Source organism: Chiloscyllium plagiosum, unplaced genomic scaffold, assembly GCF_037043375.1.
Source record: "Chiloscyllium plagiosum isolate Xiang-an unplaced genomic scaffold, Cpla_swu_hap1 HiC_scaffold_6, whole genome shotgun sequence".
NCBI classification, from domain to species: domain Eukaryota; kingdom Metazoa; phylum Chordata; class Chondrichthyes; order Orectolobiformes; family Hemiscylliidae; genus Chiloscyllium; species Chiloscyllium plagiosum.
In genome coordinates, this window is record NW_028270144.1 from 10,268,224 (window position 1) to 10,340,312 (window position 72,089).

Sequence of the window (72,089 nt, forward strand, 5' to 3'; positions counted from 1 at the left end):
AGGGACCTGCTCTGAAACTTCCATGTTGAGAATTCCCGACACCTAACTTCTTTGGCATGTTGGGTAAGATAGGAAGTGGAATAAAAATAAGCCAAGTTGCATCATTCATAATGTGTTTTACAAGTTACAACCTCTTTAATTGGTAACTCACTGCTGCCTCGTGAGAAACTTGCTGCATCGCTTCATAAAAAATGTAGCAAGGTGCTCCTCAAGGAGGTGTGATAGATATCATCGTATTCCTGTCTCATTTTGGCACAAATCTTACCCAAACCCATGTATTCAGACCTCTATACAGTTCTGCCCATGGTATTATCCATGAAATTTCATTGACTGAAGAATTGTATGTTTGCAGATCTCATTTTGGTTGATATATCTCATTGTCTTCAGAGATTATAATACCACAACTTAATTATACGTAAGGAAGGTTATCAAACCACCGTAATCTTAATTCATTCCCTCAGGGAGACCTTAATGCCTTCAAGTATAACACCAAGAATTCTTCAACTGATTCCAGGTGGGTTTTGGTCTATTTCAGATGGATGTTTCTTCAGCTGTGTTTGAGATTATTGCTTTTCTTGGGTAATATTAATATTGAACTTGATTTTTGAAGTTATTAATATCCAAGCACAGTAGAATTAAGTCTCCAGTATTCTGTGTTACCATGTACTCTGGAGATCCGATACAGCAATGATTCACATCCATCCCATTGACTGAACTGTCTTTCATAAAGTCAAAAAAAAGTGGAGTCAAAAAAAGTAACAAGAGCAAGTGTGACAAACAAGTGAGATTATCTTTTAAAGTTGATCATTCCTGTTTGTAGCATTCAGACATTAACACATAGGACTAGAAATTGAACTAAGTTCTGCTTATTTTCTAGACATTAATGTAAAGGAAAAGGAAACATTTTTTCTGGCCATGTTAAATGCATGAAATATATCCAAACATATTTTCGGAGAGGCTAATTATTTTAGGAAAGTCTAGTGTGAGTTTGCCAACTCCAGTTTGGAAGCATTCTGGAGGTTTTGTCACATGACATTGTGACCACATGACATTGTCTTGCAATATATAATGATGTGACATGGCACCAAATTAGCTCCAGGATTGCCAACTCTGATTAAGCATACCCCTGCTGGTTTCATCACTTGATCTCCAGCCTCTAACCACCTCATCCAATTCTATGGCTGTGTCTTCCAATTCCAATATTTCTGACAACGATTAAAAAAAAAGTTAAGAAAATAAGAAAATAGCATCTTTTCCCCAGTTAATCATGGTCAAGTCCAGGAGATCATCTTTGAATCTTGGTGCCTTGAGGGCAATTTTAGAGGATTGTTAAACATCTTCAAGAATTTCCATTACCTGAAGCTAGACCGTTTGCATAGGTTCATGTGATGATTGTGCCTTTATTGCGCCTCTTCCTGAAAATGGACTGTGTTCATTGGAACAGGCATTAGGCTTTCTGTTATAGATAACGCTGCCAACAAAACATTTCTTTCTTTTAAAAAAATCCTTTCACGTGGAGCCAACAGCAGCAGGGGCTTTCCTTCTTGAGTTTCCAGCACTCCTGAAAGCCACTGCCGGTGTAATTGATTTCTTGCTGTTTCCTTTCCCGATCTGCAAATCTCCCAGTTTTCATGTACGCACCAGAAACTGGGACTCAACAGATATCCAGCCTCCATCTGGATTCTGCTATCTGCAATCCCACTCCAGAGTCTTGCGTTCAATAGGCTGGTATTTCTGTACAGACCTGAGGGAACTCAGCACTGTTGGATAAGCTGTCTTTAGGGTGAAACATTAATCTGAGGCCCTGTCGACCATCTGAGGAGGACATCAAAAGATACCATTGTATAATTTGACAAAAGGGATCTGCACGGTGGCCAATTCTATCTGAATCCTCACTCCCTATGTATGGTAGTGGCAGACAGAATCTGAATCTAAATGTGGAGTCTCAGAATATAGTGGAGGAGCTCCCTATTGTCGCTTCAGTTCAGATTATCTAACTTGTCTAGACTTTGAACCATATCTTTCACTTAGTCTATGTTTCAGTCATTCAGTGGCTGAATTAGTTCAGCTATTGAAGGAACCTCAGAGTTGCTTTGCCGGAAAAGGAATTGTACACACAGCTGTTCCTTTATTATGTACCGATATAATTCCACATTGATGAATTATAGATCTTGGTGGCTAGCCCACATATGGACTGCACACATTGATGAATTATAGATCTTGGTGGCTAGCCCACATATGGACTGCATACAGTAGACATTGAACATGTGTTATAAATATGTTTTTAAACATTCAAACAGACTATTGGGAAAGATAAATATAATAGAAATTCTGAAACTTCACTCCCTCTTTTGAGATGGGGAGAATTGAGTTGTAAAATTAACGTTTCACATAAAGTCCCTTGGAGAATTAAACCAGTTCTTTAGCATTGCCACATGAGTCCAGCTGCAATTCAGTTCAGTTTCTGTTTTCCTGAAACTGTAATACTTTATGAAATAACATGACAGCTTAAAATGCAATATTGAGTACATTTACTAAACAAAGGCAGACTTGCAATTTTTCCAAGTTGGATGTCAAATGACAAACTCTGTATGGATGGCTAGTACTGGTCTTCTCTCTCCCTGTGGTCCTGTGAAAACTAATGGGCATTGATTCAAATGATCAAACTATGAGCATCAGACTTGCTGTGTAATTCTGTGGTGAAGACTACTGAAGCTTTTGCAATCAGAGAAAGGAATTGCAGGAGTGAGATTTGGGAAGATATCTGTGGTTTCACCTCTGAACCATCCAATATTCAGGTCACCCTGACCTAAATGAACAGAACTGAAAGGGACTTTAGCATTGTTTCGCCTCAGACAGCATTAATTAATGCCTTACATTATCAGGGAGCATGCAAAAAATAAATCTGCTCTGATCCACTCTGTTGGGGCAAATTTGCAATCTTCTGAATTTTGCTATACCATTCTCACTTGGCAGATTATCCTGCAGCTAGGGGAGTGATACTTGGCCGAGTGGTATTATCATGAGAGTATTCATTCAGAGACCTGAGAACCTGGGTTCAAATCCCACTCTAGCAAATAGTGGAACTTAAGCTCAATTAAAAAATCTAGAATTAAGAGTCTAATAATGATCACAAACCCATCACTGGGGAAAAGCCCATCTAGTTCACTAATGTCCTTTATGGAAGGAAACTGTCATCTGTACTTGGCCTGACCTACATGCGACTCCAGACACACAGCAATATGGATGACTCTTAAAGTGACCTCTAGGCAATTAAGGATGGACAATAAATGCTGGCAGAGCCAGCGATGCCCTCATCCCAAACAAGCCATCTTGAATTTCATTGAGACCAGGGTGGCTGCATCTTTCCGGACAAGGAGCTCTTGATTTCTCTAATCTATTCCTTCCACATCATTGTTCCAAACAGATGGTGCTTCTGTTTTCAAACAAGGCTTCTATACGTTCCTGTGTGAAACATGAAGTGTGTTGTATTAAGGTCATGGAAGAGCGGCCAAACGGACTGTGGTTCATCCTCAATCTTAACTAGAGATAGTAATCCTTCCTGTCATGAGATGTTAGATCATCTCCTGCTATTCCTGTGGAAGAATCTATCTGAAGAAAAAGACACATGATGTCTCAGTGGTTTTTCTTTAGCCGATTCTCAGCAAGTGGGTGACACCAGCATTTATTGTCCATCAATAAGTTCCTTGGTTTTGTAAAATTGAGTGGTTCACTGAGCTAATTCAGACAGCAGTGAGTCATCTATGTTGACATTAGGCAGGAACCATTCATAAGTTATGCTAGATAAAGATGGTGGGATTCCTTCACCAAAGGACATCGATGAATCTGATGAATTTGTAACAAATTGACAGCTTCATGGCTATTTATTTTTCCTGATATTAGTTTTAATTTTCAAACTTTCTGGTCCTCTATATCATTAATTCAGCAACACAATTCACTAAAATTGAAATTACATTATTTAGCTTCTTAAGTGTGAGGACAAACAAGGCAAGGGGAAACGTGGTGAACAGTAAGATCCTGAGAAATACAGCTGACTAGAGAGACCTTGATGCGCATGTCCGCCTGTCCCTTAAGGTAGGAGGAGTGGTCAATAAAGTGGTTAAGAAAGCAAGTAATATTCTTGTTAGTCATGGTATTGAGTTTTTAAGAGTCAGGAGAATCTGCTGGAATGGTATAAAATGTTGATAAGGTCATAGCGAAAGTATTGCATGCTGTTCTGGAATCCTAATTGGGGGATGTAATTGCACTGCAGAGGGTGCAGTGGAGATTTACCAGGTTGGTTCCTGGGCCTGGAGAGTTTCAATTGCGAAGAGAGATGGGAGAGACTGGGGTTGTCTTCCTTGAGGAAGAGGATATTGAGGAGGTGGGGGGCGGGGGGGGGGGGGGGGGGGGGCATGATTGAGATGTATAAATTGATGATGTGCATCAGAAATGTAGACAAAAAGAGACGTTCACCTTGGTGTATGGATCAATGACTGGGCATAGAGTTTTGAGGTGCTGTGAGAAAACATGTTTTCCCCGACAGGAGACAGGAACCTGGAACTCACCTCTTGTAAGGGTGTATCATAGAACCTTACTGTGCAAGAGCAGACTATTCAGACCATCAAGACCACATTGACCCTCCAAAGAGTATTCAACCCTATGCCTGTAACCCTACGTTTCCCATGGCTAATCTATCTAACCTGTGCACCTTCAGACAATGGGAGAAAAAAAGAGCAAACACAGGAAGGACATGAAACTCCACACAGACAAAAAGTATGGTGCTGGAAAAGCACAGCCGGTCAAGCAGCATCCGAGGAGCAGGAGATTCAACGTATCAAGCATAAGCTCTTCATCAAGAGTAGACTCCACACAGTCACCAAGGCTGGAATTGAACCCAGGTTCCTGGCACTGTGAGGCAACAGTGTTTAGCACTGAGCCACCCATGCCAAATGGTTGAAGCAGAAACCCTCAGAACATGAAAGGAGTGTTTATAGTGCACTTATGATGCCAAGGCATACAAAGGTATGGGCCAAGTGCTGGAAAATGGAACAGTAAAATGCTTGTTTTTGGCCAGTGCAGACTTAAGGGGCCAAGGGCTCTTATTCCCTATTGTAGGCTCCTATCACTCGAAACAATGATTGTCTCTGTTATTGCAGTTTGTTGAAGGTTTTGAATGACCAGGACGGGTGCAATCTCAGTCAATAAGACTGAGGTTTTACATCAGTTAAATCAGGCAGCTCTCTCTTCCTTGTCTTTTGAAGAGAAAACACTGCCAAAATGACAAGTTTTAACAATAATTTCTCCTGTATCAGGTCATTGTGTAGTACCTTAGGTTTACAGGAAATAACTGCTTTGGTTCACAGCATGTTTGCACAGTTGAACATTTTTCTACTTTTTGTTCTCTTAAGGTGTTGAAAGAATCTCAGTGTGAATTGATGCCATTTTTAAAACTAATTAAGACTGAGCAACACTTTTTTTTTCACAATTTGCGTGGCTCAGCAATTAATAGGATTTGTTTGGTGTTTTAATTAATGCAAAGTTAGTGAGGATAGAGTTGCTGTTTCAAGTTTTGCAAAAATCTTTTCGTTGTCATGCACTTAGAAATAGATATGTAAAGAAAGGTTGACATAAGTGTAGATGATCATCTGCACCTCCTCAGGCTAGATTTCATTAGAACTGTCAAGGCTAAGAGAGGAGGACAGATGTTTTATCACAGAATCTCACGCATTCAGACAGTGCTACAACAGTTGTGAACTGTATGATCTATTATTAAGCGACTGCCATTTTTGATCTCTTTTCCAACTCTGTAGGTACAGAAAGACTTATACAGCTTTGAAAGTGTAGAGCTATGCATCAGAATCACATAATTTGCTTCCCAACAGGTTTAAACATTTATCCTTGCTCTTTCGAGGGATGCAGACATTGTTGGCAACTACGCCAGCATTTGTTGTTGTGCAGTTACAACATTTAAGAGACATTTGGACACGGACATGAACAGGAAAGGTTCAAAAGGATATGGGCCAAATTCAGGTAAATAGGAATAGCTTAGTTTGGGAAACATGATATGGCATAGACGAGTTGGACTGAAGGGTCTGTTTCCGTGCTGTATGAGTCTATGACTATTTCAGAAGAGTTGAGTTCATCATATTGCTTTGGGTATGAAGTCAAATGTAGGCAGATAAGGGTGACAGATTGTCTTCACTAAAGGACATTAATGAAGTCAATGGTTTTTTTTAAACGATGTGGGCGGCACGGTGGCACGGTGGTTAGCACTGCTGCCTCACAGCGCCTGAGACCTGGGTTCAATTCCCGCCTCAGGCGACTGACTGTGTGGAGTTTGCACGTTCTCCCCGTGTCTGCATGGGTTTCCTCCGGGTGCTCCGGTTTCCTCCCACAGTCCAAAAGATGTGCAGGGTCAGGTGAATTGGCCATGCTAAATTGCCCGTAGTGTTAGGTAAGGGGTAAATGTATGGGTATGGGTGGGTTTCGCTTCGGCGGGTCGGTGTGGACTTGTTGGGCCGAAGGGCCTGTTTCTACACTGTAATGTAATCTAATCTAATCTAATCAGTTTCATAGTCATCATTGCTGAGACTAGATTTTACTGAAAGGTTCAATTGAAGGAGAGGTTAAAAAAAAGCAAAAAAAAAAGATAGATCAGAGTTAAAGGGTTGTAAAGTAGCAAATCATAATCAGAGTGTGATGAGAAATGGCAGAAAATATAAGCTGGAGAATAGCAGAAATTTGAACCAGAGTAAGTTTTTAGAGTAAAATGTCAAAGTTCAAGGTTCTTAATCTAAATTCATGTAGTATCTGTAACAAAATAGATGTGCGCATGGCTCAAATAGAAATAAAATTAAGGTGACCAAGACTGGGAATTTAGTAGAGTCACAGAGTCATGGAGATGTATAGCATGGAAACAGACCCTTCAGTCCAACTCGTCTATGCCGACCAGATATCCCAATCCAATCCAGTCCCACCTGCCAGCATCTGACCCATATCCCTCCAAACTCTTCCTATTCATATACCTATCCAGATGCCTTTTAAATGTTGCAATTGTACCAGCCTTCACCACATCCTCTGGCAGCTTATTCCATACATGCACCCCCCTCTGTGTGAAAAGGTTGCCCCTTAGGTCTTTTTTATGTCTTTCCCCTCTCACCCTAAACCTATGCCCTCTAGTTCTGGACTCCCCCACTCCAGGGAAGAGACTTTGTCTATTTATCCTATCCACGCCCCTCATGATATTATAAACCTTTATAAGGTTACCCCTCAGCCTCCGACGCTCCAGAGAAATCTATCCAAGAACATTTGATGTTCCATAGAACTAACTAAAAAAAAGATAGAGTAGCTTTGTTAGTGAAGTAAGATATCAGTGCTGTAATGGGTATTCATGATTTGGAGATGACGGTGTTGGACTGGGGTGTACAAAGTTAAAAATCACACACAACACCAGGTTACAGTCGAACAGGTTTAATTGGAAGCACATTTGCTTTCAGAGCGACGCTCCTTCATCAGGTTGCTACGAAAGCTAGTGTGCTTCCAATTAAACCTGTTGGACTATAACCTAGTGTTGTGTGATTTTTAACTTCGTAATGGGTATTGTTACACCAGGTTACAGTCCAACAGGTTTATATGGAATTACAAGCGTTTGGAGCACTGCCCCTTCTTCAGGTAGCTAGTGGGGCAGGATGATAGGGCACAGAATTTATAGCAAAAGATCAAAGTGACATATATTGATGTGATATTATTGATCAAAACTAGACTGCTGTTAAGTCTTTCATCTTTTAGAATGGGTTGCAGGTTTCACTTCATTAATATGTAAATCCCAGAACTTCTTTCAATAGACAATAGACAATAGGTGCAGGAATAGGCCATTCAACCCTTCGAGCCTGCACCACCATTCAACCTGATCATGGCGGATCATTCCTAATCAGTACCCTCTTCCTGCCTTATCTCCATAACCCTTGATTCCACTATCTTTGAGAGCTCTATCCAACTCTTTCTTAAATGAATCCAGAGACTGGGCCTCCACTGCCCTCTGGGGCAGAGCATTCCACACAGCCATCACTCTCTGGGTGAAGAGGTTTCTCCTCATCTCTGTCCTAAATGGTCTACCCCGTATTTTTAAGCTGTGTCCTCTGGTTCGGCACTCACCCATCAGCGGAAACATGTTTCCTGCTGCCAGAGTGTCCAATCCTTTCATAATCTTACACATCTCAATCAGATCCCCTCTCAGTCTTCTAAACTCAAGGGTATACAAGCCCAGTCGCTTCAGTCTTTCAGTGCAAGGTAATCCCGCCATTTCAGGAATTGACCTCGTGAACCTACGCTGCACTCCCTCAATAGCCAGAATGTCTTTCCTCAAATTTAGAGACAGAACTGCACACAATACTCCAGGTGTGGTCTCACCAGGGCCCTGTACAGCTGCAGAAGCACCTCTTTGCTTCTATACTCAATTCCTCTTGTTATGATGGCCAGCATGCTATTGGCCTTCTTCACTACCTGCTGTACCTGCATGCTTGCCTTCATTGACTGGTGTACAAGAACACCCAGATCTCTCTGTACTGCCCCTTTACCTAAATTGATTCCATTGAGGTAGTAATCTGCCTTCCTGTTCTTGCCACCAAAGTGGATAACCATACATTTATCCACATTAAACTACATCTGCCATGCATCTGCCCACTTACCTAACTTGTCCAGGTCACCCTGTAATCTCCTAACATCTTCATCACATTTCACCCTGCCACCCAGCTTTGTATCATCAACAAATTTGCTCATGTTATTGCTGAAACCATCTTCTATATCATTAACATATGCTGTAAAAAGCTGCGGTCCCAGCACGGATCCCTGTGATACCGCACTGGTCACTGCCTGCCATTCCGAAATGGAGCCGTTTATCACTATCCTTTGTTTCCTATCAGCCAACCAATTTTCAATCCAATCTAGTACTTTGCCCCCAATACCATGCGCCCTAATTTTACTCACTAACCTCCTGTGTGGGACTTTATCAAAAGCTTTCTGAAAGTCCAGGTACACTACATCTACTGGATCTCCCTCGTCCATCTTCAGAGTTACATCCTCAAAAAATTCAAGAAGATTAGTCAAGCATGATTTCCCCTTCATAAATCCATGCTGACTCTGTCCTATCCTGTTACTACTATCCAGATGTGCCGAGATTCCCAAGATAACTTAAGGTTTTATAAAAAAGGTGACATCTCAGCTCAGAAAATACATTAAAGTTGTTAGGTTAGAGTCTGTATGTATTTCAAACTTGAGTCAGACTGGTTCTCTTTCCAATGTAGGAATTTATAAAATGCCACATGGACTGACTGCCCCAAGCGTGTGTGTGTTTTGAACAAATAAAATAAATCAAACAGCTGAAAGACTTAACAGCAACTTAGGTTTGTTCAACATGCCGCATCAGTTGTGTGACACTTTGATCTTTTGCTACAAATTCTGTGTCCTATGATCCTGTGACACTAGCTACCTGATGAAGGAGCAGTGCTGTGAAAGCTAGTGCTTCCAAATAAAGCTGTTGGACTATAACCTGGTGTTGTGTGATTTTTAACTTTGTCCATCCCAGTCCAACACCGGCACCTCAACATAATGGGTATTGATATAGGTAAAATAGATCATAATATGGAATCTATTTGATCAGTTTGGATGGAAGTAAGCAATAACAAGGAAAAGAAAGCATATGTGGGAGTTGTCAATCGGCCAGTGAAGATCTTACTGAAACATCAGATTTTGAAGTTGACACGGTAGAAATTGAGAAGATGTTTCTACTCGTGGGGGAATCTCACAGTAAGGGGACATTGTTACTGAATAAGGGACACACATTTAAAAATGAGAGGTAAATGAATTTCTTGTCCCAGAGGATGGGGACTGGCTGGTATTCTCTGTCCCATAGAGCTATGGAGGCTAAATCACTGAAGACCTTTAAAGAGGAGGGAGATAGATTATTGAAATATCAAGGAGTTGAGGGGTATGAGCAGCTGGCATGAAAGAGGAATTAATGTCTCGGTTTTATGGAATGGTGGGGCACATCTGAGGGATTGAATTGCCTAAACTTAGACTATAATATCAGAGGACATAAGAGCAGATTAAGGCCATTTGGCCCATTGAGTTTGCTCTGTAATTTGATCACGGCTGATATGTTTCTCAACCCCATTCTCCTGCCTTCACCCTGTATCTCTTGCTCCCCTTACTCATCAAGAGCCTATCTATCTCTGTCTTAAATACACTCAATGACTTGGTCTCCACAGCCCTCTGTGGCAATGCGTTCTACAGATTTCCCACCCTTTGGCTGAAGAAACTCCTCCTCATCTCAGTTCTAAGGTTCCTCCCTGCACTCTGAGGCTGTGCCTTTGGGTCCTAGTCTCGCTTGCTAAAAGAAACATATTTTCCAAATCCATTCTATCTAGGCCCCTCACTATTTTGTAAGTTTCAATCAGATCTCCCTCATCCTTCAAACACCATGGAATACAGGCCTGGAGTCCTCAGCCACTCCTCCTATGAAAAGTCTTTCATCCTCGGGATCATTCTTATAAACCTCCTCTGGACCCTTCCAATGCCAATACATCCTTCCTTAGACATGGAGCCGAAAACTGTGCAAAATATCCCAAATGTGGTCTGACCAGAGCCTCACACAGCCTCAGCAATCCATCTCTGATCTTGTATTCTACCCATCTTGAAACAAATGTAAACATTGCCTTTGCCTTGCTAACTGCCAATTGAACCAGTATATTAACTGTAACAGAATCCTGAACTCTAAGCTCCTTTGTACTTCAGACTTCCAAAGACTTTCCCTGTTTAAAAAGTGGTCTATGGTTCTCTTCTCCCTCCCAAAGTACATAACTTCATGTTTCCACACTGCATTCCAGCTGCCACTTCTTGGCTAATCCTCTCCAACTTGTCCAGGTCCTTCTGCAGTCTCCCCACTTCCTCAACACGATATGTCCCGCCACCTATCTTTGCGTCATCTGTAAACTTGGCAACAATGACCTCAGTTCCTTTGTACAGGTCATTAATATAACATGAAAAGTTGTGGTCCCTCCATTGACCCCTACAGAACTCCACTAGTTACTGGTTAACAACCTGAAGAAGACTCTTTTTCCCCTACTCTCTGCCTTTTGCCAGTTGTCCAGTCCTCTATCCCAGTATCTTACCCCTAACAACATGGTCCCTTAATTTATTTTGCAACTTCCTCTGCAACCTCTCATCAAAAGCTTTCTGGAAATCCAAATAGATCACGTTCACTGGTTCTCCTTTATCTAACTTGCTTGTTACATCCTCAAAGCATTTAAACAGGCATGACCTCCCCTTGAAGAATATGCAGATGGTTTAATGTTATTTTAATGGTGATGGCAATTCTACATGAGAGGAAATTATGTACCGAGTGGTTATGTGATATCTAACTTTGTCATCAGATATCTGGGCATTTCCACCTCTCCATCTTCAATTCCTATGTACTTGATTGGTATGTTGATCTGCTCCTCTGTAAAGTTCGTAGTGACCATCACTGGGATTATTCCCTGGTTTTCTTTTATTCCTTGGAGCTCTGCCTTCTCTTCCACAGGGAGAGAAATCAGAGACGTGTGAGCATTTGAAATACATTTAGTGGAAAGGATGAAATGGCAACATTGGGGAGGGTGACTGTGAAGTGGCAACAAAATGAGGGTAAGTATCAGATTTCAATCTGAGGAGGTGGATTAACAATGAGGAATGGATTGAGTTGGAAGGTATATTGATGCAAGGAATACTGTGGAAACAAATGGTGGAGAGTTCAGAGTGTGGAATGCTAGATGTCACTCATCTTTGCTGCCCGCATGGGATCATTGTACCTCTTTTAGTATTTAGTCAGTGTTGAGTGCATATTGCTGCTCATGTCTAGTCATACCTCTCTGGGTTGTGAAGTTGGTGTCTGCCCCATGTCTGCAGATGATAGTATTGTGTCTTGGATACTCAACCAAAAGCATGCCCTTCAGGAAAACATCAGAGAACTGACAGTGGAGCAAGAGAGTACTATTCCTTCCCTTTGTCAGTTGCATATTCAGTGAATGAGCTATAATGGAGTTATTCTGAGCCCTGTGACCAGTGAATAGAAATCTTTGTGAGACATGAATCATCATTACACTGCACTCTGCAATTGTTCAGAAAACCTAGAGTTGGAGCAGTAAATCTGTGGCTGTATTAAATAGCCACAAAAAGCCTGCTTTTCTAACAATGCTAATGAGCAGATTGATTCAATTCTAATTTCGCCCAATAATTCCTATTTATTTCGTGTTATGGTATCCTTGCAGCAGGTTCCAGGTTCCCTCGGAAACCTACATGTTTCGGAACAGGAGAAGGGATTTCAAGACGAGGGGCACATTTTTAAGGTGAGAGGAGAGAGATTTAAAAAAGATATAAGGAGTAAATTTTCTATACAAAGGGTGGTTTGCATGTAGAATGTATGCCCCGAGGAAGTGATGGATGCAGGCATAAATGCAAAATTTAAAATATATTATTATAGATACATGAATAGGAAAGGTTTGGAGGGATGTGGGCCTGGAGCAGGCAGGTGGGATTCGTTTAGTTTGGGATTTTGTTTGGGATGGACTGGTTGGATGGTAGGACCTGTTTCCGTTCTGGTTGGTTCTATGACTCTTTGACTCGAACAGTAAGGCAACCTCTTATAAAGGAGAATGCAGAAACATAAATACCCTGGCGAACAGGTTCATAGATTCTAATGGAGATTCCTAAACCCTCTTGAGCAATAATGTTTCTATAGATTCTGGTGAAGTATGCGTGTGACATTATGTGCCTTTAAGAGGGACCTGTTCTGTCCTGTTTCTCTTGAAGAGTCATGTTGTGAACCAGGTGCTGAGGTGTCTGCTCTATGGAAAGCTGAGTATGCCACTTTGGGTTTTTTAAAAAAGTAGACAAAAGAAACATGAGTGGATGGAGTCAGCCCAAGGCTTTAATAATACCCAAGGTTTTAGTTTGTTGAAGTTAGAGTTTTTGAGTTGAAGATGTTAGATACAGCTGGATGGAGCTCAAATTCTCTCTCTGCTGCTAGATTCATTTGTAAGTGCTCTTTCTCCTCAACTGAAGAATACCAGTGAATCTGTTTTGCTGAATTTCCCTTTGTTAAAGGTGTGCTTATGGGATGCTGCTATGTTGGAACAGTTGTCGATTAGTGGTTAAATAAAATACTATTTTGTTAAGTATTTTGATTGAGTTAAAGTTGTGCCAATTCTTCTTTTCTGTTTGTATTTAACTGCAGTGTTTGAATAAAGTGTGTTTTACCATCAGCCTAGAAGTTTGACGAATTGAATCAGATCTGGAATATAGTGCCTTACACTTGCCTTTAAATAAAATAAAAGTTAGGGTCTAGGCTATCTCCATGATGTATTTTTGAAGGGGTTTGGAATCATCTATAACGTGTGACTCATCAACGAGTTTTGATTTTCGAAGACATGAAACATGGGAGAAATTACCCCACCCCCTTCCTGAACAATGTGGCCAATGATGGGGCAATTGAGACATTATGATGAGAATGATCAAATGAAATTCTTCTTGAAAGGAAAAATAAAATCAGAAGACACAAGGTTTCAATGGTTAGGCAAGAATCTGCTAATGAGCAGCAAGAGGCCTAATTTTTTTAATTCAATTCATTTGTGGGACTTGGGCACCGCTGGCTGGCCAGCACTGATAACCCATTGCTAGTTGCCCTTGAGAAGGTAGTGGTGAGCTGCCTTCTTGAATCGCTGTGGTCCACTTGCTGTGGGTTGACCCCCAATGTCAGGAGGGAGGGAATTCCAGGACTTTGACACAACGACTGTGAAGGAATGGCAGTATATTTCCAAGTCAGGGTGGTGAGTGGCTTGGAGGGGAACTTGCAGATTGTGGTGTTCCCAAGTACCTACTGCCCTTGTCCTTCTACATGGAAGTGGTCATGGGTTTGGAAGGTGTTGTCTGAGGATCTTTGGTGAATTTTTGCAGAATATCTTATAGATAGGACACACTGCTGCTGCTGAGCGCCAGTGGTGGAGGGATTGAATGTTTGTGGATGTGGTGCCAATCAAGTGGCATGTATTGTGTATATTATCATCTCATTATTGCCTAATTTCACCTCATGTGTGCAAAGGTTGTTGTTTTCCCAAGTCCTGGTGAAGAAAGAGGGAGCATCAGTTCCTGAACCTCAGTCTGTAATATTCACAATATCTGCTGCTAATCCAGAAAACCAGTAATAAATCCATGATCTCAGGTTGCCACCTTACACATCCATAACACTCTCTTTAAAGTGCATATTCTTTTCATTTCCTTTTTGTACTATATACTATCCCCTATTTAACTTTATACCTGTGAGTGTCATGTCTTTATCTTTTTGCTTGGGTTTGCAAGGAATAAAATTACTCTTCCCTTCATTCAAGATAGCCTTGTAATTGGTTTCTTAATTGTTTCTGGTGAATTAGTTAACTGCATCTTAAATGAAGTGAGATACAGCTTCATGTTAGCAAAATCATTACATCATTGTTGCAGCCAAATGAGGAGGTTGGAAAGAGGAGAACTAATTAACCCCTCCCCACCTGATTATAAAACAATCAAGAAAACTGTGGTGAATCTAATATCAGATGCCTTGATTGTCAAGGCAAGTTAATGGAGTATTTTATATAAAACACAGGTTGCGATTGTATGACTCGCTTAATGATTTCTGAAGGTTTTCTCCTCACGTTATCTCAGGAAATTAGGAAACATAAAGGGTTCTTTTCTCTTCAAATCATGAACATGCCTTAGTTTATTCATTTTTGTTGATCTCTCATTTCATCCAATTTAATCCTTCTTAAAATAACATGCTTTTAGTCTGAGGTATTTCAGATCATGTGCCAATACAGAAGTCTTCCAAATGGCACATCTTGTCTGACAAAAACAGAGTGCAGGAGAAACTCAGCAGATCCGACAGCATCTGCAGGGAGAAAGCAGAGATAGTGTTTTGATTCCAGTGACCCCGAAAAGTACTGTGATTTGTCAGTTGGACTTGCTTCATTTTTTGGTCAGAGCTCATCAAACAAGGCTGGCTGTCTAAGACCCTACTGCCAGACCTGCTGTGCCTATCCAGGATTCTGTGTTTATTTAAGATTTCGAACATCGGCAGTTATTTGTTTGTTTTAGCATGTTGTATCCATTGACTCAAGAGTTACCAGGCCATTTAAGCAACTGCAGGCCTGAACTTCCATCAGTTCCTGAATGACATTGACAAGGGTGAGTTTGTTGGGAAAATGTGAGATATCAGAAAACTGAGATTAACGACTTTGAGAAACAAAAGTCTAGTTTTCCACGAAAGGGTTGAACAGTGAGATGAGAATCTTGCTGATAGGTTAAGAAATATATGTTCTATAAATATCTATTTGCAAGTGTTTGCATCTCATTACCCAAAATGCCTCATCTATCAGCTGTTCCCTATTGACAAGAGAGAAATCAGACTGTGACAATTCCCTATATGAATGTCAGAGTATGCTCCTGGTGCCTACAACTTGCTGCACACTCCTCCATTTGCTTGATAAACAGCAGTTCCAAATATTTCAGGGCAGCAACTACCAACACGGTGGCTCAGTGGTTAGCACTGCTGCCTCACAGCACTGCGGACCCAGGTTTGATTCCACCCTTGGGTGACTGTCTGTGTGGAGTTTGCACATTCTCCCTGTGTTTGCATGGGATTCCGTTGGGTTCTCTGGTTTCCCCCAAAGATGTGCCGGTTAGTTGGATTGTCTGTGTTAAATTACCCATAGTGTTCACAGATGTGTTACCATGGGAAATGTATGGTTCCGGGGAAATGGTAGGGGGATGGGTCTGGGTGGGATGCTCTTTGGTGGGTCGGTGTAGACCTGTTGGACTGAATAGCCTGTTTTCACACTGTAAGTTTTCCTAAGGATTTTACCTGCTCCCTGCATCATCCGAGATTGGCTTTGAACATGCACAAATCTCATCAGGACTATATCACTGACTCAGTTAGAATGATGTTCTCCCCTTGATGTGCACTTTGCAGCACATTGACATCTTTCATTGTAACACTGCTGCCTGCAGGACAGGCACCCGTGATAGTCCACTGGGGAACATGGTTACTCTGGGAGGGGTATGCAACAGAACAGGGTGCAGCTCAGGGCTCTTCGCATATTTTCTTAGTGATCACTCAAGTGCGCCACCTTGGAAGCTCAATGTAACTCTGCCCTGCCTTGCTGTCCATTGTCTTTTTTTCACTATTCAGAACTTAAAGGCTCACAGTATGTCTGTGCAGGTTTGGCATTTAGCACAGATACAAAGCCAGGCAGTTTATTATGATTGCCAACAGTGATTAGTCAAGGGGCTGGAGGTGTTATTGTGTGGCACATGTTTCATCAATGTCCCATCTACAGCACAAACCAACAGCTCATGTGACAAAAAACCCTGCATGTGCTTTTGACAAATAGCTTTGTCTCAATGCTGAAAATGTGTTGCTGGAAAAGCGCAGCAGGTCAGGCAGCATCCAGGGAACAGGAGAATCGACGTTTCGGGCATAAGCCCTTCTTCAGGAATGAAGGGCTTATGCCCGAAACGTCGATTCTCCTGTTCCCTGGATGCTGCCTGACCTGCTGCGCTTTTCCAGCAACACATTTTCAGCTCTGATCGCCAGCATCTGCAGACCTCACTTTCTCCTCAGCTTTGTCTCAATGCCTAAGGGGAATAGGCTTCAGTCAAATCAAGAGGGATTGTCGAACTCAAGGATTCTTACTACAGTAGGTCGAGCCAGCATCTTAGTCTGTGGGCTTGGCAACAGTCAGTCAGCAGCATGGGGGTGGTTATGGTTTGGGTATCATATCACTAAAGTCCAGAGTCATGGACTATTCTGAAGACTCAGATTTGTCAGTCAGAGTTAAGGTCCCTGTCACTCGTCAATCAGGGCTATCCATCCAAGTTAGTCAAGTTGGGCCTATGCCCTGTCTTTGATCAAGAGATGGGAGTTTTTATCAGGGGCCACTGCTGTGGTGGGCAACATGGGTAAGTCCATTGCAGAGATTGAAGGTAGCATGCTGTAATGCAGGGGGGACAACTGTCATGGGAGGCAGCTCAAAATACAATAGTGAGAGATGATAGTACACTGGGAACATGGTTACAATGGGAGGGGTGTTGTCAATGACCACATCATCACTGACTTCTGTAAGGGACAATGCAGTGTGTTGGTGAGTATGGCTAAACTGCAGTTGGTCATGATTGATGACGGCTGTGCTGGCATTCATTGCATCTGGTTACTTCCAAGGGTCCGTTGGAGAATTGTGTGTGATACCTCTCAATTCTCTACTTGCAAGTGTAGCACAGCTATTACCGATGTGATGTTTGACAGATCACACCATTTCATCTCATTTCCCTTCAGTGCTGCAGCCCGGGCAGTAATCTTTTCCAATGTAACTTACAGGGCACTACAGACTGTAAACAAGTTGCATTGAGAGTGCCATATTGTAATACAGATGACTTCACCAACAGAAGAGGCTTTCATTCCATAAATGTACAAGCCATGTGTAGTGCATCTTAGAAGTCACTGCCAGTTACCCTGGAAGATACCATGATGTCCTTGAAAACATTCCTTTTTCAGTTTTCTTTCAAGGTCCAGTTGAATTTCACATTACTGGGAGATTAGGGTTACCTTCGGCAACCATGGCTACTGATTCCATTATGGAGCCTTTGACTGAGGCTGGATGTACTTAACAGGCTAAAATGAGGTAAAAACAATGACAGCAGATGTTGGAAACCAGATTCTGGATCAGTGGTGCTGAAAGAGCACAGCAATTCAGGCAGCATCCGAGGACAGGCAAAATCCGAGGACAGGCAAAATCGACGTTTCGGGCAAAAGCCCTTCATCAGGAATAAAGGCAGAGAGCCTGAAGAGTGGAGAGATAAGCTAGTGGAGGGTGGGGGTGGGGATAGAGTAGCATAGAGTACAATAGGTGAGTGGGGGAGGAGATGAAGGTGATAGGTCAGGGAGGAGAGGGTGGAGTGGATAGGTGGAAAAGGAGCTGGGCAGGTCGGACAAGTCCGGACAAGTCAAGGGGATCGTGTTTCTGGAGGTTAGAAACTAGGATGAGGTGGGGGAAGGGGAAATGAGGAAGCTGTTGAAATCCACATTGATGCCCTGGGGTTGAAGTGTTCCGAGGCGGAAGATGAGGCGTTCTTCCTCCAGGCGTCTGGTGGTGAGGGAGCGGCGGTGGAGGAGGTCCAGCACCTCCATATCCTCGGCAGAGTGGGAGGGGGAGTTGAAATGTTGAGCCACGGGGCGGTTTGGTTGATTGGTGCGGGTGTCTCGGAGATGTTCCCTAAAGCGCTCTGCTAGGAGGCGTCCAGTCTCCCCAATGTAGAGGAGACCGCATCGGGAGCAACGGATACAATAAATGATATTAGTGGATGTGCAGGTAAAACTTTGATGGATGTGGAAGGCTCTTTTAGGGCCTTGGATGGAGGTGAGGGAGGAGGTGTGGGCGCAGATTTTACAGTTCCTGCGGTGGCAGGGGAAAGTGCCAGGATGGGAGGGTGGGTCGTAGGGGGGGGGGGACCTGACCAGGTAGTCACGGAGGGAACGGTCTACAGAACGCCCCTGGTGCTCACCTTCCACCCTACCAACCTTCGCATAAACCAAATCATCCGCCGACATTTCCGCCACCTTCAAACAGACCCCACCACCAGGGATATATTTCCCTCCCCACCCCTCTCTGCCTTCCGCAAAGACCGTTCCCTCCGTGACTACCTGGTCAGGTCCATGCCCCCCTACGACCCACCCTCCCATCCTGGCACTTTCCCCTGCCACCGCAGGAACTGTAAAACCTGCGCCCACACCTCCTCCCTCACCTCCATCTAAGACCCAAAAGGAGCCTTCCACATCCATCAAAGTTTTACCTGCACATCCACCAATATCATTTATTGTATCCGTTGCTCCCGATGCGGTCTCCTCTACATTGGGGAGACTGGACACCTCCTAGCAGAGCGCTTTAGGGAACATCTCCGAGACACCCGCACCAATCAAACAAACCGCCCCATGGCTCAACATTTCAACTCCCCCTCCCACTCTGCCGAGGACATGGAGGTGCTGGGCCTCCTCCACCGCCGCTCCCTCACCACCAGACGCATGGAAGAAGAACGCCTCATCTTCCGCCTCGGAACACTTTAACCCCAGGGCATCAATGTGGATTTCAACAGCTTCCTCATTTCCCCTTCCCCCACCTCATCCTAGTTTCTAACCTCCAGCAACACGATCCCCTTGATTTGTCCGGACTTGTCCGACCTGCCCAGCTCCTTTTCCACCTATCCACTCCACCCTCTCCTCCCTGACCTATCACCTTCATCTCCTCCCCCACTCACCTATTGTACTCTATGCTACTCTATCCCCACCCCCACCCTCCTCTAGCTTATCTCTCCACGCTTCAGGCTCTCTGCCTTTATTCCTGATGAAGGGCCTTTGCCCGAAACGTTGATTTTGCCTGTCCTCGGATGCTGCCTGAATTGCTGTGCTCTTCCAGCATCACTGATCCAATACTTAACAGGCTGCCTATTCTTTAATGAGAACCATTATGGAGCTGAAGCTGAGGTTCTGCTGCTCGGATTGATCTGGGGTGCCTTGCAGTACAGTCCAGCCACAGCGTACCATGTCGTTCGAGCATGACATACCCTGCTCAGCTGAAGCTGGCAAAGAGGAGATGTGATGGACACTAAAGATCTGGGAGATTTGCAGCAATTTCCAAGGAGGAAGATGAGATTGAACAAGAGGAATATCACCTACAATATGATAAAGAGATGCAGTGCTGTGTCCAAGAAGCCAGGCAGGAATTAATTCACACTGAGCTGGGTGCAGTCATCATCCATTTGATGGTGCTTGAAAGGCAAGCAGTCCCTGTCTGTTCCCAGAAGCAAGTGCAATTCTTTGTTTGTTTGTTTTGTTCAATCCTCGCTTTTACTGTACAACAGCAAAGAGAATATATTTCAAACCTCTGCCCTCAGAAACATGTTTTGCTTCCCTCCGACTATGTGTACTGTGAAGTGTAGTTCCTGAGTGACTGCACTTGACCTGGGCTTGAAAGATGGGCTTTCAGTGCAGTGCTAGCATCATAAATTCCAGCAGTGGTGAGGATACTCAGTGCCACTGAGTGCAAGTGGGGTACTATAGAGGCATGGTGCCTATACAATATGGCTGGCATCATTAAACAATGAAAACTCACTCGAGCTTATCCTCCATATTGACCCTTCACTGGCTTTTTTTGGAAAATTCAACCTACAGGCTTTTAGGACGCAATGGTATTTGGTGTGCTTTCATGATAGTGTTCATTTGAATGCTGCAGTAATTGATCATGAAACGTCCATTTGCAAAAGTGAACCCCAAACAGGGTGCTGTACTCTGCCTTGATAACACTTGGTTTGGAATATTATGGATCACAGGAAAATTGGACCAACTGTCTTTAGGAGGGTACTGTTTTGCATTTACAAGAATGCATTATAAAAATTAATAAACAATTAAATCAGATTGTATGACACAGATTTAGATCCATCTTCTGCATGTTTATTAATTAATTTCAGTATAAAACACAATATGTCAGTTACAGTTCAAATTAAAGTGCACTTTGAAATTATATAAAAAGTACACTTCATTTACTGACTCATCAATTGTAAGATAAATATTACATAAGGAAGGGAGCAAGCAAATGAAACGGGACTAAAAGGCTCAACACTTTAAACGTGATCTTTTAATTATTGTTTAATGAGTTGCAGAATTCCTTCAAAGTGCGTCAGGTATTCTTCAGGAGAGGTTTACTCTGCCAGTGTCAGTCTCAATCACCGAGGCAACCCAAAAGATAGACAACTACAAATATTCAAAGAGTGAATCCTTGCAGGCTTAATTAAAAGCACAGCCAGCAACTCAGTAGCGTCGCAGTTAAAACACTCCTTCACACTGTTGTGGGAAAGCGTTTTGCTTCCAGCATTGATTAACACTACAATTTCCTCCCATATGTCAGATGTCTTATCCTTTCTCAGCCAGTTTACTCCGAGGTGTGTCCCAACTCAGGAGGGAGCTGACATCTGTCTGTGTCTTATAGTATGTGTGCCTCCTGTTAGCTGACTTGAGGAACGGCACTGCTATTGATAGTTGTGGAAGTCAGTTTATTGTCAGGTTGCCCAGCCAATAGATGTATAACAGCAAATAGCAATGTGTCGCTGAATAAGCACAAGGGAAACAAAGACAACAGTAAAATAATTGAAGTGGAACACACTGGTTTCTTTCTTGAGGAATTATTTGATACACCATTTATGTAGGATAAAGAAAGGTCTCAAAATAATTTGCATTTGCAACGCATGTAATCAATATAATCTCCAGCAAGTTTTCAGTGGGTGGAGAGTAGGTAAAGTGAAAAAAATTTGCTTTGTTAAAAACAATTTCCATTCCTTCAATCCAATACATGTCTCAAGCATAGATGCTACCCCAGTTAAAGTCACCAACGATGTCCATGTGACTGTATCCATAGTGTGTTAGTTTTCTTTTTATTCTCCACACAGACTTTGAGATGGGGAACATTCACTCTCTCCGTCACTAGCTCTCCTATCCAGGAGATGCATTGCAATAAGTTGCCAAGATCATTTTAGCAGCTTTTACTGAGTCCAAGATGTCCACCACCTAACAGAGGCAATGGAATGTCATCACCGCCAAATCACACACAATCCTGGTTTAGACATATCTAACAATGTCTTAATGATAACTGGTTCATAATATTGGTCCTTCCCAGCAGCATCATTTTGGAAACAGCACAAAATGTAATAGTGCAGAGTGAAAATATGGTGGCCATCATTAATGACGCATACATCCAAGAGATGTCAAAATAGAAAGCAGGCTAAGTCATGTGACCAATATTCCATATCTAACATAATATTCATCCTGATAGCTTTTGAAAGATATTACAAAGCATACAGTTAAATGTCATTTAAATATTCTTGGTTATGTAGACTGTCATAGAATCCCTACAGTATGGAAGCAGGCCATTCAGCCCATACCAACCGTCCAAAGAGCATCCCACCCTATAACCCTGCATTTCCCATGGCTAATCCACCTACCTGTGCATTCCAGGACACTCTAGGCAATTTAGCATTGTGAATACACCTAACCTGTACATCTTTGGACAGTTGGCAGAAACACATTGAGACATAAGGAGTACGTGCAAACTTCACTCAGACAGTCACCCGAGGCTAGAATCGAACCCAAGTCCCTGGTGCAGGGAGGCAGCAGTGCTAACCACTGAGCCAGCGTGCTGCCCAATCCTACCATGACTGAAATAATTGTCAAAATGCCAGTTTTCATGTTTACCTAAAAGAAGAAGGTGCATGAAATGGGTCTGGCAGTCAGATAATAAAAAATATTGACAGAAGCTATAGAATATGTGAATGTTAAAACAGAGAGATGTGGTGTATCAATTCTTTGTCAATATTATGAGTCACGTAATCCAATCCTTTTCTGATTGATACCTATGCCCTTTAATATGTCTCATTTTCAAAAACCTATACTTTTACAGAGATTTAGATTAGATTAGATTAGATTACTTACAATGTGGAAACTGTACTCCACATCAACAACAGTTTGTGGCAGAGGATTCCACATTTTGACAACCATCTAAGTTTGTTTCTTGCTTGCAAATAGTTCAGTTTAACATCCCAGAGAATCAATTGCATAGACCATCAGCAACATCTGATCCGTTGCACCTTTGCCAATTTACCATAATCCCTTGCTTTGTTCCTCTAATATATCAACAATTGTACAAAATCACACAAATGCATTATTCATTTCCAAATCTGGGGAAGCAGAGGGGTTTTATTCAGTTTGAATAACTATGCAAATGAGCAGAGATACTTTCTTCACAAAGCATTTGTTGCTCTGGGGGTTGTCTGGAACATGGAGTGGAAAAGTGAGAAATCCTCCTGAGCCTTGTGAAATTGTGTGTGAAAAAGATATGACTCCATAATGGATGATCTATGTGAAGAGAGGATAATTTAGAATGCTCTCAAGGTTTTTTAATTATTAAAACCTCACTGCATTAACAATGTAAGAGAATAGTCTGGGAAAGTAAAATGATCTGAACAAATTTAGAAACTTGTTCTGTGAAGATGTGCAAATAACATTTATAAACTGAATGTTGTTTTATACATATGGTTAAAACATATACACATGTATGCTAGTGAGGTGCCTTCTGGTATCCTGTGTCCAGTTCTGGACACCCTGCTAAAGGAAGTATATTATTATGCTCGAGAGGGTTGAGAAGAGATTTTCCAGGATGTTGCTGGTTATGGAAAGTTTGAGTTATAAAGAAAGGCTGGGACGTTTTTAACTGGAGTGTAGGAGGTTGAGAGGTGATCTTATAGAGATTTAGAAAATCATGAGAGTTATCGATAGAGTTAATTTTAGGTGTCTTTTCCCTAGGATGGGGGACTTTCAAGACAAGGGGGCATTTTTTTAAGGTGAGAGGAAAGAGATTTTAAAAAGACATGGGGAGACAAATGTTTTGCACAGAGGGTGGTTCGCATGTGGAATGAACTTTCTGAGGGAGTGATGGATGAGGGCACTGTTCCAAAGTTTAAAAAATATTTAGATAAGTACACGATTAGAAAACCCTTTGAAGGTTTCTACTGTCCCACATTAGGATATGGGCCAGGAGCAGGCAGGTGGTAGTTTAGTTTGGGATTATGATTGGCATTGATTGGTTGGGCCAAAAGGTCCGTTTCTGTGCTGTATGATTCTATATAAGAAATAATCTCTATTCAGTGTGCCAGGTGTTTAGCAGGTTTCTTTCATGTTTGTTTGAAATTATTCATCAGTTCAATTCAACTTAAATCTTTGCCTAAACAGCAACTTTCATTCCACCACCTACTTACTCAGAACTAAGTGCAATTTTAACCAGCTTTCATTGGCATATTGTCATCACACAATTTCTCCCTTTTTGATTGAATAATACAAAACATTTTGTAACTGTTGCTAGATGACAGAAATTTTCCATTTGCAGTTAGTGTTGTGGTGAGTGAGTTTCATGGCACCAGGTCCACCATGACCCAGGGGAAAGCAAAGTTTGTTCCTTGCTTCATGCACAAGCAGCTAGAGGTACTGGTGAAGAGGAGGGTAACCATTTTCTACGCAGATTAGCACAGGAAGCCATGCAACTGTCAGACAGCACTGTGTGCAAATTGCAGCTGGGGTTAGTGTTGCGTACTGGAGAAATGGGATACCTAGTAGGGCAGTGGAAAGGACAATGATCAATAGGTCAATACGTGCGATGAATTCCTTCTGCTACATCGCCCTTATCCTAACCCTGCCATCCACACAGATCTCATCATGGTTCATGGACTTCAACTCTCACTGTTGCACGCATTTCCACTCATTAGCTTTCACCCACCTCAGCCTCCCAAACTGATAACACTTTCTGTCCTGTGCAATTCCTATTCACTCACTGGGACACCTTGTTCCCACTCCTGCTCAAGAATCACCACTATATACTCTTTAATCCACTTCTGTCATACTCAATACCTTCTCTTCTCTCATTGCAGGGAAAGATTGGCTTATACATTATGATGGCTGAACAATCGTACATAGACATTGTACTCTGGTCCTTCCTGAGCTGTTAAATAGGAATAACTGCTCAACTGCTTTCATTATTTTATGGCATTTAGGTTAGATTCCCGACAGTGTGGAAACAGGCCCTTCAGCCCAACAAGTCCACATTGACCCTCCAAAGAGCAACCCTAAATTTACCCCTTCACCTAACACTGCGGCAATTTAGCATAGCCAATTCACCTAACCTGCACATCTTTGGACTGTGGGAGGAAACCCACGCAGACACAGGGAGAATATGCAAACTCCACACTGACAGTTGTTCAAGGTGGGAATTGAACCCACGTCCCTGGCACTGTGAGGCAGCAGTGCTAACCACTGTGCCACTGTGCCGCCCTAAGTTGATATTGCCTAATGCAGGCCTTTAGGTTGTCAAAAATATTTCTTAAATAGATCCTGAGCAATTTGCCCTTTGAAAAGTTTCTACCATTTACTTAAAAGATTCTAAAATGACTAACTGAGTCTCAAAAGATAGGATGCAATAAAATTTAAAACATTCAACAATTGGCAGTCTCAGCTGGTACTCTCATCTCTGGGCCACAGAAATATATTCAGAATTATGCAAAAGTTATGCATTAACTTAATTGTTTGCAGAAAATACATTTATTATCTGGTAAGCAGTGATCATATTCTAGTTTGTTCCTCCTATCATCCACAACCTCATCAAATATGTTGAACATCTCCTCAGCACTGAAGAAAGGATCATCTGCAAGGTGCTGAACATAGTCTGTGGGAATTCAATGGCATTAAATCCAATTTTATGAGTAGCAAAACCTGTACAGCATCCACGTTGCTCTGTTAATGGTATCTGACGATAGCTCTATTTCGTGATGAAGTCTGTGGGTTCATGAAATAATCAACAATTCTTTAATTGCAGCACGTGGATATTTTTTCTAGAAATGATAATTTGTTTGACTGTCTTAAGGTTGATGTATAGTCTGTCAGTAGTCAATTATTGCTATTCACATCTCTAATCTGGCTCAGGACTGGTTATTCAAAAAGGTTTAGCTATGAGCCCCTACAGTATGGAAGTATTGGCTATTCAGCCCATACCAATCCTACAAAGTGCATGCTACTCAGACCCACCCTCCCACTGAAACCCAGCATTTCACATGGACACTATGGGCAATTTCCCACAGCCAATCCACCTAACCAGCACATCTTTAGACACTGGGAGGAAATTCACACAGACACGGACTGAAGGTGCAAACTCCACACAGTCACCTGGGGTGGAATTGAACCCTGACACTGTGATGCAGCGGTGCTAACCACTGAGCTACCATGCCGTTTGAGCTTCTTTATTTTAATCATTTGTTTTTTATGAATTTGAGAATGAAAGTTAGGGGAGTTGGTCATTTATTGCTCAACCCCATCTGCTCTGAGAATGTTGTGATGAATTTTCATCTGGACTTCAGTTCAGTAGATGGTGGAAGTTAGATTTGGATCTATTTACTCATCATAACTCCAAGTCTTTGACCTACTCTTGTAGCCAAACCATTACGTAGCTTATTCCAGCTAATTTTTTTTTCTGTTTAAGTTATCTTAAGTTTTTCAATTGTCCTCTTTTCTTAAAGAATTAATTAATTATTGATCTGATGTCGTTCAAATATTCACTGGGGGTTACATCAATCTTACAATATTTTGTGTTTTCATCATCTATTCAAGACATAATTTCATGGTGAAAACATGTGACCCACTGCCATCTGACTATGTAAGGAATTATAGGATCACAGAAGAAAGAGAGAGAGAGAGGTAGCAGGGAAGCAGATCATTCAACTCAACATGTTTGTGATAGCTCTTTGAAAAAGCATTCACATGGAGTCCCATTTTCCTACTTTTTGTCCATAATTTTATACATGCCTCATCTTCAAGAATCTCTGTGCAACTAACTTATGAAACCATTTTCCTCCTCTTTTTCATTGGCACAGTCCATATCTTGTTAACTCTATGTAGAAAAACATTTCTATTCATCTCCATTCTCATTCTTCTGTCAATGATTTTAAATCTATTATTAGTTGTTATTGATCCATTCATCAAAGAGCATTGTTTTCTCTACCTATGCCATGAAAGACTCTCAATATCTTGAAAACCTTGATTAACCTTTATTAGAAACTTTTCTAATCCAAGGAGAACAATTCTAAACTTTCAAAACATCTCCATGTAACTGAAGTCCTCAGTATTGGCACCTTCACATTAAATCTCGGCTATAACATTTTGAACGCGTTCACACCTTTTCTGAAGTCCCCAGTGGCAGCCTAGCCTGTGAGTTATAAATTTCAGTATGATTTTTATTCATAGAATCCCTACAATATGGATGTACCTTCTAGAGAAGGTGCAAAACTTGACCTATTCTTGGGAAATAAGGCATGGCAGGTGACTGAGATGTCAGTGGGGGAGCACTTTGGGGCCAGCAACCATATTTCTGTTAGTTTTAAAATAATGATGGAAAAGGATAGACCAGATCTAAACATTGAAGTTCTAAATTGGAGGAAGGCTAATTTTGACAGTATTAGTCAAGAACTTTCAAAAGCTGTTTGGGGGCAGATGTTTGCAGGTAAAGGCACACCTAAAAAATGGGAAGCCGTCAGAAATGAGATAACGAGAGTCCAGAGACAGTACATTCCTGTCAGGATGAAAGCAAAGGCTGGTAGGTATTGGGAATGCTGGATGACTAAAGAAATTGAGGGTTTGGTTAAGAAAAAGAAGGAAGCATATGTCAGGTATAGACAGGATAGATCGAGTGAATCCTTGGAACAGTATCAAGGCAGTAGGAGTATACTTAAGAGGGAAATCAGGAGGGCAAAAAGGGACATGAGATAGCTTTGGCAAATAGAATTAAGGAGAATGCAAATGGTTTTTACCAATACATTAAGGACAAATGGGTAACTAGGGAGAGAATTGGGCCCCTCAAAAATTAGTTTGGCAGCCTTTGTGTGGAACTGCAGGAGATGGTGGAGATACTAAATGAGTATTTTGCATCAGTGTTTACTGTGGCAAAGCACATGGAAGATATAGAATGTAGGGAAATAGATCATAACATCTTGAAAAATGTTCACATTACAGAGGATGAAGTGCTGGATGTCTTGAAATGCATAAAAGTGGATAAATCCCCAGGACCTGATCAGGTGTATCCTAGAACTCTGTGGGAAGCTGGAGAAGTGATTGCTGGGCCTCTTGCTGAGATATTCATATCATTGATAATCACAGGTGAGGTGCCGGAAGAATGGAGGATGGCTAACGTGGTACCACTGTTTAAGAAGGTTGGTAAGGACAAGCCAGGGAACGATAGACCTCTGCACCTGATGTTGCTGGTGGGAAAGTTGTTGGAGGAAATCCTGAAGAACAGGATGTACATGTATTTGGAAAGGTAAGAACAGTTAGAGATAGTCAACATGGCTTTGTACATGGGAAATCATGTCTTACAAACTTGATTGAGTTTTCTGAAGAAGTAACAAAGAGGATTGATGACGGCAGAGTGGTGGACATGATCTGTATGGACTTCAGTAAGGCGTTCGACTAGGTTCCCCATAGGAGACTGGTTAGCAAGGTTAGATCTCATGGAATACAGGGAGAACTAGCCATTTGGATACAGAACTGGCTCAAAGGTAGAAGACAGAGGGTGGTGGTGGAGGGTTGTTTTTCAGACTGGAGGCCTGTGACCAGTGGAGTGCCACAAGGATCGGTGCTGGATCCACTACTTTTCTTCATTTACCTAAATGATTTGGATGCGAGCATAAGAGGTACAGTTAGTAAGTTTGCAGATGGCACTAAAATTGGAGGAGTTGTGAACAGCGAAGAAGATTACCTCAGATTACAGTGAACCTTGATCAGATGTGCTAATGGGCTGAGAACTGGCAGATGGAGTTTAATTTAGATATATGTGAGGTGCTGCATTTTGGGAAAGCAAATCTTAGCAGGACTTATACACTTAATGGTAAGGTCCTAGGGAGTGTTGCTGAACAAAGAGACCTTGGACTGCAGGTTCATAGCTCCTTGAAAGTGGAATCACAGGTAGATAGGATAGTGAAGAAGGCATTTGGTATGCTTTCCTTTATTGGTCAGAGTATTGAGTACAGGAGTTGGGAGGTCATGTTGTGGCATTGGTTAGGCCACTATCGGAATATTACCTGCAAGTCTGGTCTCCTTCCTATCGGAAGGACGTTGTGAAACTTGAAAGGGCTCAGAAAAGATTTACAAGGATGGTGCCAGAGTTGGAGGGTTTGAGCTATAGGGAGAGGTTGAATTGACTTGGGTTGTTTTCCCTGGAGTGTCAGAGGCAGAGGGGTGACCTTATAGAGGTTTATAAAATCATGGATAGGGTAAATAGACAAGATTCTTTTTCCCTGGGGTGGGGGAGTCCAGAACTCGAGGGCATAGAGGGGAAAGATATAAAAGAGACCTAAGGGGCAACCTTTTCATGCAGAGGGTGGTACGTGTATGGAATTAACTGCCAGAGGAGTGATGGAGGCTGGTACAATTGCAACATTTAAAAGGCATCTGGATGGGTGTATGAATAGGAAGGGTTTGGAGGGATATGGGTTGGGTGCTGGCAGGTGGGAGTAGATGGTTTGGGACATCTGGTTGACATGGATGAGTTGCACCGAAGAGTCTGTTTCCATGCTGTACATCCCTATGACTATAATGTGGAAGTGGAGCAACAAGTTCACACCGATCCTCCAGAGAGTATCCAATCTTGACCTACCCTATGCCTGTAACCCTGCATTCCCTACGGCTAATCCACCTTTCATGCATATCTTTGGACTGTGTTTGGAACTAGAGTATCCAGAGAAATCCAGTGCAGACACAGGGAAAATGTGGAAACTCCACACAGGCAGTTGCCCGATGGTGGAATTGAACCCGGGTCCCTGTTGCTGTGAGGCAGCAATGCTGTCCACTGTGACACTCCGTTATTTTTTTTCCTTTCATGGGGTGTAGGCATTGCTGGCAAGGCCAGCACATGTTCCCCACCCCTTTCTGCACTTGAACTGTGTGGTTTGTTAAATCATTTCAGTAAGCAGATAAGAGCCAATCAAGTTGCTGTGTGTTGAGTCACATTTCAACCATATCACAGAGATGTACAGCACGAAACAAACCTTTTAGTCCAATTTGTCCATATTGACCAGATATCATAAATTAATCTAGTCCCATTTGTCAGCACTTGGCCCATATCTATCTAACCACTTCCTATTCATATACCCGTCCAGATGCCTTTTAAATGCTGTAATTGTACCAGCCTCCAACAATTCCTCTGGAAGCTCATTCCAAGCACCATCTCACCCTGCGTGAAAAAAATTGCTCCTTAGGTCCCTTTTAAATTTTTCCCTTATCACCTTAAACCGACACCCTCTAGTTTTTGGAGTCCCCCAAAAACCCCCGGGAAAAAGATCTTGTCTATTTACCCTATCCATGCCTCTCATGATTTTATAAACCTCTGTAAGGTCACCCCTCAATCTTCAACGCTGCAGGGAAAACAGCCCTAACCTATTCAGCCTCTTTCTAAAGCTTAAACCCTTCAACCCTGGCAACTTGCTTGTAAATCTTTTCTGAACCCTTTCAAGTTTCACAACATCCTTTCAATAGCAGGTGGACCAGAATAGCACACAATATTCCAACAGTGGCCTAACCAATGTCCTCTTCAGCCACAGCATGATCTCCCAACTCCTGTACTCAATACTCTGACCAATAAAGGAAAGTATACCAAACGCCTTCTTCACTATCCTATCTACCTGCGACTCCACCTTCAAGGACCTATGAACCTGCACTATAAGGTCTTGTTGTTCAGCAACACTCCTTAGGACTTTATCATTAAGAGTATATGTACTGCTAAGATTTGCTTTCCCAAAATGCAGCACCTCACATTTATCTAAATTAAACTTCATCTGCCACTTCTTGGCCTACTGTCTCATCTGATCAAGATCCCATTGTAACCTGAGGTAACCTCCTTTGCTGTCCACTACACCTCCAATTTTGGTGTCGTCTGCAAACTTACTCACCATACCTCCTATGTTCACATCCAAATCATTTATATAAATGATGAATAGTGGTGAATCTTGTGGCACTCTGCTGATCACAGGCCTCCAGTCTGAAAAGCAGACCACCGCCCTCTGTCTTGCACCTTTAGCCAGTTCTATATCCAAATAGCTAGTTCTCCCTCTTCTGTGTGATTAGAATCCTGTTAAATGCCTCACTGAAGACTATATCGATCATGTTCATTTCTCTGCCCTCATCAATCTTCTTTGTTACTTCTTCAAAAAAGGCAACAAAGTTCGTGAGACACAAAGCCACTTTGGCTATCCACAATCAGTCCTCGCCTTTCCAATTACATGTAAATGTTGTCCCTCAGGATTCCCTCCAACAACTTGCCCTCCACTGATATCAGGCTCACTGGTCAATAGTTTCCTAGCTGTTCCTTACCACCTTACTGAAATAGTGGCATCAAGTTAGCCAACCTCCAGTCTTCCAGCACCTCACCTGTGGCTATCAAGGATACAAATATCTCAGCAAGGGGCCCAGCAATCACTTCCCTAGTTTCTCACAGAGTTCTAGTGTAACGTTGATTAGGTCCTCGGGATTTATGACTCTGACTCTATATCTGGAATGCAATGAATCCAACAGGTTTTTATAACAACGATGTGTTTCGCAGCCACATTGCTGAGACTATCTGTAAATTCCAGATTTATTATCTGCCAGCTATAGTACTGGGATTTGAACCGATGTCCCCGGAGCAATAGTCTGGGTCTCTAATGGAAGTGGAATTACCACTATGTTACCACCTCCTCCAAGAATACTTTATTTTTTGTGCTATTCTTCTATTTATAAAGCAAAGCTTACAAAAATAATGACATTTCACAGCTACTGGAGTACTGGTTATGGGTTTTATTGCCTTGTTTGGAGAGATATAATTTCAGATCAGAAAAGGGTCACTCAGTTCCTTTCTGGAATGAAGAGCTTATCGTATGAAGAAAAGTTGAACAAATTGTGGCTAACATCAGTCGGTGTTTGCGTGATCTTGTTGTAACACAGATCTAAAGGGAACTGGGGAGGTTGGATACCACAAGGATGTTTCCCGTTAAGAGAGACTAAAATTAGGGAATATTGGCCCAGGATGTCAACTTTGTGAAAATTATGTTCGAAAATGGTCACTCACACTTTCTATTTTCAGAGTGGGAGGTGGGCTGGATTTGGAAACAGGCAGGGTGGCCTGGGAAGCATAGATGAGGCTCTTCATTTTGTGAAGCAGTCTTGGTAGAAAGCCAGTTTGGGGACTCAGACACTGCGTACTAAGTTTAAAGGTGAAAATTAAGACATAAAACAATTCTCTTGGTTTCAAGCCCTGACTCCCAGCACTCTCCATGCCCCATTGTGGTCATCCATGCCTCCAAAATGCATGCCCTGTATCCAGCTGCATGCTTCCCCATCTCAGTCACTCCAGGGCAACTTCCATCTGTGTACACACCATCATGGCTTTTATATTGCCATGTCATCCTATACCCAGTTACACATCTTCAATAGCACCAAATAGCTCCTGTGCCACATCAAGTCTATTCACCTCCCCTACCACTCCCAGCACTCCTCCCCCCCACCTTCCCCACGCACCCCCTCTCCCCCATAATGACACCTACATCCCTTGCTATGCACATCTATCAATCTCCCATGGCTATTCATTTACCTTATGCGTTCAATCCCAAGAGCAACTAGGAATGGGAAATACATATTTGCCAGCCAATGACGCTCACATCTATGAATGAATTTTTTAAAAATTCCAAAGGACCTTTCTTGCATATTTTAGCCCCATACTTAAAAATGACAACACATATTGTATACCCATGACCCTTTGCCCTTCTCTTACCCCTCCATGCCAATTCACCTAATATCCTTTATACCACAGGAAGCATGCTGGCAGAAACTAATGTTAACAGTTTACTGATAATGTGTCAATGACAAAAAAAATTAATTGACACAAAAAAATTAATGCCATGAGATACCTTCCATAGAACAAGCATTTCACTTAAATGCTTTATTGCTTAGATTAACACCATTTGCATTCTATGTGCAGTTGAAGCTGTCTATCAAAACATTACCTTGATTGGCATTCCATTATGAAAATTACAGTTTGAGAACTCAATCGCGCAGAGCAAGACTTAAACTTACTTGTGATAATAGACACTCTTTGAAATACAGAAAACCTATCTGACACGTCATTATAATCTTGGTTCAAACATGTAGGGATACTCTCTGGTTCCATGATTCTATGGGCAACAGAATTGAATCAGGGAAGCGAGGTGAGAGGGGTTGCCATCAGGAATTTGTCTAACAACGGCATTCAGAAGTTCTCGCAAGACTATAATCAGGGCACTAAATGTATTACTGATTTGAGTCATCCCTGGAGAAAAGGTAGGATGGTTGTGAGCTCAATCACCTCAGGCCCAGAGGTCATTGTAGGGCTTCCCTCGGGGAGTGTCTAAGTGGAATCATTTTTAGCTGGGTCATCAATATTCTTTCCTCCATTCATAAGGTAAGAAGTGAGTATGTTCACTGAAAACTGCACAATGTTCAGCATCATTTACAACTTCTGAGATACAGTACCTAACCAGCCCATGTCCTTACGCGATAAGACCAGGACAACTTCCAAGCTTGGGCTGAAAAATGACAATTAGCTTTCACACCATATGCACTTCAGGGAATGTATCTCCAGAAACAGAAACTCTAACCATCACCCTTTGGTATGCAATAGCATTAGCAATGCCAAAGCCCCACAATCACCATCCCAGGGGTTAGCATTGATCAGAAATTGAACTGATTCAGCCATATGTATGTTTGTACTATTTACACAGTTGCTATAGGAGCAGGTCAGAGATTATAAAATTTTCAGCAAGTATCTTATGTTGTCTCTCCTCTGAGGCATCCACAAGACATGAGTCAGGCACGTGATGGAATATTCTCCAGTTACTTGAATGCAAGACTCCAACAACATTCAAAAATCTTCACACCAGTCAGGACAAAGAAGCTCATTTGAATTGGGCCTGTTACAAACAGACCCTAGGTGAAATTCTACAATTCATTACAGTTCCAGACAGGATATCCCAAACTGTTGAGCCCCTGCTTTTGATAGATGAATAGGTTCCCCTTTCTTTTTACATCTAACTCCTGGGTTAGTTGCAAGAAGGTTAATTTGAAAAGGATGCCTTCCCTTATGGATACCTGATTCCCACATGAACTTACGTTTTAAAGGAGCCAATTTAACGAGGCTTTCTTGAATTAACAAAAAGTGAGGTTATTTATTACTACAAGTGAGATCAATGCAGTAAACAACACACACATTCGAAATAAGAGATCAATCTAAAAGCTTAAAAACAAAACATAAGTTTATCTGTATCAATCTCTGAATTGGTTGTGAAGAGCGTATTGTTGAATGTTACGGCTGTTGCTAGAGGTTACAATTAGTGTTGATGTTAGGAGGTGAACATAATTCTCGGGTTTGCAAATGGGTTGTGATTCTTTAGTTCTGATGCCTTTTGGCTGTAATTTAATTCTAGCATTCAAGGTGAGTGAGTTACTTGTTTCTCTGTTTTTTTTTTATTTTTTAATTAGTTTGCAACTTCTGGAGTGAGAGAGAGGTCTTTATCTGCAACACAACTTGATTAGAGGTTTGTTCTTCGAGTTTGACTTCCATGGCAAGCTAATGCTCAAATATAAGGTGGACAAGCAGGAGGCTGGGCGAACACAGCAAGCCAGGCAGCATCAGGAGGTGCAGAAGTCAATGTTTCAGGTGTAACTCTTCTTCAGGACATGAACAGTTGACTTCTCCACCTCCTGATGCTGCCTGACTTGCTGTGTTCTCCCAGCCTCCTGCTTGCCTACCTCAGAGTCTAGCATCTGTAGTTTTTTTTGTCTCTAACTAATGTTCAAATACAGACTGCTACACAAAGCAGCATTCCTGAGTCCACTCTAATGGAATTGAAACTGGCTTTTTCACCACTGTCCTTATGAATTTCTGGATGGTAAAACAGACATGTCAGCAAGAGGTGGCTTTCTGTTGAGGGGGGAGAGATAGTCACTCCTCCTCATTATTTCTTCCTGTGAAGTCTCTCCCTGCTTGAACTTTCTCTGACAATTATCATGTGTGGCATTCCTTGGCATTTACATACAACTTTGCTAGAGAGTCTCTGAATTTAAATCTTATGCTTATCTGAAGGAGTTTTACTTTTAAAAACACCACATTTTGGAATTAAAAAGAAAGTCTCGAAATACATTGTGAATCTGATCCATCATCACATATCTATTCCTTTACCACCACAATGGCAGTTATGTGCCCCATTTACAAAATGTGCTGCAGTAACTCAGCAAGGCTCCTTCATCAACAACTTCCAAACCCCCAACATCTACCACGTAGAAAGTCAAGGACAGCAGATGCATTAGAATGATGTGCCCCTGCATGTTCCCCTGTAAGCCACACACCATTGTAACTTGTAACTATACCCCTGTTCCTTCATTGGCATTGGATTCAAATCCTGAAAGTCCCTTATCAGCAGCTCACCACTACCACCTTCAGGGCAGTTGGTTGGCAATCAAACCTGGCCTAGCAACTGGTGTCCATGTACAATGTAAGGGAAAAAAAAAGTTAATGCACTTTTTACGTAAAAGCATGCCCAGTTTTCACAATCCCAAATAGGGTTTACTTTCACCAAGGGGCAACGTATCATCTGAAAGGTGTCCTTGGACCAGATCTAAAGCACCATTTTATCTCCCCCAGTGAGTACCCTGGCTATCAAAGAAATGCACAGAGAATACGACTACTCTTATCTGGTCGACATCCAGGTACCACTCTTTAGGGATTCCAAAATCTGATTTCATTGGAGACAGCTGGTTGTCAAGAAAGCCAACTGCTTCCAGGAACTATGCGTGCTCACACTGTTAATAGCGGGTCTTTGATTTCCCCAGTCTTTACTCCCCCAATATTTAGAACATCTGGGCCATTCATTAAGAACAATAAGTCTTTTAAGACAGAGATTTAAAATTCTGTGGGTCAATGCCATAGAGAATTCTCTTCCTCAGAAAGGTAATGGAAGCTGGCCTTTTGAATGTATTCAAGGCTGAGTTAGACAGTTGGCACAGCAAGTCAGTCAAGAGATATGGGATGAGACAAGAAGGTGGATTTGAAACTGCAGTCAGACCAACCATGATGTTATTTAACAGTGAGGGAGATTTGATAACCAACTGGTCAATGACTGCTCCTACTCTGCAATGTTGCCAGCAAAGTAACCAATGCACATGTTTAAAATCGCTTTATTACATTGATGAGGTTGCTTTAAGTACTTGTGCATGTGAACATGAATATTCTTCTAACATTACATATTTTTTCATCTCCTGGTTTTCAATATTTGTCCTTCCAAATCACTTCACCCTGATAAACTACTAAATTTAGCATCCTAATCACATGACTCTAAACCTGAAGCTATTCTGGTCGTGATGATGACTTTGACAGTTTTGTACCACCTACAAACAGCATCGTGCTGCTTCCTACAGCTCAGTGGAGAACATTCATAAAAAATAAGAAGAGTAATGGGTCTGAAAAGAATTGCACATTAGTTATGGCTGTACATTCCATCCATACAACATGAAAAAATTGTAATATTGATTATTTTCCATTGATTTGCAGGCTGAGGGCATCACTGACTAGGCAGCATTGATTGCCCATTTTTAATTGCCCAGAGGGCAGTTAAGAGTCAACCACGTTGCTTTGCGTCTTGGAGTCACATCTAGGCCAGACCAGGTAAGGATGGCAGTGTCTTTCCCTAAAGGACAACAATGAATGAGACTGATTTTTCTGGCAATTAGTAATGTTTTTGTGATCATCAATAGAATATTAACAATAATCTGGGAATTAAGTTCAAATTCCACCATCTGCTGTGATAAGATTCAAACCCGCCTCCCCAGAATATTACTTGGGTCTCTGGATTAAAATTCCAGTGATAATACCACTAGGCCATTGCCTCCTCCTCATCAATACCCTACTATCTATGAATTTATAATCCTGCAGTCTACGTGCAAACAAAATTGGATTTGAAAGGCATCATTCATGATGTCCAGATGTTCCAAAAGCTTTACAGCCAATCAGATATTTTTTGATGGAATCCCATTTGTAATACAGTAGCTGATTTGCTAACAAGGTCCTACAAACAGGCAACAAGATCATGACATTAGAATTTGTCAAAGTATTGCCAGTTGAGGTATTGATGTGAATTCCCCTAGTCCTCTTTGCTACAGTGCCATGGAATCTTTTTGCATCTATCTATCTATGAAGGGAGATAGGGTCTAATTTTAACACTTACAAATGTGTTGCTGGAAAAGCGCAGCAGGTCAGGCAGCATCAAAGGAGAAGGAGAATCGACGTTTCAGGCATAAGCCCTCCTTCAGGAATGAGGAGGGTCTGCCAAGCAGGCTAAGATAAAAGGTAGGGAGGAGGGACTTGGGGGAGGGGCGTTGGGAATGCGATAGGTGGAAGGAGGTTAAGGTGAGGATGATAGGCCGGAGAGGGGGTGGAGGCAGAGAGGTCGGGAAGAAGATTGCAGGTCAAGAAGGCGGTGCTGAGTCTGAGGGTTGGGACTAAGAAAAGGTCGGGGGGAGGGGAAATGAGGAAGCTGGAGAAATCTGAGTTCATCCCTTGTGGTTGGAGGGTTCCTAGGCGGAAGATGAGTCGCTCTTCCTCCAGGCATCGTGTTGCCATGGTCTGGCAATGGAGGAGGCCAAGGACCTGCATGTTGGGGTGGAAGGTGTTAGTACAGTGGATGAACTGTTCAACCTCCTTGTGGGAGCACGAGGTAGCGCCGATACAGTCATCAATGTAGCGGAGGAAAAGGTGGGGGGTGGTGCCAGTGTAGCTGCAGAAGATGGGAGGTGGTGGATGGGAGATCATCCACCACCTCCAACCTCATAGTCCCACAACCCCGCACTGCCCGTTTCTACCTCCTACCCAAAGTCCCAAACCTGACTGCCCCGGCTGACCCATTGTCTCAGCCTGCTCCTGCCCCACCGAACTCATCTCTGCATACCTTGACACGGCTCTGTCTCCCTTAGTCTAAGAACTCCCCACTTATGTTTGAGACACCACCCACGCCCTCGACCTCCTCCATGAATTTCGCTTCACCGGCCCCCAACGCCTTATCTTCACCATTGACATCCAGTCCCTATACACCTCCATCCCCCATCACAAAGGCCTCAAAGCCCTCCGCTTCTTCCCTTCCCACCGAACCAACCAGTACCCTTCCACTGACACTCTTCTTCGACTGACTGAACTGGTCCTCACTCTTAACAACTTCTCCTTCCAATCCTCCCATTTCCTCCAAACCAAAGGTGTAGCCATAGGCACCCGCATAGGCCCTAGCTATGCCTGCGTCTTCATTGGATATGTGGAACAGTTCATCTTCCGCAGCTACACTGGCACCACCCCCCACCTTTTCCTCCGCTACATTGATGACTGTATCGGCACTACCTCGTGCTCCCATGAAGAGGTTGAAGAGTTCATCCACTTTACGAACACCTTCCACCCCGACCTCAAATTTACTTGGACCGTCTCAGACTCCTCCTTCCCCTTCCTAGACCTCTCCATTTCTATCTCGGAAGACCGACTCAACACGGACGTATACTATAAACCGACTGACTCCCACAGCTACCTAGATTACACCTCTTCCCACCCTGCCCCCTGTAAAAACACCATCCCACATTCCCAATTCCTTCGCCTTCGCCGCATCTGCTCCCAGGAGGACCAGTTCCAATACCGAACAACCCAGATGGCCTCCTTCTTCAAAGACCACAATTTCCCCTCAGACGTGGTTGACGATGCTCTCCACCACATCTCCTCCACTTTCCGCTCCTCTGCCCTTGAACCCCGCCCCTCCAATCGCCACCAGGACAGAACCCCACTAGTCCTCACCTACCAGCCCACCAACCTCCAGATACATATGATCATGCTTCGTCATTTCTGCCACCTCCAAACGGACCCTACCACCAGGGATATATTTAGCTCCCCACCCTTATCAGCGTTCCGGAAAGACCACTCCCTCCGCGACTCCCTTGTCAGATCCACACCCCCCACCAACCCAACCTCCACTCCTGGCACCTTCCCCTGCAATCGCAAAAAATGCAAAACATGCAAATGCAATGCCCACACCTCCCCCCTCACTTCCCTCCAAGGCCCCAATGGATCCTTCCATATCCGTCAGAAATTCACCTGCACCTCCACAAACATCATTTACTGTATCTGTTGCACCCGATGTGGCCTCCTATACAGTGGGGAGACAGGCCGCCTACTTGCGGAATGTTTCAGAGAACACCTCTGGGACACCCGCACCAACCAACCCAACCACCCCGTGGCTGAACACTTTAATTCCCTCTCCCACTCTGCCAAGGACATGCAGGTCCTTGGCCTCCTCCATCGCCAGATCATGGCAACATGACGCCTGGAGGAAGAGCGACTCATCTTCCGCCTAGGAACCCTCCAACCACAAGGGATGAATGCAGATTTCTCCAGCTTCCTCATTTCCCCTCCCCCCCACTTTTTCTCAGTCCCAACCCTCAGACTCAGCACCGCCTTCTTGACCTGCAATCTTCTTCCCGACCTCTCCGCCCCCACCCCCTCTCCGGCCTATCATCTCACCTTAACCTCCTTCCACCTATCGCATTTTCAATGCCCCTACCCCAAGTCCCTCCTCCCTACCTTTTATCTTAGCCTGCTTGGCAGACCCTCCTCATTCCTGAAGAAGGGCTTATGCCTGAAACGTCGATTCTCCTTCTCCTTTGATGCTGCCTGACCTGCTGCGCTTTTCCAGCAACACATTCTTAAGCTCTGATTCCCAGCATCTGCAGTCCTCACTTTCTCCTATCTAATTTTAACACCTTATACAAAAGATGATACTTTGAATTAACAGCACTCCCCCCCATCAGGATGGATTTTGCATTGAAACATTTAGAATGGTGCTTGAAACTCTACTGACTGACTGACTCAGAGGTTAGAATGTTACCAACATGAGCCAAAACAGCACAACTTTGTCAGTTACAGGATTGATTGGAAATTAAGAGCAACCAAGTGTGAGAGATACTAGAAAATCATATGATTGTAGAATTATAGAATGGCTATGGAACAGAAGGAGGTTCCTGAATCTAACATGTATATTCCAGCTCAGTAGCTTCCATTGGCTCATCACCAATGGGAATAATTTCTTCTTTCACTTTGGTGACACCCTTCAAGATTTTAAGCATCTGTTCAAACTTCATCTCAACCGTTGCTCCTTCCAGGAGAGCATCACCCCAAGGGCAGGGAGGTAGGGAGGTGGAGAGGAGGTGTAGGCCAGGTATTCCAGATCATGGGGCTGTTAAAGCCTGTTTAACCCTTCTTGAACCTTTTATGTCTGAGGGTTCTGGCCCAGGTACCAATGGCACACAACGTAGACACTGAATGTGTTACTCCTTTATTGCACTATGAAGCTATATTACTTATTCATGATGACATTGGCTGCTTAGGAAATCTCATGAAGCAGGGTTTGGCTCAGCTGGTTAATCGTGCTCCTGGTGTGATTTCAGAACAGCTGACTCAAACTGCTCAGCACCAATTAGTCATTTACAATGTCCTTCTTTTTATACCTCTTCTTTTGCTGCGATTGTCAAAAGATGTGCAGGCTAGGTGGATAGACCATGAGAAAGAATACCCTTTGGAGAGTCAGTGTGGACTCAATGTGCTGAATGGCCTGCTTCCTACTGTAGGGATTCTACGATTCTATTCTATGACTGTGTTATATCAAGTCACACCCGATCTTGATTCATTTAATTGATTTTCAACTACATCACTGTCCTGATCAAAGCCAGTGGGCAGATGCATTTTGTTTGGTCTCTTTTCAAGGTTATGTTGAAGAAACACAGGCACCTCCTTTGGGTGTTATCTCCAGCTCTCATCTTTTTCTCACAAGAGCAAAGGGCTACAGTTCTCCAATACAACATGTTTCACTTTGCACACTCTCTCCATTTTGTCTTCCTATTGTCATACCAAGAATGCAATTTTCAGTCAGGATACAAATTTCTTCTTTGACGTCTGTCCATAAGATAATCTGTGAAACAAACACAACATCACAGAACCTCACTGCTACCAGTCTCCATTCATAAACAGCAAAGAAATAAAAGCATGGTTATATGATTAATACAGGAGTAAATACTGCACCGACTTATTGTGTGTGTATATGTGTCTGTTAGTATACAGGACCTAGAAAACTGATAGTATACAGGGCCTAGAAAACTGATAGTATACAGGGCCTAGAAAACTGAAGGTGCAGCCTCCAACAGCAGAGAGATGTTGAAAATGCCAGAAATTGAAGAGTTCAGACATCTCCATGGATGATTTGGCTGGAGGAGATTACAGACTTGGGGAATGGAGACACAATTTGAATTTAAGGATGAGAATATTAACCTCAAGACCTTGCTGTGAAAGGTTAGTGAGTTCAGGGTGATAGGTGAACAGAAGTTAAGAGACAGTTGCTTTGGATGTCCTGAAGTTTATGGAGTGTAGAATGCGCACAAATCAGCCACAAATGTAATGGTGTAGTCAAGTCTCGAGGTAATGTGGCAGTATGGAGGAACAGAGGGATCTGGGTGTGCAAGCATATAGATCCCTCAAAGTTGCCACCCAAGTGGATAGGGTTGTTAAGAAAACATATGGTGTTTTGGCTTTCATTAACAGGGGGATAGAGTTTAAGAGCCGCGAGGTTTTGCTGCAGCTCTACAAGTCCCTGGTGAAACCACATTTGGAATATTGTGTATAGTTCTGGTCGCCCTACTATAGGAAAGATACAGAGGCTTTGGAGAGGGTGCAAAGAAGGTTTACCAGGATGCTGCCTGGACTGGAGGGCTTGCCTTATGAATAAGCTCGGACTTTTCTCTCTGGAGAGAAGGAGGAAGAGAGGATTAGATTTTTTTATTAGATTAGATTAGATTACTTACAGTGTGGAAACAGGCCCTTCGGCCCAACAAGTCCACACCGACCCGCCGAAGCGCAACCCACCCATACCCCTACATTTACCCCTTATTACCTAACACTAAGGGCAATTTAGCATGGCCAATTCACCTAACCTGCACATCTTTGGACTGTGGGAGGAAACCGGAGCACCCGGAGGAAACCCACGCAGACACGGGGAGAACGTGCAAACTCCACACAGTCAGTCGCCTGAGGCGGGAATTGAACCCGGGTCTCTGGCGCTGTGAGGCAGCAGTGCTAACCACTGTGCCACCGTGCCGCCCAGGAGACCTGATCGAGGAGTACAAAATAATGAGAGGAATAGATAGAGTCAATAGCCAGAGACTTTTCCCCAGGGCAGGATGGACTGGTACGCGAAGTCATAGTTTGAAGATAATAGGAGGAAGGTATAAAGGAGATGTCAGAGGTAGGTTCTTTACGCAGAGAGTAGTGAATGCATTGAATGCATACCAGCTGTGATGGTGGAAGCAGAGTCATTGGGGACATTTAAGTGACTGCTGGACATGCACATGGATAGCAGTGAGTTGACGGGTGCATAGGTTAAGTTACTATATTTTACATTAGGATTAAATCTTGGCAAAACATCGTGGGCCAAAGGGCCTGTTCTGTGTTGTACTTTTCTATGTTCTATGTTCTATGTAATGAAGGTATGAATAAGAGCTTCGGCAAAGTATCAATCCCAAAACCTTTGGTTCAGTTTGGTCCATGGATCTCAGAAGATTTTACAACATATGAACATACAGTAAAATAATTCACTTTTACCTATATAGATGTGAAATACTGAGGGTGTTTGATGCTAAGATAGTATGTTCCTTGTGGATAGTTTCAGAATGATGAGTCTCCCATTTCAGGCAGCAAGGAGGAGGAGTTTCTTGTCTCAGGTCTCTGGAAGTATTGAGGCTGTGTCATTAAATACAGTCAATGCTGAGTTGGAGTGGTTTTTGATTGTCAAGGGAATCAAGGTCATTCCTAGTCGGTGTAAAATATGTTCAGGAGCCAGCAAATGAGCTGGAGTGTCAAAGCACTCACAGTAACACCAAGAATGCTCAGTAATGCTGGCAATGCTCAGCAAATTCAAAATTGCACTGCCCAATCCAACACTGTGCAGGAACCCAGACACAACTCAGCAACTGACCCCCTGACACTGCTGAGCTACATTCAGAAAATACTGACTCCCTTCCTAACAGGGCTCACCTTCTCCAACAATCTGCAACCCCCTCCCAGCGGTGTTGGTTCCTCTGGGCAGTGCTTACCCACACCCCATTTCCAACTCACCTCCTGGAAACCCTGACAACTCTCCAGTTAATGTCAAAAGGGGCAGTATTGTTTGGAGTGGGTGGAAGCAGGGAATGTGCATACTAGAAGTGAGAAGATGGGTTGAAATGGAGGGAAGGGAGTGCATGAACATTATCAGAGTGTTGAAAGAGTGATGCCAGGAGATTGATCATTGTTGGCAGGTGAGGGAATGCGTCCTGTCGTGGTGGAATGGAAGCTAGGTATTATCAGGGGAGGCTCTGAAATATTGTAGGTGTGTGGGGAATTTAACAACTCTGCAGGTCAATGAACTGAACACGTAGCTTAAGGAGCGCATGTTTATTGCATGATGAGGAAGAAATCACGGCTCTATAGTTACATTGCGCCAGTTGGACTTCTGACTCTGCTTATCATTGGATTTAAACTGGAGTTGGTACCCAGGTTCCTAACGTTCCATTGTGAAAAGATAAGTGGACAATTTGAATTGCATTCAACGACAGGCACATGGCAGCTGAGTGGAAGATCAATAATCTTGCTCTCTCCATCTCTGTCACGGTGCCACTCCTCTTATCTCCATAGTGCTCTCAGACTCTAGGCGATTCTCGCATTGTTGTGCCTCTTGCTCGCTCTCTTTCTGCAACTACTGTGGCCTTGGGCCTCCTATTGCAGCTCACTTGCATTCCCTGGCCTACCTCAATGTGTTCTCAGGTCTTGTATTGTATTTTCAATATCCTGTAATGATATTCAGTGGCTGGAACATCATTACTTAGATGTTATCACTTACTGTTTAGATTGAAACGTCCAAGTGGAGACATGACGTTTAGGTTAAGAGATGAGGGAAGGAAGATTATAAAATTACACCTTCTTCTTTCAGATGACTAGGAAGCAAATGGCTCCCTCTTTTCCCACTCCTTGTATGACTGCACTATGTTTTCCATTTATGAAAAGATAGGTTTGCCAAATCAATGACTGTTTAATCATTTTAAGTGCTGTGTCTTGTAAAAGACATACACAGACAGACTTCCTTGTAAGTATTTTTTTAAAATGAGAATAGTATTTAATGTACTTAACACCTAATCTAAATAAAATAAAAATGTTTTGAATCATACATACGCTTTCGAGATTTCAGATCACAGAAATAAGTTACACTGGAAGAGGATAGTTTAATTGTTTTAAAGTCCCATAAAAGTTTGGATCTTGTAAGAACTTGGATGATTTCAGACTTGGCTGGATGGTCATTCCAGATTCTGTGTTTACATTCACAGCAATTAAATACATTTGAAATGTAATTACAGTGTATCTGAGAGGACAGATCAGACCATGATTTAATATCTCATCTGTAACCTCCCACAAAGCAGCACTCTCTCACGGTCATACTGGAATGTCAAACTCAGTTCCACACTAAAATTCTGAAGTTAGATTTGAAACCATAACCTTCTATCTCAGAGACAAGAGTGCTACCACTGAGTCATGGTTTGCAAAAGTTAGGTACTGAAGAAAATGTCAGCTGATTTAAATTTACAGATACTTGGTTATCACTTAGGTTTCTAAAAACAGATTGTTTACATGTGCACAGTAAGTATAGGGTTAAATATCCACTTCTTTCTGAAGTGTGAAATCTGCTGTGGAAGATAACAAGGACAGTGGAGACAGGATTGTTCAAAACTCCTATGTTTTTGAGATTCAAGGTGAACCCACATCTAATAGCTGAGAAATAAAAATAATGCGACCTTTTCAGTTTATCTCATGTTATTGGGATTCCTTTGCCCAAGAGAAATAATCTGTGAACCTTTCCACAGAAGCAGCCAAACCCAGTTAATCAGAAAATGATAACACACTACAAGTTTAGTCTGCAATTCAGAGCAATAATATTAGATAAGGTGTGGAGAAAATATTCATCTTATCTGTTCTAATGCAGAGTAATGACAGATTTGGCATGATAGAATTTTGGAGGTGCAGTAACCCAGGTAACATCACTCCAAAACATCTCAGTATAAGGAATGGGAGGAGCGTTTTTTTTGCATGGATTGTCAGCAGCTTTCCCCCACCAGATTTTATTTGGGAGTTACTACTGTGATAACAATAACTTGTCCTGTTGGCTTATTCAAACGAGCTAACAACCTTTCAAGCTGAACTCCCACTTTGTCTCTGGTGACAGCAGGAAGCCCTCCTAACAGGCTGGATGTGATCAACAATGCATCCTATTAGCTTCACAGCCTTCTCAAAAGCAAATGAGCTGCTGCTCCAGGTGTCAAAATATACTTTGAATGAAATCATGCGGGTCAGGTGGACCTTGACTTTTGTTTAGTTGCTGACCTTTTTTTAATGGCATAATTTATAAGTTAGACTTACCTCAGAGAAATGTAGGCATGACAGTATTTTCTAAGTTTGCAATACGTTTTGGTGTGAGACTTTCAAACTACCTCTCTAATCACAAAATGTTTTCACCATATTCAGTCCAGCTCGAGATTGTTTTGCTGCAGTGCCCACTTACTTTTCTGCATGCAAAGCCAAGCTTAACCAATCAAGCAAAGGAATCATGGATCATTATCAGGCTCTCATAATCAAGGACAGAACAAATTAATTCTACAGATCTGTTTGGAACTTTACAGGAACAAACCAAGATTTTACTTCAGTTTTCAGGCTTGCACCTATTGTTTCAGAACGTGATAACAACCATACGATGAATGGAAACCTGTTTTGAAGAATGAAAAATAAATCAGTTATTTAGATATCTGCATTCCAGTACTATTATGACAGAACCGAATATGATTCATTAAATTCTCCATAGAGAAATATTATACTTTTCCACAGCATCTTATCCTGTCTAAAAGTATTCCACTGTAACAATGTTCTTTTAAAATGCAAACACTGTTGTTATATTGACAAATATGGCAACCAAAATGCATAAGGTTAGGCCACATATACAAGAGATTATAGAAACAACCAGCTCATCTGGGTTTTGATAGAAAACACAATGTACTTAGGATACTGAAAAGATGCCATAACAGTGCCACAAGATTTTCAAAATTAATTTGAATCACTGGAACGTGTCATCAGGACGTGTGTATAAAGTCATGTCCAAAAGGCCTCACGTCTGACAATGAACCTTTCTATAATGTTGCAGTGAAATCTCAGCCTATGTCATATGTTTAAATACTGAAATGAACTTTAATGCTATAACCAACTAACTGATGGGCCATGGTACAACCAACCAGGTCATGATAATCATCTGCAACTCTTTGATTCATGTAATGGGTTTGGATAGGATGTTGCATGATGAATGTCGTGATCTTCTGATATCATTTGACAAGGTTAAGGAAAGCTCGAAAAGATTCCACTATTTCATTACTACCGTTTCCATTCAGGGTTTCTGTGGCACAGAACGAGTGAGCACCCCTCTCCCATATATGCAACACAACCAAGTCTTCTCATTCACAAAAGTACAGAAGCTTGATTATTATTTCTAAAGAAGCAATAAATAATGGAAACTGAGCTTTTGTCTATGATGCACTGGACTACAATATGCTAATAGCCAACGAGCAATAGGGGAATTCGTTTAAAAAGATAGTTAAGCCCCAAATTTGAAAGGCAGTAAACTGCAGTCTTTGCTTAACCCTGAGGTAAATAGGCCAAAAGGGCCAGGATGGCAGTGGCTGCCTCTACACCTTAACATTCATGGGAGGCCTGTCTGGTCCTGCCAAACCCATGTACTATCTCACTGGCTGGTAGGAGAGGTACATTGAAGGCAAAAGTCAACAACCACGGGATCGCTTACCAGACTCCACTGGGAAAATTGGAGGAATATTGGGAGTCGGGGGGTGTGGAGGATGGCTGGACCATTGAAGGTTGGAGTAAAGGTTTCCACTCATTCTCACTCCCAAGGAGATCTGAACAAAACATAAATATTTATCTTCCGAGGTCTATTCGGTCTCACAATTCATGCAAAGCCATCGTTTTAAACAAAAAACCCAAAGTTTCATTGCCGAAAGAAGTGACATTTTTATTTAAGAAAATGTTAATTATTAAATGCTATTGTATTCTATGTGTTTTGTTATACAAAAAAAAACTGCCTTTAACTGTGAAGCAACAATTGAACACTTTCTTTCAGGTTAAAGGTCAGTGTAAATTACCAGGACTACCAGTAATTAATTAGAATAAATTTTTTTCTTGTATTTTGCCCCAACAATAAGCAATTTGTATCAATAGTGCATATGCTTCTCGAGTGTGAAAGTGTAGTCTGTGTTCCGTATGTAAACTGACAGGTTAGGTTTGCCCTTTGTGATCTTGAAACTACACTGAGAATGGAGTATCCAGCCCATCTGTTTGATTGCATTTGCTGAGCTATGGATTAAGAGACAAGTAAAGTCCCTTGCTGTGTCAAGCTACACACATCTGACGATTCAGTAATTGTCCCTTTCCTTCTCTGGTACTCTGATATATTGCCTTCTTGCAGACTTGTATCAAGATGTTTGCGTAAATGTTCCAGGTATTTTCTTCTTGTCTCAGATGATACAATCCAGTTTGGGCTATCTATCTCACAGTAATATGAATCAGTCCAGACTTTCATAGCTACAGAATGATTTACCCAACAGTGTTGACTGTCTGAAGGATCCACTTCATTAAATCACTCTTCCCTGTTCTTTGATTCCACTTTATTTGATCCTATTTAGAAATACTTGAAGTTTCTAAGCTTGATTTATTGGTCATTTGTGCTAGCTTTTCCTCATATTTTACAAGCCCATCTCTTGCTGAAATAGAGTGTTTGTTACAATCTATGTGACAAGGGCAGCGATGGAAAGCATCAGGATCTGTCAAGCACTGCCAAAGCTTCCTAAGCTTCGAGACTGCATTAAGTAACAAATGGGATATGGGGGGAAAATGTATGTTAAATCATACAGCAGTAATAGGGCTGTATTATGTAAATGAACTTGCTAGACCATAATTTGCATTTGACAAGGTGATAATTAGCATTGCTACATTGAACTCTATATATGTCGGAGCAAATTCACTTAGTATTTGAATTTAGTTGTTAAAGATATCTTTGAAATGGGTTAGCAATATAAATTTGAATTTAAGATGTCTTTATCTGTTTCTTTAAAATCTTATAATAAATTTATGCTGTATTGTCATGTAACATTGACTTAAAATATAAAGAACATGGAAAGATGAAACGACGGATGCAGAGGTTAAAGGTATTGCAATATAACAAAATGCTGACTATGCACACTGGTTTGTTACTCCTAGTCACATTGTGATGGCTTCATCCTCCTGCAGCTCATTCCCGTTCCCTTGACGTTAATAGCTCACATAAGCACATCTCATAAAACTCGACTTCCCATAGAATAGAAATGAAAATAATGCCAATCAATCGGGTTGCATTACCAATCTGTTTTAGACCAAGTAGTTCCTGCAGGTTTTAACTAACCTGTAATTTTACTTATTTAACAAAACGATCTGGTATTTCTCTCAGCTGTCAATTGTTTTTCAGGCCCTGCATAAACCCAGGAATTGCATTGCTTGAGATTGTGTTTGTTTCATCTCCAAAAGGAATGATCTACAGAAGCTGTAGTGGAGGAGCGAGGTGTCACTGTTGGACAGGTGATAACTGTGTTGCTTTGTTGTGGCAGATTTATGGAAAAGGAAGAAAGCAACATTTGTTTGTGTTTCGGAGGAGCTGGAAGCAGAGAGATTCAAGATGACTGAGATCTTTGCTGCCACAGACACCAGATGTCTGCCTGCTCCTTGGAGCCCTGATGTCCTCAGCTAGATGTGTACAGGTATCTGAAAAAACCTAGCACAAGACATAGCTCACTGCCACATCATTGCTACAACACTGCCCAGTAAACCTGATCCTTTGTCTAACAACACTTTGGGCAGAACAGACTCTCTTCTACTTCTCCTTTCTTTTGGCTAACCCATTCACCTAATTCTCCCTGTGCCTGAAAATAGATATAGCGATGACCATACCATCCATGGCCAAGCTGAGCACTGAATAAGTGGCATTTTCCTTTTATTGAAGTCATCTGCTCAACCCACTTGATGCAGAAACTTTTGCTGCCTTCAGACTCGTTAAATCAAAAGAAGAAGGAAGAAACGTGCAGCATCAGCCATTTTCACACTGAGATTTGTCAGAGCCAGACCTCAATCCAAGCAGATGATCCTCCTCGCTCCTACCTCCCGATATAGTGCTGACTGGATTCCAGTGTCTGTGCTTGACATTTGGTGAACAGCTGACACAGCAATGCTCATGGTCCATTCGCAAAATTTTATCTTCACCGTTAGCTCTCATTAGTTGGCATTTAACCAGTTAATTGAATCTACTCCTAAGGGCGTCATAAGCAAGTTGGGCCAAAAGGCCTGCTTCCATGCTGTAGCCCTCCACGACTCGACTTGACTGGGAACCATTGACACTGTGTCCACTTGGTAAAACTGCATGGTGGTGGGAGTGCATGTTTTAGCCCACCCATCATCTATCGTTCAGATTTTCAAGGCCCAGGCATCTCCAAAGCCACTGTCTATGGGGCTGATCAGATTTTACCCTGTATGACGCACCATCCTAAACAATTTATGAGTAAACAGGTGTTGCAGTATTACATTGGTAGAATTTTACCCCAGCTGCATTATAGATGGGGACTGATGAAACCATTGAATTAAATGTGTTTTGCATTCCTGTAAACTCTTTACTGACCACTGCATGTAACATAGCAATTTATAGTCAAATAAGTATTTTGTCATGTAGTCACCATCGGAGCATGTTTTTAGTGATATTGACTGTAAGAGAAACACTTAGAACATAGAGCAATACAGCACAGTACAGGCCCTTCTCGCCTTGATGTTGTGCCGACCTTTTACCCTACTCTAAGATCAGACTAACCTACATACCCTCCATTGTACAATCTTCCATGTGCCTAATCAAGAGTCATTCAAATGTCCCTAATCTTTCTAACTCTACTACCACTGCTGGCAGTGCATTCCAGTCACTTCCCCACTCCCTGTGTAAAGAACCTACCCCTGACGTTTCCTCTAAACCTTCCTCTGCACCTTAAAATTATGTCCCCTCATGATAGCCGTTTCCACCATGGGAAAAAGTCTCTGGCTATCTACTCTATCTCTGTCTCTCATCATCTTGTACACCTCTAGCAAGTCACCTCTCATCCTTCTTTGCTCCAAAAAAAAAGCCCTAGTTCCCTCAACCTTTCTTCATAAGATATGCCCTCCAGTCTGGGCAGCATCCTGGTAAATCTCCTCTGCATCCTCTCTAAAGCTTGCACATCCTTCCTATAATGAGGCAACCAGAACAGAGTACAATATTCCAAGTGTGGTCTAACCAGGGCTCTATGGAGCTGCAGCATAACCTCATGGCTCTTAAACACAATCCCCCTGCTAATGAAAGCCAACACATCATAAGCCTTCTTGACAACTCTATCAACTTGGGTGGCAACTTTGAGGGATCTATGGACATGGACCCTCTGTTCCTTCACACTGCCAAGAAAACTGTCTTTAAACGTGTATTCAAATTCAAGCTTCTAAAGTGAATCACTTCACAACTTTCCAGGTTGAACTCCATCTGATTCGTTTTAGGAAGGAATCCTGTGCTTAGGACCCATACCAATGTGGCAGATGGCTAGTATTTGTGGCAGAGAACATTTTGATAATATTCTTCTTTGGTTTGGTCTGTTACCGCAAATATAGTCGGCAATGCACAGGCGTCAGGGTAGTGCACTTTCTACAATCCTGTCTATATACTGTTGAAACAAGATCCTGTCTGCTTCATCAACCAAAAGCTAGTACATGGAAGCAATACTTCTAAAAGGTGTCCTGAATGTAGCCTGACTTCCTGACATTTCCTACAGTAGTGTATCAATCAGTCTCTGTATTTCATATCCAACTTGAAGAATATAGTTCCTGTAAATTTGGGTTTTAATTTCTTTCATGTTGAAATCTTCTGTTTGTATCTCTTTAGGGAGAGGTTTAGATATCTCAGTGATGGAGGTTAGCTCAGCTGGCTAGATGCCAAAGGCATGCGTTTAATTCTTGCACCAGCTGAGATTACCATGACAGAGTCTCCTTCTCAACCTCTTCCCCCCCCCCCCCCAAAGCATGGTGACTCTCAGATTAAACCATCATCAGTCATTGCTCTCTAATGAGAGCGCTATGGTCCAATAAGACTATGGTAATTTTATCTTTTACCTTCTTAGACATCTCAGATTCAAACCTAAACAGATTGCATGGCGATGCTTTAGCACGGATATAATTAAACTACATCAGTCTGTGTGATAATCTACACTGCAGATGATAGCATTGCATTCTATGTCATCCAATTCACACTTAAGCTTTACTTATATGCAAACAATGCATTTCTGGGAGGGTCAATTGGCAAATTTGCATGTTCTCTGAGGTGCTAAATGGCATTGCCTTTAAAACTTCCTATGACATATTGAACCTGTCTGGGCACAATTGTTATAAATCATGGAGTGATTTGATGACTATCCTTGAACTTTTTTCTGCAATGATGTCTTGGTCATCTCATGAACAGTCAAAATTGTGAGAACCATATGCACTGGTTACTGGTCACTGCTGGTCCACTTATGCCTATCAAAATTGTGAGAACCATATGCACTGGTTACTGGTCACTGCTGGTCCACTTATGCCTATCACATGAAATATTTCAGGTATCTGTGCCATCAATTTAAAGTAGTGTTAATGAACCAGTGCAAAGGATTGGTGACCCATTGTTTGCATTTTTTCATTGTACAATTGAGTTCCAACAATTCTGGTCCATTTAGAGTTATCAGTACAAGGACGAGAGGGGAGATGAGAGTAACATTTTTTTTACCCAGACGGGAATTGGTGCCTGGAATTCACTGTCCAGTTTGGCAATTGGGGAAGAAACCGTCAACTCATTTAAAAGAAACCTGCATCTGAATTATTGTAACCTGCAACACTACAGACCAGATGTTGCAAGGAGAAATTAAGATGGTTGGCTAGTTCATCAAGATTGCACAGTAGGGTGAATGATCTCTTTTTATGCTGTAACTTTTCAATGGTTCTGCATCCTTCAGAATTCAAGCTGGTAGGATATTTCCACTGACACCGAGTTTTGAGAGTAGGTTAACCAGTTTTTTTGGGCAAATAACAATGACTGTATCAAAAAACATTTAGTTGATTAACTCCATCTGCTCAATGTGTTACAGTTACAATGTCAAAAGCCCTTGGTTCATCCTCTGGTTGAAAGTGTCCCATTTTGGGTCTTGACTCAGATCTGTTTTGCTGGGAATTTTGTATAGTTACTTTGATGTAGATCTCTGAGATACTTCTTGGTGCAGTTGTCATGCCATTTCTCCTATTTTCTATCCGGTTGTGCCCTGCTGTAGCCCCGGCTACACCTTTGGAGCCAGATATCTTACATCGACAGGCCTGGTTTCATTTCGTACCACTCACCATGCATAGATCTGGGGTGAAGACTATGCCACATATTGTCGTGTTGCTTATATGCTTCTAATGTTGAGTAATCTGAATGTTTCACCAGGGAGCAGTAGAAACCATAAAGAAACCTGCTGCAGTTCAATGGTTTTTGCACATGCCTGAGACTCTTCCAAACCCTGCAAAAATCTTTTAAATTCCCCATAAAGCTGATAACTTTTAAGAGGTCTCAAGTGTTTCCTGAAAGATTGCCACTTGTATATATTAATCTGTGTGCTTTGCTTGTTTCTCTCTGCATAGGCGTGACCAGGCTTCCACTAAAACAGATGCAGGAGCCTGATTTGTGCAGTGTCATAATCTTCCATTTTTTAATATGAAATGGTTTGGAATCCATCAAATACCAGCCTGAATGTTGGCTCAGATGGACAAATGGATCGATAGTGTCCACAAATAAAACTTGAGTTTTCATTCACCAACTCTTCAGGTGAGAAACAGTAGTCAAACAACACTTCCTTCTGTTGTAATGCTATCAATTTAAACACACTTAGTAATTCTATCAGCTTATTTCAGATGCATTTTCTTTGCTAAGTGTGACGTTAAATCTTTATAGCTTAATCGCTAAGTAAACCTAGCAGATTTGCAAAGTACTGAAAGACAAATTCCAGTGTGAAGCTTTAATTTTTCCACACCTTGTTGGGCTTCATGATGGAGCTGGTGCATGCAGGTGATTGATTGATGATAGATAGTAGTTTTAGCTATCAGAGCAATCTAATATTTTCAGAACAATGATCTGTGAACAGTGCTTATGATGGCTTAAATAGTTAGGATATCTTTACATAAAAGCAATGCTATTGCACTTTCCCTGGCAATCCAGCGCATAACTTTGACATTGTTGTAAGGTGAAACGTTTACTGCTATAGTCGCTTCAGTAAGTAAAGTGCATTTTCCAGCACTTATCCTGTTCTCCTCATGCATAAAGTATTTTAGTAATGCATGCTTCATTGCATTTTCTTGTAATTTCTCAATCATCATATTTGACGAGGTGCTAAATATGGTGAAAAGCTGCATTTCAGGCATTTGCTGGATCACTTTCAGATAATAGCAACCCCTTTTAATGCACTGAAGGAAACTGCTATTTCGTTTCACTTCTGAAAATGATTTTCCGCACACATCAAGTGTCATTCCGATTTTACGTTTCATTAAACCCCAAAACTGGTTTGAACTGCATTTCTTCCCCTTCACCCCGAGTAAGTGACAGCTCAGGTTAGCTGATGTGCCTCTGCTTGCAAGCACTTTGCTCAGATTTAAGAGGAGAGATAAATTCATGTGAAATGAAGCTGCTGACACATATACCTGTTAGTCAGCGTACCATGCTGGTTCCAGCTGGCAAAAGAATTATTGCTGTCCACCTAAAGTTCTGCTAGATAGTCTCTCCATGTCCCTTTGTAAGCCAGAACATTCTTGACTTTGCTGACTATCAGGTAATCTGAATTTAAATCAAATTTGAAGTCTGGGACTCCTACGAGTGCTTTAGTGAGTACATCTCTGCTTGCGGTCAGTTTTTGTCTGATTACATTCCTGTGCGGTGATTTGGAATGCTTTATCATTTAACACGTAGGATTTGCCAAATTTCCATCAGATCCTTCATGGCTCATTGTATGTGCATTGATCCCACACGGAAATCAAATTCTGCAGGCACTTGGTGTGGTGGAAGTTGCCAAGCATTGCGGATGACCATGGATTTCAAGAGATTAGGCACAGTTGTGGGAAAACTACCCAGACATTCTCAATGACATTGCTTGATGAATACACTGGAACAGATTAAGGGAGTAGTTAGCAAAAACAAATATTGTGTGGTGCCAGTATCCAATTCCCTCGATGTGGGATAGGCTTCTTGGCTTTCTACAGTCCACAATGTTGGGTAAACCAGAGCAAGGGCAAGGACAAGTCAGTCAGAAGGCAGGCTTGCATTTGATGATACAAGTTGCAGTTCTGTCAACTTTAATCATGGATTAAAATTTTGATTAAGCTGCTTTTTTTAAGCCAACATCAACATCAATTAAGAAAGTTTAATCAATTTCTTTTTATTGAGTGAATGTGCCAATCAAGCATTGATTGAATAATTGCACCCAGATGATTTTAAAGGAATATAATTTCCATGGGTGTTCTCCAATCTCACATCAAGATAGTGATTGGCAGAAACTCTCAAAGTTGTGTAAATGACCATATTGAATCCAAGCAAAAATAAATCCATCAAACTATCTATACAATAATTTCTGTTTACAATTCACTTCCATTGTATCATGCATAATGAGCAAAGTGTTTATACTACCAGGTTATTGTTCCAAGACTACATAAATAAGACCCACAAGCAGTGACATAAGAGATCTTTTAGTGATTTACTAAATATCTCACAGGCACAACTTGTACACATTTCTGTACTTCCAGCATCGCATTGTTTCGATTGTCTTATGAAGTTGTCATAGAGGTAAGAATGCAACTTCTTGTAACTGCACACTGATGTATAAATCTCTACATGTGGATAGTTTAATAGAAATACAGAAAATAGGGACATCAGCAGGCCATTCGGCCTTTTGAGCCTGCTCTGCCATTCACTTTGATAACTCCATCCCATGTTCCTGCTTTCCTCCCATACTGTTTGACCTTTTTAGCTCTAAGAACTATATCTATCTCCTTCAAAACATTCAAAGTTTTGACCTCAGCTATCTTCTGTGGCAAAGAGTTCCACAGGCTTATCTCTCCCTGGGTGAAGAAATTTTGCCTCATCTCAGTCCGAAATGGCCTTCCCTATGTCCTGAACTGTGATCCCTGGTTCTGAAGGCCTCAATCATTGCTTTCTGTAGTTTCCATGTCTGATCCTGATAGAAGTTTACAGCTTTCTATGATATCTTCCCACATTCTTTGAAACACCAATCGATATAGTCCTAAGCAATCCAGTCTCTCTTCAAATGTGCCATCCCAGGAATCAGTCGGGTTAACGTTTGTTGCACTCCCTCCATAGCCAGAACATCCTTCCTCAGATAAGGAGACCAAAATGGCAAATAATACTCCAGGTTTGGTCTCACTAAGAGGCTGTGCAATTGCAGCAAGACATCCCTGCTCCTGTACTCGAACCTTCTCACTAAGGAGGCCCACATACCATTTGTTTTCTTCATTGCCTGCTGCACCTACATGCTGACTTCAGCAACTGCAGAACAGAGACATCCAGGTTTGGTCATGTCTCCTCTTTTCTGACATATATTCATTCAGAAAATAATCTGCCCTTCTGTTTATGCAACCAAACTGAACAACTTCACACTTGTCCCAGTTAAACCTGATCTGCAACGCATTTACCCACTCACTCGACTTGTCCAAATCACACTGAAGCACCTCTGCATCTTCCTCATACTTCTGCCCATGCAGAGGGAGTGGGAGAAATAATCTTGTATAGCATTAATGATTTCAGACCAGATAATGGCGGAGAGAGCAGGTGGATAAAAGAGATATTCCTATTCCAAGTATCTATGATCGGGGTGGTCAATGATTGAGATTAAATGTGGATGGATGATGGGGAATATATCATTTTCTCCTCCCTCCCATCTGATATGGGGGCTAGAATGGCTCTGGTTCTGTACAGGAGAAGAAATAAAGGCATGTGGATAACCATAGACAGGAACAAGGAATAGAGTGTATTGTAGAATTGAACATGAATTTGGAGAGGTGAAATTGGATTGTGGGGCTATCATAGAGAATATGTGAGAGTGAGAAATCAAGGATATTAACAGGAGATTTTAATTTAGTTGAAGGTGGAGTGTATGCATTCAGGTGAGAACTAGAAGGAGTGGGTGGGTTTTGTGAGATAACAGAAGGTGACCAAAACGGTCGTGCAGCGATTAATGGCTGCTGGAGGATAAGGAAGGATAAGAATTTAGGGAAATAGTGAGAATGAAAGAATGGAAAACAGCAATGAGACAGGGTGTACAGGAATGCAAAAAAGAAATGAAGTTGATAGAGGATGGGTGACATTGTGGCTCAGTGGTTAGCACTGCTGCCTCAAAGTGGCAGGGAACTGGGTTCGATCCCAGCCTCAGGCGAATGCTTGTGTAGAGATTGCACATTCTCTCTGTGTTTGTGTGAGTTTCCTCTCCACTTGCTCTGGTGACCTCCCACAGTCCAAAGGTGTGCAGGTTTGGTGGATTGGCCACCCTAAATTTTCCATAGTGTCCAGGGATGTGCAGGCTAGGTGATTAGCCACAGGAAGTGCAGGGTTACCAGGATAAGGTTGGGGTGTGGGTCTGGGTAGGATGCTCTTCAGCGAGCTGGAGTGGACTCGATGGGCTGAATGGCCTGCTTCCACATTGGAGGGATTCTGTGAAGAGAGGGAAATTATTTGAAGTCATTCTACATCAGAGACCTCAGCCCCTGCCTGACCTGTGTTTAACCTCAGATTAAACCACCATCAATTGGCTCTCTCTAATGAGAAAGTCGCCTGATGAACCTCTGAGACTGTGGCACTTTAGCCGGTAACTTCTGAGTGACAAAAACAGCTGCATAGCATGAAGGAGTCAGACAAAGGAGGACTCGCAGCATTGGGTGATTGCTATAACTAAAAATGTTTTGTGTGCATACACAGACATCAGCTGATAAAGCAATGAGTCTGCCTCTCGTTAATGATTGATCCAACAAATACATTTTGTCTGGTGACTGGTCACTCTTACGAGCTCAGCTTCCAGTTACAAAACCTAATTCCTGTAAGTGTTACTTAAATCAGGATGTGTGGGACAAAACTCTGATAGAAAAGGTGAAAAACGTCCAAGAGAACTAGAGGAGGATAGCTTTCTTAATGCTGGAGTTTATCTCCTACAACAATAATGTTATGTGAACAGTCAGCAGTCCTGTGCAAGCTGTATGTCAACCAGTAAATATCAATAATGTCTGGAGGAGGCTCCCATTTGTCATTCGGTGTCCACTTAAGTGCCTCAATTGGCACTGAGTAAGTCTGATCATGGCCCTCCCCACCCTTGACTTAATTCTGGCAGTAGCAAGGAGGCACTCATCACCATTCCACCTAATTAAGTGCTTCCAAATATGTCATTATGTAGGCCATAACATTCCATAAAAGGTCACATGGTCTATGCGTTACTGCCTAGTTTGTACCAAGCTGGGGAAACATTAAGAGCATTTGTACAGACTGAACAGGAATGAGAAAGTCAGCCTGATTACTTACTGCTGAATACTGTCTTGTGATAAGGAATTATTTGGAGATGCCGGTGTTGGACTGGGGTGTACAAAGTTAAAAATCACACAACACTAGGTTTTAGTCCAACAGGTTTAATGTTACGATCGAGCCCTCCACAATCACCTGATGAAGGACCGTCGCTGCAAAAGCTAGTGTGCTTCCAATTAAACCTGTTGGACTATAACCTGATGTTGTGTGATTTTTAACTTTGTGATAAGGAAGGCTTAGACTGAGAAAGATTTCAAAGTTTATGTAAAATTTGAAATTGGACTTAGCATTTCAGATTTGATGCTTTGTCATGGTTTGCAATGACAATACATGAGTCTTATATACGTGTGAGATTTAGGCACTAAGTAATGTCTTAACATTTTTCCCAACTTGAAATGCAGCTACAGGAACAAGCATGCAATAATGGTTTGTTCTAAGGGCTTGGAATTTCTGTTACATTATACAAAACTGAACTGTGACCCAGTTAAGATAAAAACCCATGTAAGTCATTGTATCTTTTTAGCTCTTATTTGAAATACTTATCTTGCATGGGACTGAGATAAGATACTTTGCATACATTCTTTGTGACTTCAGGATTCAGAGACTAAAGGTCAGATGAGTGATCCTGTAAAGCTGTACAGAAATCACATGGGGCTAATGTTCTTTATTATCGCAAATTTAAAGCAGACATTAGCTTAGAAAGGGCCTTGGTGAAAGATAGCGCCTGCAGATTATTCATTCATAGTTAGTTAGTGATGATTTGAAGGTAGAAATTAAAATTAGTTGCATTTGTTTTACAAACACATCAAGGAAAAGAAGGGGGGCATTTTGAGGGACCATTGCATACAAAAGTGTCCATTTGATATTGGGACAACCCATTTTTCAAACTAATAAATGGGCAAACAGTTTCAGGATGCCACTCTGACTGCGATTGAAACAGAAATGAACTTGTTGAGACGGATCTAGAGGAATACTTCGTGGGTAGACCAAGGCACTGGATAGGGTGACATGTTTTGACATTGGCATTTGATTTATTTAGGATTGGCATCAGTAAAATAAAACTCTTCTTGTAAAGTTCAGTTATTAGTTTCAATGTTAAACCATGTCATCCTTATCCAGTGCCTTGGTCTACCCATGAAGCATTCCTCTGGATCTATTGCAACAAGTTCATTTCTGTTTCAATCGCAGTCAGAGTGGCATCCTGAAACTGTTTGCCCATTTATTAGTTTGAGAAATGGGTTGCCCCAATATCAAATGGACACTTTTGTACGCATTGGTCCCTCAAAATGCCCCCCTTTTTCCCCCGATATGCTTGTAAAACAAATGCAACTAATTTTAATTTCTACTTCAAATCATTACTAACTATGAATGATAATCTGTTGGCCCTATCTTTTACCAAGGCCCTTTCTAAGCTAATGTCTCCTTTAAATTTGCGATAATAAAGAACGTTAGCCCCATGTGATTTCTGCAATGGCTTTCTAAGTGGGGCAGAGGAACAAAGTGTGAGATTGGTTTCACATCCTGATGTAATAAGAACATTTGAAAGGCATTTTCCAACAACAATGAGCCCAGGTGAATTCGAAGTTCTTCCTCAACCTCCTGATGTTATGTTAAATAAGATTTGCTCACTGATTAGTTAAAAAATGATCACGAACATGAGCTAATCAGCAGAATGTATATCAATGATTGACCTTGCTGTGTTGTTAAAGGAAGTGGGTTAAATTTTAATGCTGATACTCAAAAGTCTGATGAAGCAATCTCACTGTTGGCAGACATGTTAAAGAGTCAATGGTGACTAAATAGTTAACTCATAGACTGATGATCAGAAATGCAATAACATCATCACTACTGATTTATCTCTCACAGCACCTTCCTTTGTATACAAACTTGATAAAGTATTCTCATCAGATTTTATTATAAAAAGGAAATACTTTACTGTATAAATTTTTATTTGCATGAAATAAAAAAAGTCTAAGAGTGTGTGCACATCAATTATAATCAGCTTAGTTTCAAGTGGTTTAATTACATACTGATTTAAATTCAAGACACTTAGCCCTGATGCAATCAAACATGAATTTGTGGAGTTTAAGTCAATCAATTGTATTGTATACACTAGCATGAAACCTGTTCATTTTTGAATTGATGAACAGATCGTTATATTTCACATGAGCTATTTATTGTTCGTCAGTATGGTAAAATCAAACTGACTGAGGGAGCAGTGAAAGTGTTAATAATGAGTTGATTTGATGAATACTGAACAGCCTGTAAATATCTCATTAAAGGTATGAGGAATATAGCAGTAACCTGTAAATGCCTTGTTAAAGGGTATGCAGTTCATGGAGATTACAGCTGTCCTCAAAGTGCTTTATTAAGGTCAGATACAAATACCAGCTAAAATCAAAAATTGAGTTGCTTGGAGTTTGTTGAAACATAAATATTACTTGGTTGTGATTTCTGTACGTATAGAACAAGATTTAGTGGAGCTATGTACATTCTATAATTACTGTTGCATGAGTATTTAATCCAATGTAATTGGGTCAGGGCATATTCCTTTAACACAGTTTCACGACAGTCATAGAAGTAGAAGCTTTCACCTGAATTGCATATCTGGAAGAATTTCAATAAATTTGCCTCATGACTGACTAATATCTCACTGTTCAGTTTTCTTCAGGCCCACATCAAACTATGCCTTGGGAAAATAAAATCTACTCAATGGGTTTTTCAAACTCACTGAGTAAAACTGCGTTCACAGATTCAGGCATGGAAAATTGAATTTTCCTCCCAAGCCAGAGATGGTTCTTTTAGGCAGACAGAATGTACTCTACTAATGTAGAAAGACAACAAAAAGTCATAAGTATGTAATTGTGGGCCCTTCACCTTATTATCAGATAATGATGAGATGCTCATGGGGGGGTAGTTAAGAAGGTGTTTAGCATGTTTGTTTTCATTGCTCAAACCTTTGAGCATGGGAGTGAAGGCATCATGCCGGGGTTGTACAGGATGTTGGTGAGGCACCTTTGGTCAAATGATTTAATTTGATTTACTATTGTCACATGTACCTAGATACAGTGAAAAGTTTTGTTTTGTGTGCAGTACCGCGAGATCATACTATATAAACTGCAAAGGTACTGAAACAAAGCGAAGAATTCAATATTATAGCTGCAGAGAAGGTACACAAAGAGCGAGATCAACCTTAACTTTAAAATTTGGCAGGTCCATTCCAGCATCTAATAACAGCAAGGAAGAAGCTATTCGTAAGTGTATACAAATCTTTACATCTTCTGCCCAATGAACGAGGATGGGGGTGGGGGGGGGGGGTCTTTGGTTGTGTTGGTTGCTTTCCCAAGGCAATGGGAAGAATAGCTGGAGTCAATGGATGGAAGGCTGGTTTGTGTGATGGATGGGATTGTGTTCACAACTCTCTGCAGTTTCTTCCATTCCTGGGAAAAGCGATTGCCAACCATGCTGTGAGACCCCCTCCTGAGTACTGTGAGGCCCCTCTGAAATACTGTGAGACCCCCTATGGAGTACTGTGAGGCCTCCTCTGGAATACTGTGAGACCCCCTATGGAGTACTGTGAGGCCTCCTCTGGAATACTGTGCCCAGCTCTGGCTGCCTTGTTATTGGGAGGATATTATTAAGCTGGAGAGAGTTCAGAAGAGATTTACCAGGATCTTGCTGTAAAAGGAGGGTTTTGAATGGTTATAAGGAGAGGCTGGATAGGCTAGGACACTTTTCACTGGAAGGTAGAAGGTTGAGGGGTGGCATTATAGAAGTTTATAAAATCATAAGGGGTAAAGATATGGTTAATGCTAGATGTCTTTTCCCTAGGATGGGGGGATTTCAAGACTCGGAGGCATATTTTCAAGGTGATAGGAGAAAGATTTTAAAAAAGACATGAGGCCAACTTTTTTACATAGAGAGTGGTTTGTGTATGGGATGAACTTCCAGAGGAAGTGATTTTTGCATGTACAGTTACAGTGTTTAAAAGACATTTTGATAAGCACATGAATAAGAAATATTTGAAGAGATATGGGCCATGCACAGGCAGGTGGGGCTAACTTAGTTTGGGATTATGGTCAGCATGGACTGTTTGGACAGATTATTTTTGTGCTGTATAATTCTATGAATTGTGATTTAGACAGAGAAGGTCATATCACGAATACCTAGCATAGCTTTCAAAAAAGACGGTTGCAAATGAATAATTTGATTCAATTTTTTTAAATAAGTTTCCATGCTCATTGATGAACTTAACCAGATAGACATTGTTTGCCTGGATTTTGGAAAGGTTTTTAGTAATATAAGAGACTTCCCGATGAAAGAAAATCGCACAAAGTTAGAGATAATCTTCTGAAATGAGTTGCAGAAATTGGTTGTGATCGATTTGGATTTGTTTGGCAATTAGTTACCTGTACAAAAAGCAAAGAACTATGGATGCCGGAAATCTTTAACAAAAACAGAAATGGCTGGAAAAACTCAGCAGGTCTGGCAGCATCTGTGGAGAGGATTGCCATTCTGAAGATGGGTCACTGGACCTGAAACATTGACTCTGTTTCTCTCTCCACAGATGCGGCCAGTCCTGCAGAGTTTCTCCAGCAATTTCTATGACTAGATATCTGTGATGTCATAGTTTGAACCTGTGCCCTTTACTATTTTTGTTAATGATCTTGAGATGTATGTTGAGAAAATGATCCACAAGTTTGTGTACAAAACCAAGATATGCATGAAAATCAAGCACTGTGGAGGACAATTACAAAGCAGTCTGGATACATTGGGAGATATTAGATTAGATTACTTACATTGTGGAAACAGGCCCTTCGGCCCAACAAGTCCACACCGACCCTCCGAAGAGCAACCCATCCATACCCCTACATTTACCCCTTACCTAACACTACGGGCAATTTAGCATGGCCAATTCACCTAACCTGCACACCTTTGGACTGTGGGAGGAAACCGGAGCATCCAGAAGAAACCCACGCAGACACTGGGAGAATGTGCAAACTCCACACAGACAGTTGCCCGAGGCGGGAATTGAACCCAGATCTCTGGTGCTATGAGGCAGCAGTGTTAACCACTGTGCCATCATGCTGCCCAAATGGGCCATGTTTGGAAAATTATGTTAGAAAATTGTCACATCATATTCAAGAAGAGGTTACATCTATGCCCCTTACAAAGAAAATAATTAAAGCCAGTGATAAAAGGATAACTCAGATCACGTTTTATTGCTGCCACCGTTTAATTATCCATGCCCAATGTTGTGAAGTCATTGCTAAATAAAGACAGTTCTGGTGTGTATTCATTATCAAACAAAGCAAACGATTTTCTCCTTCTACAAAACCTTGGTTAGGACACAAACTATGAATGCAATGATAGGTTTTCATCTTCTCATTTGATGAAAGGGTACAAAGCTGGGTGACACATTGATTCCCAGTTTAAGAACCCTTCATTATCCATAAAAGCTCAATGAGTAGGGTCTCCATAGTTTTCAGAAGCATACACTGAGGGATGATTTGGTTGAGGTTTATTAAATAATAAAGAGACTGGACTGCTTTCATGTCGACCAATTATTTCAATTGAATAGTTTGGAAAGGACTAGGGGTCATGCTGACACATTATGCAAGGGCAGAACTAATTGGCTGTGAGGCAGTTTTTTTTTCTGACAGAATAGTGGACCTGTGGAACAGGTTGCTGGTTTCTGAGGTAAATGCTTCTTCTTTGTATTCTTTCAGGTAAAAGCTAGAATTTTTTTCTGGCTAGGGTAGAGATTATCCCATACAGAAGGGAGCTATCCTGTAACATAACTCAAGAGCTATGTGATCTCTTGGACTAGTTTTGATCCCTTCAGGATGTCAGAGAGGAATTTTCCATTTATGTTCTTTTTTTTCCCCCTAATTGACTTTTGTAAACCCTCTATGTGGCAAGATCAACTGACAAAACCAAACAAATTAATTAGTTCCTGTTTCTGAAAAAAATTCTTATCCTCGTGTTAGCATTCCTTGATTCCTATTTTAATTGTTTTTTTTCCAGGTTTTACAACATTCTTCAAACTTTGAGTCTCTAAAACATAGGATCTAATAACACTTTCAGTGCAAGAGAAGCCAAGAGTTCTGAAGATGGCAGTCAGACTGCTTCCAGTCATCCTCAGAATGGCTTACACAACATACAGTGGCTGGGAGGGTGATAATTCGGGTGTCAAAAAGTGTGGTGCTGGAAAAGCACAACCAGTCAGGTAGCAACCAAGGAGCAGGAGAGTCAATGTTTCAAGCATAAGCTCTTCATCAGGAAAGGCTTATGATCAAAACGTCAACTCTCCTGATCCTTGAATGCTGCCTGACCTGCTGTGCTTTTCCAGCACCATACCTTTTGACTCTGATCCCCAGCATCTGCAGTCCTCACTTTCACCTACCTAATAATCTTTTGTGCCCAGAAAACATAGAGAGTTAGCAGAATGTGGCATTAAACAGGTTTGATATAGGACCTGATGTTTTAGATCTTAGTTATTACCTTCTCTTCATCTAGTTGTAAATGTCTTCAATTGCATGAGACACCCCACTAGGAAGGGTGTTGTCAAACCTGAAAGGGTTAAGAAAGGAGTTACAAGGATGCTGTCAGGATTTGACCTCTAGGGAGAGACTGGGCTATTTTCCCTGGAGTGCCAGAGGCTGAGGGGTGACTTTATTGAGGTTTATAAAATCATGAGGGCCATGCTAGGGTGAAAACTTGACAGCAGAAGTTTAAGGTGAGAGGGGAAAGGGATCTGAGAAACAATCTTTTCACGTAGAGGATGGACCATGTATGGAATGAACTGCCTGAGGAAGTGGTGGAGGCTGGTATAATTACGGCATTTAAAAGGATGGTTAAATGAACAGGAAAGATTTAGAGAGATATGGGCCAAATGCTGGCAAATGGGACTAGTTGAATTTAGGATATCTGGTTAGCATGGATGAATTGGACCAAAGTGTCTGTTTCCATAATGTGCATCTGTATGACTCTATGACATCCGAGTTATTTAAAAGGAACACTATGGTTTTTGTTTTGGAGGCTGCAGAGTGAGTAGGTGGGTGGAACGCTTTGTGCTATTGGAGGAATTTGAAACAGTTTTTATCAGCATGTAGTGCTGAACTTTGGAAGCAGATCCAAGGACTTGGAAGAGCTGTCAACGAAAAGTCAGCTTTTCCTAATGTGGACTATAATTGTGTTTCTTCTTGGAATGCAACATGATTGAAAAATTAAGCACAGACAGCAGGACTGCTGACAGCAGGAAATGGAGGGAGGGTTGTACCCACCAATGGTCTTCAGAGACCAAGGATTCAACTGGTATCCAAGTCAGCTCTGTAAAAATAAAGTAATGGTTATTGAACTGTAGCATTTCCTACAACCAGACTTAGAACTGTACAGCAGGAGACCAGTGGTTGTGCAATAGTCGTAACTTCTATGCAAGAAACTCCTCCACATAGAAGTGAGTCACCTTGCACCAGTGCAGGGAGGTGAGAGAAACTCTGTATGATAGAAGGGGTTTTTTTGTTTTCAGTCTAGCCAGAAGCACATGGGTCCCCAACTCTCCAAAACCCTCTGAGGAACCTGAGCTCATCAAATCCTGGGCTTTTGTGCATTCCCAATTGTCATTGCTTCATCATTGGTGACTGTGCCTTTGCATACCCAGGCTTTAAGATTTGAGATCCCCTCCGACACCTCTCTACTTTCACTTCTCTCCAATAAGGCTAAGCTTAGGGTTATCAGATGGACCATCTCTTTATGTGGTTCAGTGTCATACTTTGTTTTATTATGCTTCTGTGAAATGTCTTGGGGTTTTGCACATGTTAAAGGTGCTATATAAAGACATGTTCTTGTTGTTGACACAATGACAAAAATTTCTGGAAAAGCTCAGCATGTCGAGCAGCACCTGTGGATTTCTCTTCACAGATGCTACCAGACTTGCTGAGCTTTTCCGACAATTTTTATCTTTGTTTCTGATTTACAGCATCTGCAGTTCTGTCAGTTTGTACTCTTGTTGACATTGGTCCACATGTTCCTTCAGCTCAGATTCCTTTTGTACTACATTCGCACTATCCCAGCAATAGCTGCTGTATCTTCAGCTCCAGCCTTGAGACTTCCTTCCATAAATCACTCATACTCTGACCTTCCCTTAAAACCGACTATAAAAGCCATGCATTCTGCAAAGCTGTTAGTCACTCCTAACATCCCCTTCTTTGATTTTGTTACAAATTCTGTTTGACTGTGCTTCTGAACTGTAACTTGGGACACTTCTATACAATGGGTGCTATGTAAATGGAAGACTTTTGTTGTTTATATGAAACTAATTTGACATCCACTTGGAAACAGAGGTGTGTGGGTGTTGAATTGTGAAATAGTTGTGAATTGTCATAAGCTTTTCTATCTTCAAACAGCTTCAGGTCTGCCAAATCCCTGAGGTACTTTTCAGTGTAAATTGAATGTTTAATGGCATGACTGTCAGGAAAATATGGCAACCACATCATCCAAACTATGCACCAGGGGCTTTAAACAGGTTGTCAGCTTGAAAGAGCCCAAATGATTTATTTTAAAAGGGCAATGAAAGAATCAAAGAGCCTGCAGTTTGATCAGCATTCTTTTGTTTATTTTAATATATACATTTTGGCAAAATGTTTATTCAGCAAATCTCATTGGTGTCAGCACTCAATTGCTGTAAAAGTAAAATGCCATAAAGTGTAGACTTCAGTGCTGCTAGACTTGAAAACAGCATCACTTTGTTACACTTTATTTTCACACTGTCTATAACATCGTGGCCTTGAGCTTCCAGTTCAGAATTTAATGTAGGAGTAAGTACACACAGTAGCAAAATGCCTGTCTTATATTGCATGATTAGATTAGATTCCATTCCCTATAGTATGGAAACAGGCCCTTCGGCCCACCAAGTCCACATTAACCCTCTGAAGAGCAACCCACCCAGACCCATTCCCCTGCACCTAACACTACGGGCAATTTAGCATGGTCAGTTCACCTAACCTGCACATCTTTGGACTGTGGGAGGAAACTGGAGCACCCAGAGGAAACCCACACAGACACAGGGAGAATGTGCAAACTCCACACAGACAGTTGCCTGAGGCGGGAATTGAACCTGGGTCCCATGAGGCAGCAGTGCTAACCACTGAGCCACCATGATGCACACTGATGACAGCCTCTTTCAAACCAACTTCATCCTACGATGCACATCTGACTTTAAATTTCAACTATTTTATATGGTCTCCTCCTTATTCTGACAATCAGGATAGAGCAGTCCTGATCTTTTCCATAAGCTGCTCTGTATCCACTGTGATAGAAGCTGTCTGATTCAATAAGTTTGTGTCTACTTTAGAATTTTATGACCTAGCAAAGTAGATAATTGTATATCAATGTTTCTGATAGACCTTTCTGGACTGCAAGGTTATTTTAAGCTTAAGGCTAGCACCCTAGCTTAGAGGAAGAGATTTTTATTTCAATTTCACATTGTTTGGAGTGGTCTTGTGAAATCCTTGGTTGGAGTTGGATGCGTAGAATAGTCATTCTGAAAAGGAGACAGTTCAGTACAACTCGACTACCTTACAGCAAGGAATTAGTGCTAACCCTAGACCAGGAGTGTTGAGGTAAAACCCTGAAGAGGATTTGAAGCTGAGGTTGTTTAAACTCATGAGCATGCAGTCAAGATTAGACTGGTGCTTGAAAAGCACAGCAGGTCAGGCAGCATCTGAGGGGCAGGAAAATCGACGTTTCGGGCAAAAGCCCTTAATCAGGAAGGAGGGGCTGATAGAGTCATAGAGATGTACAGAATGGAAACAGACCCTTCAGTCCAACCCTTCCATGCCGACCAGATATCCCAACCCAATCTAGTCCCACCTGCCAGCACCCGGCCCATATGCCTCCAAAGCCTTCCTATTTATATACCCATCCAAATGCCTCTTAAATGTTGCAATTGTACCAGCCTCCACCACTTCCTCTGGCAGCTCATTCCATACATGTACCACCCTCTGTGTGAAAAAGTTGCCCCTTAGGTCTCTTTTATATCTTTCCCCTCTCACCCTAAACCTATGCCCTCTAGTTCTGGACTCCCCGATCCCAGGGAAAAGACTTTGCCTATTTACCCTATCCATGCCCCTCATAATTTTGTAAACCTCTATAAGGTCACCCCTCAGCCTCCGACACTCCAGGGAAAACAGCCCCAGACTGTTCAGCCTCTCCCTATAGCTCAAATCCTCCAACCCTGGCAACATCCTTGTAAATCTTTTTGGAACCCTGTCAAGTTTCACAATATCTTTCTGATAAGAAGGAGACCAGAATTGCGTGCAATATTCCAACAGTGGCCTAACCAATGTCCTGTACAGCCACAACATGTTGCCCCAACTCCTGTACTCAATACTCTGACCAATAAAGGAAAGCATACCAAATGCCTTTTTCACTATCGTATCTACCTGCGACTCCACTTTCAAGGAGCAATGAACCTGCACTCCAAGGTCTCTTTGTTCAGCAACACTCCCTAGGACCTTACCATTAAGTGTATAAGTCTTGCTAAGATTTGCTTTCCCAAAATGCAGCACCTCGCATTTATCTGAATTAAATTCCATCTGATCATGATCCTGTTGTATTCTGAGATAACCCTCTTCGCTGTCCACTACACCTCCATATTTTGGTGTCATCTGCAAACTTACTAACTGTACCCTCTTGTGCTCGCATCCAAATCATTTATGTAAATGACAAAATGTAGAGGTCCCAGCACCGATCCTTGTGGCACTCCACTGGTCACAGGCTTCCAGTCGGAAAAACAACCGTCCACCACCACCCTCTGTCTTCTACCTTTGAGCCAGTTCTGTATCCAAATGGCTAGTTCTCCCTGTATTCCATGAGATCCAACCTTGCTAATCAGTCTCCCATGGGGAACCTTGTTGAAGGCCAGTATATTGCCCATCCCTAATTGCACAGAGGGCAGTTGAGAATCAACCACATTGCTGCGGGTCTGGAGTCACATGTAGGTCAGACCAGGTAAGGATGGATGTTTCCTTCCCTAAAAGGCATTAGTGAACCAGATGGGTTTTTCCAACAATTGATTCATGGTCATCGCTAGATTCTTCATTCTAGATTCATCATTGATTTCAAATTCCACCATCTGCTGTGGCAGGATTCAAACCTGGGTTCTCAGAAAATTCCCTGGCTCTCTGGACTAACAGTCCAATGATAATACCACTGGGCCATCACCTCCCCAGATTTGAGTTTGGGATCTAACTTGTCCAGTAATAACATCGGCTGGGATCCTAACAACATTCAAAAGAATGTTTGCCTGGTGCTCTGGACCTGGGCAAATTGAGTTACTGCCATTAGTTACTGCCATTCCCTTCTGTAATTCCATAACTTTCCTTTATGTCACTGTCAGTGAGGGACCAGTCACTACACACTGACAGTCAGTGAGACAACCTATCTTCTTTCTTCCTATCCAACTCATCCAGTGGGGTTCAATCTCCTCAGTGACCGTCCCTCCTGCTAGTCGCACTCACTGCTGACCCCTTTGAGTCTCCCAGCAATCCCTGCACAATCCATAATTTCCTTAGAATCTTTGTACGCTTATAAACACAGCCTTTACCATGCTTTACTTTATTGTGCATGATGGCACTTAAATCATGACTTTGACAGAAATTAGTACAAATGGTGACTTCTTGTCCTTTACCTGATGATGCTCTCGCCATCTGGCCCACTCAAACAGCTGATGCTATGGCTCTGATCATTGCTCATATCTTGACCTGTCTCTCTAATCCCTGGAACCTTCTTTCAAACATCTCACCCTCCTTCCCCTTCTTAAAATTATTCTCCATTTCTACCCCTACTTTCTCACTGATTAATTTACTCTTGGCCAAATAAGCAACTCCTCACTCTCAGATGATTCCAGTTTCCATCTCGATTGCCTTGACCATGTAGCAAGCATGCAGGTACAGCAAGCAGTGAAGAAAACTAATGGCATGCTGGCCTTTGTAACAAGAGGAATTGCGTAGAGGAGCAAAGAAGTCTTTCTGCAGCTGTACAGGGCCCTGATGTGACTACAGCTGGAGTATTGTGTGCAGATTTGGTCTTCAAATTTGAAGGAGGACATTTTGGCTATTGAGGGAGTGCAGCGTAGGCTCACGAGGTCAATTCCCGGGCACTCTGGAGGCGGAAAGCATGTTTCCGCTGATGGGTGAGTCCAGAACCAAAGAATGCAGGTTAACAGTAAGGGGTAAGCCATTTAGAACAGAGTTGAGGAGAAACTTCTTCACCCAGAGAATTGTGGATATATAGAATGCTCTGCCCCAAAAGGCAGTGGAGGCCAAGTCTCTGGATACTTTCATGAAATGGATGGATAGAGCCCTAAACGATAGTGGAATCAAGGGTTATGGGGATAAGGCAAGAACAGGATACTGATTGTGAATGATGAGCCATGATCATAATGAACAGTGGTGCCAGCTCAAAGGGCCGAATGGCCTACTCCTGTACCTATTGTCTATGGTCTATTACCTCTGTCCTCTGATTTCACCAACCTTCTGTTCTCTTTTAAACTTACTGTCGATTTAAACTCACTTACCCGTGATAATTTCACCCCCTTTCTTAACAAGAATTGATCTATCTTAGTCATAGAGTTATAGAGATGTACAGCATGGAAACAGACCCTTCGGTCCAACCTGTCCATGCCAACCAAATATCCCAAACCAATCTAGTCCCACCTGCCAGCACCCAGCCCATATCCCTCCAAACCCTTCCTATTCATATATCCATCCAAATGCCTCTTAAATGTTGCAATTGTACCAGCCTCCACCACTTCCTCTGGCAGCTCATTCCATGCACGTACCACCCTCTGCATGAAAACATTGCCCCTTAGGTCTCTTTTATATCTTTCCCCTCTCACCCTAAACCTATGCCCTCTAGTTCTGGACTCCCCGATCCCAGGGAAAAGACTTTGTCTATTTATCCTATCCATGCCCCTCATAATTTTGTAAACCTCTATAAGGTCACCCCTCAGCCTCCGACGCTCCAGGGAAAACAGCCCCAGCCTGTTCAGCCTCTCCTTGTAGCTCAGATTCTCCAACCCTGGCAACATCCTTGTAAATCTTTTCTGAACCCTTTCAAGTTTCACAACATCTTTCTGATAGGAAGGAGACCAGAATTGTGCGCAATATTCCAACAGTGGCCTAACCAATGTCCTGTACAGCCACAACATGACGTCCCAACTCCTGTACTCAATACTCTGACCAATAAAGGAAAGCATACCAAATGCCTTCTTCACTATCCTATTTGTTCAGCAACACTCCCCAGGGCTTTACCATTAAGTGTATAAGTCCTGCTAAGATTTGCTTTCCCAAAATGCAGCATTTATCTGAATTAAACTCCATCTGCCACTTCTCAGCCCATTGGCCCATCTGGTCCAGATCCTGTTGTATTCTGAGGTAACCCTCTTCGCAATCCACTACACCTCCAATTTTGGTGTCATCTGCAAACTTACTAACTGTACCTCTTATGCTCGCATCCAAATCATTTATGTAAATGACAAAAAGTAGAGGGCCCAGCACTGATCCTTGTGGCACTCCACTGGTCACAGGCCTCCAGTCTGAAAAACAGCCCTCCACACCACCCTCTGTCTTCTACCTTTGAGCCAGTTCTGTATCCAAATGGCTAGTTCTCCCTGTATTCCGTGAGATCTAACCTTGCTAATCAGTCTCCCGTGGGTCACCTTGCCGAACGCCTCACTGAAGTCCATATAGATCACATCTACTGCTTTGCCCTCATCAATCTTCTTTGTTACTTCTTAAAAAAAACTCAATTAAGTTTGTGAGACATGATTTCCCATGCATAAAGCCATGTTGACTATCCAGAATCAGTCCTTGCCTTTCCAAATACATGTACATCCTGTCTCTCAGGATTCTCTCCAACAACTTGCCCACCACCGAGATCAGGCTCACCGGTCTATAGTTCCCTGGCTTGTCTTTACCACCCTTCTTAAACAGTGGCACCACGTTTGCCAACCTCCAGTCTTCTGGCACCTCACCTCTGATTATCGATGATACAAATATCTCAGCAAGAGGCCCAGCAACCACTTCTCTAGCTTCCCACAGAGTTCTTGGGTACACCTGATCAGGTCCTGGGGAGTTATCAACTTTTAACCGTTTCAAGACATCCAGCACTTCCTCCTCTGTAATCTGGACATTTTGCAGGATGTCACCATCTATTTCCCTACATTCTATATCTTCCATATCCTTTTCCACAGTAAATACTGATGCAAAATATTCATTTAGTATCTCCCCCATTTTCTGTGGCTCCACACAAAGGCTGCCTTGCTGATCTTTGAGGGGCCCTATTCTCTCCCTAGTTACCCTTTTGTCCTTAATATATTTGTAAAAACGTCTTTGGATTCTCCTTAATTCTATTTGCCAAAGGTATCTCATGTCCCCGTTTTGCCCTCCTGATTTCCCTCTTAAGTATACTCCTACTTTCTTTATACTCTTCTAAGGATTCACTCGAGCTAT